A 72,089-nucleotide genomic window follows, 5' to 3' on the forward strand; every position below is an offset into this window, starting at 1 on the left:
GGGTAAGCTTTATCCAAACAAATGCTCTGCATCTACTAACCATTGAATATAAGGACTCCGAAGACGAAGAGTAACTTTGGAAGAGTTTGCTACTTTTTCTAGGAAATTATCCTTAGAAAAGGACAATATTTCATTTTTAGCATCATCACTGACTAAAGAAAATGTTGAATATTTTGTTATTATTTTATTATTTATATGACCTCTTACATTGATGTAAGAGTAAATGAGTTGTTGAAATGAAGACTTGCATTCTATAATCAATTTTTAAGACAAATATTTTTCGAAGGAAATATTCAACATTGAATATGTTTATGAGTTATGCATATGATGTCTTGTCATTATTTTAATTAGTTAATAGATGCACATGCTATTCGTTTTCTAACAATGTTGATGTTCAACTTTGGTTGAATCTTGTGATATTTTGTTAACATTTGTTAATATATGTTGCAATGTATTTTTACTGTTATGCAAATATTATGAGTTGTTTGTTGTTCATGTTCTTATAAGAAGATGAAATATAAAATCAAAATAGTTTTTATTGTACTTTTAGTTTAACAGATTCTTCATAAACATCTTGTGTGGCTAGCTGGAACTAAATTCCAATGATATTCAAACAGACATAATATTTTCTCTTAAATAATATGTTTGAATGAAACCCTCATCCCACCACCTTCATTGTTCTTTGTTCCATCAAATTGAAATTACTATGCATCAACAACAGTTTGTGTATTTTTTTAGATAACAGTGAGTACAAACATATGTCATATTTTTCGTCTTTTTCATTTTAATCCAAATGGAGTCATCGCTATTGAGGAGCACATTAAATAATTTATGTTATCCATGAAACTAGGAGAATTTTAACATGAAGATAGATTCTTTGTTGTATATGTTGCATGTATTGAGTGATCCTCTAAGAATGTTTGTCAAAATATGTGAACATAGGTCTATGGATGGCTTCTCCAATTTTATATTATTCTAGGTTTGTTGTTAGCTACTCATATATTGTTCTTGTATTTACTCTTAGGAATCTAAATCAAAGGGTCATTTCTATGAACATATATTGTTTGATGTTCTTCTTTTGCTTTAGTTAGATCCAGACAAATGCATTTTCATCTTAGGTTAACTACATTTAATTATTTCATTTATAAAACCATTAATGGTTGACCCAGACCATTATTTGTAAAAGCTCAACCCAGTAATGGGTACAAAGCTACATTTTGATCTAATTGTATGTTTTCAGTAAGCGTAATACACACTATTGGCCAAGCTCATTTTGACCCATCAACTAAACACAATACAATCTTTGAATTTAGGCATATTAATAAATTCTAATGTTACATATTGTAATTTAAAAATTGTTTAGGAAAGTTGACTATGTCGATTGAGTGTCCACACACTGGAAACATAGCACATTACTAGCCAAATCAACTCATAGATAGAAATAGTTCATGAAATTTTTGTCATTTCTCAAGAAAAAAATATGATTATGAAGAAATTTATAGTGAATTAAATACATTTTTTTTCAGCATGAAAAAAGCTAGATTTCTATACATTCATTATGAGAAAAAACAGTACATCATATGATGATTATGATAATCACATAGTTATGTCGAACTTAGACTATCCAAAACTTAATAGAGATTGGCAGAATCATATTCGAAGACTACGAATCCCCATAAAAATGTTCAAAATAATAAAAAGGCAATATATGAGTTATTAGTAGAAAAGTAGGATCAGAAAATTTAGAGCACCAAGCAGACTAGTGAAATCACAGAATAGGGGTCATGATACATACCAGATTGGGGGAGAGGAGTGAGAGAGTTAGGTACTCAGCATAATGAATTCCTGTATATGGTGAATTTTGTCCCCCACTATTATACTCATCTTCCAAACTTCAAATTGAGAAGCAAGGCCTTTTTTTGATAGAGAATCAACAACTTTGTTTTTTTCTCTATCAATATGGTTGATAGAATAGTCCTTTCAGAAATTCGTGATTGATACTATTCTGTTCAACCATCCCAAAAGGTTGAGGTTATTTATGAAGTGTATAGACCGAACATGGTTGATTATAACCTTTGAATCCCCAAATATTTGCAGATCTTGGATGTTAAGATAGTCACAGAAGGTGAGAAGACCTACCAGCGCCATAACCTCAGCTTTGTTATTCGATCCTTTACCTCCATTCCAAAAAATTTCAATAAGCTGACCCTCCATAGGGATAATATAGACTCCACATGCACAACAACCATTTTGGGCTGCCCCATCAAAATAGGCCCGTGGGATGCCCAAGGGATCCAGAGAGATTGCCTTCTTTCCACCTATTCTGAGGATATTTTTGGAGAAATGACGAGCATTGAACTTTGAGAGAATGGATTCATAGACAGATACATAATATTCCATTTTGGAATGAAAGAGGGCCCTATTCCTCCATTTCCATACAGCCCATATGGAAAACAATGGAATAGGTCTCTAGTCTATTTTCATATTACCCCACCAATCAAAATCTTCCATGATGGAGGGGAAAGAGATACTACTGAAGCCGAAGTGGACTGCCAAATTTTGCCATATCCTTTGAGATTGAGGACAGTTTAGGAAGATATGAAGGTAGCTTTCTTCGTTTGACTTGCATAAAGGAAAAATGGCAGGCCCATTCCAGTTCCTCTTTTGGAGATTATCCCATGTTAGGTTCTTATTGTGGTAAACAAGCCATGCAAAAATGATGATCTTTAGGGGGCAACCTGTTTTCCAGAAGGAGCAAGGGAAGATGTTATTCGGTTGATTGGGGCCCGTGAGATGGAGTTGAAGATAGATATCCTTTACATATATAATCGATCTTCTCCCATACCCCTTCCATATTAGCTTATCCTCTGCCTCTGATCGGAAAATACCTTTGTTCCTCATATTCCTAGTGATGTGATTCCATTGGAGAGCTAGCTCATCATTGAGATCCAGCTCCAACGCCGACTTCCATATAGGGAAAGATCCCGTCCATCTTACAATATCCTTGTCCCAAAAAAGGATCCCTCTTTGCTACAAGGCCCAAAGTAACTATCGTGAAATGGATATTTCCTCATCACCTCCCACAATGGAATCTAATCCAATAATGATATTTTTCCCTGACTGGAAGCTCGATATCAGATTTTGTAGAAAGAAATGCTCTATTTTTTGAAAACTTCTCCAAATTGCAGAACCCTGAGAGGTTCCGATTTTGCTTTGCCTATACCAGGAAGTTATGTCTCTGTTATCCATATACTTAGATTTGATGACCTTACTCCAAATACAATCTCCTATTACTGCTTTCCATAAGGATTTACAAAGAAGGGCTTTGCAAAACAGATTTAGGTCCATGATACCCCAGCCCCCCATCTTTTTTGGATGAGTCAACATTGAGAGTTTTGAAAGGTGGAAATTTTTTTTTTCTCTTTGTTCCCACCCCAGATAAAATTAGCAGTCAATCTGTTAAGTTTATTGATAATGATTGTAGGAATGAAGAAAAGATGAGCCCAGTAGACCATTAATTGTACCAGAACAGCTTGGGTTAAAATCGCTCTCCCAGTGATAGACAGACATTTGAATTCCCATCCGGATATTCTTCTAAAAAATCTATCATGAATCCACATCCAATCAACAGAGGTGTAGCCCATAGGTTTTAGTTGATAACCCAGGTATTTCAGACCCTCATTGAGAGGTATAGCTTTTATATTGAAGAGTTGGGAGAGGAAAGAAATGAGTTCACTGTGAACATTCTCCAAATGGAAAGATGATTTGTCATCGTTAATACACATCCCCGTAGCCTTTTGGAAATTTCCAAAAATGTCATGCAAACAGGTCCATGAGACTTTACAAAGCATCGCCGATAGTAGGATGTCATCAACAAACAAATTATGAGAAATGGAAATGTCCCAGCTGATAGCCAAAGGTCTACATCTCTTTTCATGAACTGCCCTTTTAATGTGAAGACTTAAGGAGTCCATGACCAGGATAAAAAGTAGAGGGGACAAAGAACAACCCTGCTGCAAGCCTCTGGCAGCAGAGAAAAATGAAGTAGGGAAACCATTTATGAGAACCGCATAGTTTACATCTACGACACAGGCCATAATCCAATTGGAACATTTGCCATTTAGGCCAATTTTAGAAAGGAGACACCTAAGGAATCCCCAGTCAATACAATCGTATGCTTTTTTAAGATCTATTTTTAATAATGCAGCATCAATCTTCCTAGCATGCATAGAATGGAGACATTCCTGGGTGAGTGCAACAGCTTCTAAAATGTTCCGATCCTTAAGGAAACCATGTTGTTCAAGGGCCAAATGAATTGATAAAATATTTCTCATCCTAATAGAAATGATTTTGGAAATTATCTTACAAAGAATGTTACACACGGAGATGGGGCTGAAGTCCATGAATGATAGGGAGATATTCTTTTTAGGGGTTAAAGTGATGAATGTGGAGGAAATAATGTGGCTTATAGAACCATTGATCTTGAAATCCTCAACCATTTTTAGGAGGTTAGACTTGAACAGCTCGAAAAAGTGTATGAAAAAATCTATAGTCCACCCATCCAGACCAGGAAATTTGTCCTTTTGGAAAGATTTCATGGTTGACAAAAGTTCATCCTCAGATACCTCAGAATAAAGGAGATCATTCTGATCCACATCAAACATGGTTGGATATGGCTCGAAACCCCATATGATGTCATCAAAATCACTGCCCCCGTTCCATCTATATGCTTTCTGAAAATAATTAACTTCTTCCTTAGAGATCTCTTCCGGTGACATGAGTGAGATTCCCTCCTCATTTTTTATCTCCCAAATTGAATTTGATCCCGTCGTTTATTTGCAAATCTGTGGAAGAATTTAGTATTTTTGTCACCCTCTTGGAGCCATAAGGCTCTGCTCTTTATACAAAGGAATGGAAATGAACCTATGGGTAATTTACTCCAAATTTTATGGAATTTTTTTGTAGGATTCCTAAAAGTAACAACATCCACTGAATAAATCGTTGACTAGTTTTTGTACCTTCTTTATGCCCCTAAAGGAGATGAGCTTCCTTTGGGAAATGAGAATAATTTAATGGTGTGAAAATTATATTTCTCTTGACAATTGAAAATTATTGAAATGTTCACAATTCGTGTAGATTCAGGAGATTCAACAATTGTTATGGTGGTTCCATTGCTAGTTGGGATATTTTTGAAAATAAATTTATTAAGAAGTTTTGTGAAGATAAAATAAAAGAATTCTTAATTGTGGAAATGTCAAATATTAAAATGAATTTTGTTGAATCAATTGAGGATTTCAACCAAAGATTCCATTCTATTCTTAATGGAATAATGAAGACAAGGATATCATGTGTCAACTAAGGTTTATACTACTGCCCTTCCCTCAAATGTGTCTTTTTCCACTATAGGAGAAGATAAATAAATATCAACCTTAAATATGGAACAAGCTTTAAATGCTAAAAAACAAATTCTTAAAATAGAATCCAAACAACTTTCTGGTCAGTGGAAAACTAAAACAATTACCAAGAAAAAACCTTTAACTAGCAAAACTAAAACATTATGTTTTATTTTATTTTATATATTAATTAAAATTTTATGTTTTAATTTATTTTAATAATATAAACAATTAATATATGAATTGCATTTTGTTTCTTTCCCAAATTTTTCACGCTAATTTTTAAATAATAGTTTTCTTTTTTTGTAAATGCCCATTATTAATTTATAATTTCATAATAATAAATATAAAATACTTTTAAAATTATTGATTTTTTAAAAACTATTCAATCACACAATGAAACATCAAGGTCAGGTTCTATGGGTTGTTTTCGTAGGAAGGTATTAGAAGAGCTGACCCCGACTATGGAATCTTCGCAACAGTTTCGTTGCCTCCATGTGAATGTATTAATTATTGAGATTATTGTCACACAATGATCCTTTGGAGGCATGACTTCACTTCTCGCCAGCTAGTCTATTACGACCATGTCAATTTAATTTAACCAATACAAAGAAAAAATTAGCTAAGGAACACCATAAAGTCAACTAAGCAACACCAAACTATCATATCAAACATTCTAACAAAATATCCTTCACAAACATTTGTTAAAAAAATAAATTTCTCAAAAGTAACATTATATTAATAAATTTACAAATAATATCCATTCTTGATAAAAAAGCTCGGTTTTCTTTTCTTACATATTTTCAACTAACATTAATTTCAAATTAACACCACCGAAAAAATAATTAAAAAATAGGATTTTGCAAGTACACTGAAAATGTTGCGCGTTGGAGTCGGCCTCCGTTCAAACTAACTTCTATGCAACACCATCCTGACTTCCAACTTTCCCACTCTCCTAACCTCCGCTCAACAATGTAATAACTGTTTTTTTATTTTCATGCCAATTACAATCACTTTCTCTTACTTTCAAATTTTTGAACATGTAAATTATCATATTAAACATGCTCAAAAATATCTTTCGCAAACATTTATATAAATAACACTGTATCAACACAATTTGGATTTTTTTTCTAATTTATTTTTTCTGATTTTTTTATCATTTCTATTTTTAAAACATCTTTTCAACCAAAATTTCCTCAAAATTAACATTTCCCTAACAAACAATAAAAAAATAAAAACACTATATCAACATGCTTCGAAAAAAATCCATTTCCCAAACTCATTTTTCCTTTTAAACATCTTTTCATCTAACAATTCTTGCAAAACAACATCACCTGAAAAAAATAAAATAAAAAATAATAATATATATATATATATATATATATATATATATATATATATATATCTATATATATATATATATATATATATATATATATATATATATATATATATATATATATATATATATATATATAATTGCAAGTATGGAAAAAATGTTAACCTCGGGGTCAGCCTCCACACCAACTAACTTCTATGCAACACCATCTCAACCTTCAACCACCTGTCTTCACCTCCAACCACCAATAAAAATTTCATTTTATTGATTTTTGTGCCACCAATCACTTTCTCTTACTTCCAGCTTTTTAAACATGCAAACTTTCATATTTAACATGATCAAAAACATCATTCACAAAAAAAACAATTTTGTTAAAATAACATTTTATCATGACAATTTGAAAACAAATTCCTTTTCTAAAAAAAAATCATTTATCTTTTAAAACATATCTTCAAATAACAATTCTTCGAAAATAACATTGTCGTAAAAAAAGCATTGCATGATGACTACATTGCACATCAGGGTCAGCCTCCCATATAATTAACTTATATCCAACAACATCTCACCTTTTGACTGCTTGACTAACTTCAACTCTGACCACTAATGCACTGCAACACCTTCTACGTCGGGGTTAGGGTCACGACTTTAACCAACTCATGTGCATTTCCATCCTGCCTTCTGACTACCCAACTAAGTTCACCTTCAACTTCATTGGAAAGATTGTTTCTCTATTTTTTTCCTCACACCTATCAATTTCCTCTACTTTATTGCATTTGCCTATATTTTAATTAAGCCTTCCCTGCTAACACTTCGCTCGACCTCACCTCGATGTTCATAGTTGCTTCTTGTCGGCAACCTTTTAACAAAATTTTCCTCCTTTCCTCCTTTTTTATTTTTGTTTTGTAACCTCTTGTTCACACCCTCCTTACACTGCATACCTCAAACTTTCATCCATTTGCAAAGAAAGAACTTCCATTTGATATTGTCGCTCATAATTTGAAATGTAAATTCTTTTCCTTCCTTTTGACAGTCCACTACATAACAAACAAAGGTGAATGTTTTGAACACCTCATAACAAATTATATATCTAAACAAACACACAATGAGTTCTCTTAATGTATAGCTGGCAGATCGTCGACACAATTTTTACCTCTAGTCACTGTAAGAAAAACACTCAAATGACCACCAATAAAATTGACACCTTTACCAATTTGTAGGCCGGTTCTACGCTATTAGTATAATGAGCCAAGACAACCCAAGAGCAAAATTTCCTTTTTAATAAAACTAGAATCATATGTTGTGCACAATTAGGCAACCACTCACCTCTTTCTATGTCTACATGCAGTCCCCTAGTATTTCTCCATACTCGTTCCAACCACTCATATCTTCCCTAAAAAAAATCTCCCTCTGCTGCAATTACAAATCCAAACAATCACAACTGAAGAATACTAATCCAAAATAGCAGCACAAAACAATAATCAACTAAGCAACACCACAAATCATTCTTCTCTTCAGCATTGAAACATCTCATTTCATCATGTGGTGTTCGCTCTTTCCATGCCATGCTCTCCACCATGCCCACCCTTTTATTTTAGACGGACCTTCAATCTTTTGTGACCACTTTTCCACGCCTCTTCAAAGTCCCTCTTATCGCAATCGTCCTTTGAGATCTTAGATGAAGAATATTCTGCCAATAGTAGATCCTAGCCCTTGATAAATAAACAAATAAAAATTCCATTGATGGACTTCCATTATGATTTGAAATAGATATGCCTATAAGTGAAAAATATTCCAAGATTCATCCAATTGCGACTTGCCCAAACTCAAAATTTTCTATCTCTTCAAGCGACCAAATAGACGTTGAACCATTGTTTACAAGACAAACCGGTTGGTTCTTGTGCAATCCTAATTCCACACACCGTATGTTAGGGATAGGAACAAATGAAAAACCCCACTGGATTCTTATAACATCCATCCAATATATATTGTATCCATAGAAAGGGTAATCATCATAATGTTTGTCTAAATATAAGCAACCAATATATAGCGTAGCCATAGAAAGGGTAATCATGATAATCTTTTTCTAAATATAACGTGAAAATTTTCCCTTTATGAAAGATAACCTCATTTGGGGGAATTACACCACCAAAACGGGGTTTTATCCTTCTCCAAACCATGTCTACACTAGGGCAAAGAAGAGAATATGATTCTATGTTTCTGCACACATTTCAGGACAACCTAATCATTTTTTTGCCAACTAAATTTCTCCAAAAAAGAGAAGAATCCTCACTCTCCAACACTCAGACTCCCAAGATTTCTAATGGTCTTTTTAAAAGGGTTTACTATGAAAAAAATATTTGAATGCAAAGACCCTCCAAGCGCAGTGAATAGAACCATCGACCTAACTGTACATTGAATTTTGTACCCATAGTCCAGATTTAAGGGAAAACCAACTGACAGATGTATCCTTTGTCATTGAGGTAAGGTCCAACAAAGAAACTATCCTTGATAACAATTACCAAAGAAATAAATCCAAATTCTCTATTGTTACATCAATTGCAACAAGTAAAAAAAATCGGGCTTTCCAATAAGAGACTCCATTCTTTACAGACCAACCAAAATTTTATGAGCACCGATAGAGGAAGCCAATGAAATACAAGCTCAAGAATCTCAAATGGAAAAAACTTCCAAATACTTGGATCCATTAGAAAATGAAAAACATTCTTAAAACCAAACCAAAGATTAGATGTTACATTGTGAAGGATAAAATCCTTAAAAAGGACTCATCACATCAAACATGCAAATAATCGGATTTAAAATTCCATAAAATATCATTCTCAAAAATTTGAAAACAAATTCAAAAACAATCACATTCTTGAAAAACACAATTTGTTTTGTCTTAAAACATCATTTGAACTAACTATCCTTGGAAAATAACATTAAAGAAAATAAAAATAAAATAAAATAAAACAATATTTTGTGAATAAATTGTGCGTCAAGGTCGGACACCCCTCCAACTAAGTTCTACGGAACACCATACCAACTTCTGACTACCTAACTGACTTCAGCTCTGACCACCAGTACAATATTCTTTTTTCTTTTTCTTTTTCATTCCAACAATAAGTTTCTCTTACTTTCATCTTCTTAAACATTCAAAATATCATATCAAACGTGCTAAAAAAATATCATTCGCAAACATTTGGTAAAAAACAAAATTCTTAAAAATAACATTATATTAATACTTTTACAAAGAAATATCCATTCTTGAGAAAAAACGATCATTTAAATTCATTTTTTACATATTGCCAATTAACATTTCTTTGCAAATTAACAACATCGAAAAAGGCAATTCAAAAATATGATTTTGTGGGTACGATGACAGAGTTGTGTGCTAGGGTTGGATTGTGCTCAAACTAAGTTCTATGGAACACCATCCTGACTTCTGGTTGCCCGACTCTCCTAAGCTATGACCAACAATACAATATTTTAATTTTCAATTTTCATACCAACAGTTTCTTTCTCTTACGTTCATCTTTTTAAACATGCAAATTATCATATTAAACATGATAAAAAATATCCTTCGAAAACATCTATAAAAATAACATTGTATCAACACACTTAGGAAAAAAATCCTTTTTTCTTTCATTTTTTTTTATCATTTCTGTTTTTAAAAAATCTTTTCAACCAAAAATTCTTCAAAATGAACATTTCCCTAAAAAAATAAAAACATTATACCAACACAATTCGGAAAAAAAATTCCATTTATGAAACTCATTTTTCCTTTTAAACATATTTTCATCTAACAATTCTTGCAAAATAACATTGCTGAAAAAAAGAATAAAAAACAAAAAATATGTGACTACGGCAAAAACGTTGTTGTCTGGGGTCGGCCTCCGCATCAAATAACTTCTACATAATTCCATCTCGACCTTCGACCACCCAATTGTCTTCACCTTCAACCACCAATGAAAACTTTCTTTTATCGGTATCCATGCCACCAATAGACCTTTGACCACCCGACTGTCTTCATCACCGACCACCATTACAATATTTATTTTATAGATATATGTGCCACTAATCACTTTCTCTTACTTTCATATTTTTAAGCACACAAACTTTCATATTAAACATGATCAAAAATATCATTCGCAAAACACTTCTTAAAACAAATTTTTTTTTTTAAATAATATTTTACTAAGAAAATTTGAAAAAAAATCCATTCTTAGAAAAAAAATCATTTCTCTTCTAAAACATATTTTCAACTAACAATTCTTTGAAAATAACATTGTTGCAACAAATAACTGCACACCAACTATGTTGCACATTAGGGTGGGCCTGGCGTCGAACTAACCTCTATCAAATAGCATCTCGCCTTCCAGCTACCTTACTGACTTCACCTACGACCATGAATACACAACAACACATTCTATGTCGGGGTTAGTGTCACGAATTTAACCAACTTGTGTCCATTTCTATCACGCCTTCTGACTACCCCACTAAGTTCAATTCTGATTGCGTTTGAAATATTGTTTCTCTGGTTTTTTATGTCACACCTATCACTTTCCTCTACTTTGTTTCAATCACCTATATTTGAATTAAACCTTCCCCGTTGTCCCTTCATCCGACCTTACCTTTGTCCCTTCATCCAACGTTACTTCCATGCACATATTTTATTTCTCATTGGCAACATTTTAACAAACTTTTCCTCCTTTCAAACTTTCCAATTTCTGTTTCTTAATCTCTTGTTTGAGCCCTCCTTACACTAATCTCAAACTTGCATCTGTTTACAAAGGAAGAATTTCCATTTGACGTTGTCGCTCATAATTGAAACATAGATTCTCTCTTTTCCTTTTCACGAGACATTACATAACAAACAAAGGTGAATCTTTTGAACAACTCATAACAAATTCTATATCTAAACTAACACACAATGCCTTCTCTTACTCCATAGCTGGTGGACAATACCAATTTTCAATGACAAGATTCACTGCAAATTCGATAAGATCACCGACGCGTTTTTTAAATCCACTAACTGCAAGAAAAACACTCGGATGATCGCCAATAGAATTAACACCTTTACCAATTTGCAGACTCGTTCTACGTTATTAGTATAATGAGCCAAGACAACCCAAGGGAAAATTTTCTTTTTAATAAAACCATAATCATACGATGCATGTAAGTATGCAACAACTCACCAATTTCTATGTTTGCACATAGTCCATTGGTATTTCTCCATGCTCATTCCAACCACGCATATCGTCCTTGCGAAGAATATCTCCATCCGCTCCAATTACAAATCTAAATAATTGTAGTCGAAGTATACTAATCCAAACCAGCAATACAGAGTAAAAATTATCTACGCAGAAAATGATAAACCATTCTTGTCTTCAATCTTTAAAACATATATCTTCTCTTCAGCACTAAAACATCTCATTTCATAATGTGGTGTTCATTCTTTCCATGCCATGCTCATCCCCACGGCTAGCCTTCACTTTCAGAGGACCCTTTAATCCTTTGCCACCATGTTTCCATGCCTCTTAGAAATCCCTCTCATTGCAGTCATCCATGGAGCTCTTAGATGAAGTATATTCCACCAACAATGGATTCTATCCCTTGATAAATCACAAAAATAAAATTCCATTGATGGACTTCCACCGTGAGTTGAAATATATGTGTCTATTGATGAACTAGCAGAACCACATTTATTTTTAATTAAATGTGGTTGGTATATGCCAATAGGTGTATATCGATCAATCACATGCACAACCACATTAGTAAATGTGGTTGAAATATGCCGATAGGCAATAGGTTTTATTATTAATATTAATATTATTAAATTAATTTTTTTATTCATATATTAATTAAATTTCATTTAATTAATCATTATTTTTATTATTATTCTTAATAATTTTAGTAATATCATTAATTATATTACTAACTAATTAATTAATATTAATAAAAGCAATTAACAATTAATTAATTAATTATTATTAATAAATTAATTTATAGTAATTATAATTATTATTATTATTATTATTAAAATTTTAAATAGTATTTATTAATATAATAACCATTATTATAACTAATCATCATCATCATTATTATTATTATATTAATCATTATATTTCTCATTATTTTAATCCTTATTAATCATTATTATTAAAACATTTTGTAGCATGAAAATAAAAAAAGAAAAATATAAATATAAACAAAATAGATGTAAGTTGGAGGTTGGAGGTTGGGAGTCGGGCCTGACACTACTGACATCAACACCATACCACAACACCATGAAAAGAGCAATATTTCTAGCTGACTACCCGACTCTCGACTTCCCTTTTAGCCTGACTAAGATGCATGTCAGGGTCGGGCTATCCACTGGCATAAACATGATATCAACACCATCCCGACTTCTGACCACCTGACTATCCATCACTATCTGACTTATTCCTAGCTATCTAAACTAGGGTGAGGTCGTATACCATAACACAATGAAAGAACAATCTTTTGAGTCGACCTCCCAACTCCCGACTTCCCTCTTAGCCCAACTAAGTTGTGCATGAGGGTCACGCTATCTACTGGCATATACATGATATGAACACCGTCCCAACTTTTTGGCCACTCAACTCCCTACTACAACGGGATGGGACAACATACCCGACCAAAATGAAGTGTGTTTCTCTCCACACCTGACCTCCAGACTACCGACCTCCATCTTACCTGACCATAGTGTAGGTCAAGATTTTGGTCACCATTCACAAAAATTTTAATTTAAGTACATTGTGACTTCTGACTAACTGACTGTGTTTTACTCCTGACAGCAATAAAACATTTTATTTTTCATTTTGCATGCCAACCATAATTATCATTCTCATTTCTTTAAAAAAAATTAAACAAACTCTAAAATGGAAATTCATTATGTTTCAAAAAAACATTCCCCCCACTCTCACCATGAAACCTCACCTTGATTTTCGCACGGCAGTAGTTGAAACATCTCATCACAGTAATGAATAATTAACATGTTTCATGTGAATTTATTATTGGACATCCCAAGGGTCAAAATAAACTCTAGAAAATTTCCTTCTTGCTACTTTCTATTTTGCACTTTCTTCTTTGTACTTTGTTTCCAGTATTTCTCTGAAACTTTTCCCTAATTAGAAACTATCAAGTTCACATTCACTACAAGGTTTTTGATTTCTGGTAAACATGCACTACCGTACAAAACTGCACTAGTAAATTTGATATCTCTCATCAAAAGTTTATTTTTTTATTCATTTCCAGGGCACAACAGCAAAAGAAAGGCAAATCCACGACGTTAAAGAATACTATACTACACATTAAGGAACACCTAAGGGGAGCATAAAATCATGAACCATAGCTCTATAATTTCAACACAACTCTCATCTCCAGCACCACCTTTGAAACCTTGATGGGAGGTATGATCAAGTGGGAAGAAATTTATAATTTCTTTGAAAACAGAAGTTTGTTAAAATCTGAAACTTCAACTAAGGATGAAAACATAATTTAAAAAAAATCAGAGGTATGTAACTCCACAAAGTTGTTTCTAGAGTGAAATTTTTTCCTTATTATGACATGGTTGCATGGGCCATGCAACATCTGTATTTTCCAACCCATACTATATTAGACTGCAACAAAAATTTTATAGCCTCTTGGAATCTGCAAGTACTTTGGGGAGTTTACAAGCTTTGTTCTCCCGAAGTTGTATTAAGGACCCATTTTCTCGATAACTTCAACAACAAAGTATTCAGGAACTGTGAAGGGAATTATGAAAAATTTGTCAAACATTGGTTACAAGAAGATAGAGAAGGATAAAAACTTAAGGGATCAAAATAATATCCAGTCGTCATTTTCAAAAGACCCGTTAGATTCCACATAAAATTTTTGTCTCGTCTACATGGAGAGAAAGACCCTGAGCATTGAAAACTATGATGGATGGCTTTGATACACAACCTAATCAACGTATCAAAGCATTTCAATTGGGTGGAAATTTTTCTCAGAATTTAACAGATGGCCTTATGTTTTCCATTGTGTCTCCTCGAGGATATGATCAGTTTTTTTGCATGCCATCCTATATTATTGAAATTATAATTGCTTTTTTTATGTTTCCTCTCATGAAATGGAATTACCCAGTTGAGTAACTTCCTATTCAGAACTATGCCTCTATTTTTTGGGAAAGTAAATTCAAAATCCATTTGTATGACATTTGTGATTATGTGATGACCATTTCTATCAAAATTTGTTTGGAGAAACCCCTCCCAGTGTTAGTGAAGGTCTTAAAGAGGCCTTACAAGATATAGGAAACTGGTTCATTGAAGAATTATTCTCATATATTAGATTCTACGAAAGTGAAGTTGGCCCTCACCTTATTCTTAGATATATACCAGAGAGGATCACTTTAAGAGAGGTAGCCAATTAAACTGCCTTCATCAAGCTCGAAAATTTAGTAAACTTCACAAGAAAATATGGTTGAACTTCCCAATTAACTTTGGAAACATTTTCCTTAAGGACCAAGGACACACATTTAAGGAGGTTTAAGAACTCAACCATGTTTGGTTTTATTAATTTCCCCTTCATGACTATGGCCCTTGGGGAATCATCAATCACCATTATAAGGTTGTCAGCTACATCAAAACCTACACACATCAACATCCTCCTTTTGATAAAATTTTCATTAATATTTATATTTTTCACCAATATTTTGAAAGAGGAAAGTTGTTGACTAGAAAATGATAGAAGTAAACTACAAGAGTTTATACAATCTCATTATCACAACTTACTTAACTAGAAGAGTCTTCATACAAACACTCTAATCCAAGAGATAAAATATGTTGAGAGTCTGAAATACAATTTCAATGAAATTATTTTAGACCTTGTTTCCTCCTCTCCAAAAATAGAAGAATCCCAACTTGAAAATTTCCTGATGTTTGTTTCACAATTCCAGAGAAAATCACAACAAAAGCAAGAACTATTAATGAAAAAAAGTCAGATATTAAGATAGAACAACAAGGTCAAATGAACAAAAAAATCAAAGGTCAAAAACAATAGAGATTAGAGAAAGAACATGCAACAGAAAAACAGAGTTCCTCTCATGACAATATCACTAATATTGACGTCTCATATGACACCACCAGGGCACATACAAAGTCGAATAAAATTAATGATGAACTTCAATATATTCAGATTGATACAAACAAAGAAGAGAAAATTACCCAAGACCCTTTGTCAACATTGATCTGTTTCTCTGAAAAAGAAAAAGAGTTTCCTGAGCAGGAAGAACAAAGTACCTAGATATTTATTCCACAAACTTCTCATGACACATCGATGACACCAATTTCTACAAAAATCCATCTTGAGAATTTTTTATTTAAACTTTTCACTAAAGTAGAAACTGTTCATGGAAATGTCCCATCCTTGATTGAGTATTACTTTAATGCTCAAACCAAGTCAATTGTCAAAAGAATGAAGAAAAAAAAGCTTGAAATGTTTGAAATCATTTCAGAATTCAGTTGGTAGGCAAGAGGAAATGTTGAGGAAAAAGTTGAAGAATCTTTCCAGGCTCTAGGAGTCTTTATCAATTACAACCAACAACATGTTGGTGAAATTTCCACTGCCTAAAATAATTGTCTGTAGAAGATAAAATGTATGTAAAGAAAAATAAAGGAAAGCAAAGCTTTTAGTGAAGAAATTTGACAAAACCATTCCACAATTCTTGTAGGTGGGTTCACCATTGAAAGACGAAACTTATAGAGTGAATATGAAAATTAGTTGAACGAATTGAAACTTAAACACTCCACATATATCCACAAAATCCAAGAGGAACATGAAAAAAAAATTAGAATATTGAAGGAATAATGTGACAACAACATTCTAAAAATGACCAATGTTGGTGTCCAAGTATGAATCATGCAATTCACCCAATCCACATTTAATTTTCTACCCAGGGTTCAACCAGTTGTTTCAAGGCTATCATGCACTGTATATGCATCCAAAGTTTCCCTACCAAACATTCAACATTAACTATAAATTCATCAATGTGTAACAACAAGCAATATTGTAACAATAATAAGAGTAACAACGAGTGATAATTATAACAACAATAAGGACTCACAACAAAACATTGATAAACATTCACAACAATAATAAACTCACGGAAATGAACCTAACACACATCTAATCCAGCAGCACCTCGTCAGGAGAGTGGGCCCAACACCCTAATTAGGGTTGTGGCAAGATCAATGAATCATGATATGCTCAGAACATCAACTTGTCATTAATAAAAGAAATATTACAATTATGTTCTTACATACTCAAAGAGTATTTCTCCTGTAACGTTAACAACTCTTAACAATGATATATTTCAGAGCCCGCAACTCTTCTTTATACAATGTTTCAATAATTCAACCCCTAGAATTAAGCCATTGTCTGCCCTTAATTACATGGTGGTTTTCAATGAAACAGAATGTTAAAAGATAGCAATGTGTCAATTGAAAGATTGATTCATCGTTGCAGCTAGTGTTCAAGGATAGCGCTGCCAGCTTTGATAGCATCATTCAATGAATCACGATCCTGGTCATTCTCCCTTTAAATATGAAGAAATAACTAAATTAGTAAGCAACTTAGGTAATAATCCAATACGAGTATGCTTCATTGACCAATAATTCATAAAGACATGACGAGAGGTATACCTATGCATTTTAAGATATCGATTAACCACTATTGGCGTGAAATGGATAAAAAGAACATGGTAAACGGGTATGTAGAAGTATACAAATCTAGCCACCAACATCTTCCCCCAACTGCCCTTACTGCATTTCCTCATTCAATTCGTCACCTGCGCAAGTCTGGGTTAGAGTTGCGATGATCAACGTGAAGCTGTGAAAGATTGTATTTTGCAAACATCTCTATTCCTAGGGGCTTATACACATATATTTGGATGACTTATTTCCACCAATCCTCACTTACCTCATAAGACAGAGTGTATTGATCAACTGACACCCAGATGATGGGAAATCAAAACCTCAAACCCATCCATTGGACCCCACGAAGCCGTATGCACGCAATATTCTAGGGTGTCCTATTTAGAGCCCGAGCAAAATTGGGGGCCCTAAAAGGTTCATATATCCTGAGAGTTGATGACGAGATCACCCACTATTTCTGGAAGTTATCCCGGTCCTCCTCCTGACAAGTAAAGATCTTTTTTGTGCATATATCAATGCACCATTGTTGAGTTTCCCACATATGTTCTTTCCATCCCTCGATCCCTAAGAGGGTTTCATGTTTTTTGTAAACATTCACAGACTCTCAGTTCTCCATCTAAATGATAAGTGGCTTATTTGCTTTATTTTCTTCAAACGTATCAAAAGCCTTTTTCCTTTTAACTTGGTTGAATGTATAGGAGGTAAAGGATCTTAGTAGAATGTTTCCTACATATGGCACTGGGTTAAATGATTGATCATCACCCACGAAGTAGTCATGCATTTACAACTCGCACATCAAATATTCATCTAAAATATTGTGGCATCTCATGATGCACAGAAACTGCGTTGAATCTTCCATATCATGACTGAGATCTTGGTAGACACTTTCTAAAGAAAAGAATAGATGTTTTTCATGGAGGAACAAGGTATAGTTGTGAGCAGGGGGGAGAGAAGCCATTGCCTGTTGTGCCAAGGTAAACATATCTTCTTTATTAGCCTTTAATAGCTTCACCTGTTCTTCTAGTCCCTCAATTCACTTCTGTCGTTACTCCTACTTCCGCTTTTCCTTTTCTATATGTTCTATGTAGCTGGAGACTGTTTTTCTAGCTTGCTCACGATTTTTCCTTATTCCTTCCCGGTGTGCCCCTAAAAGAATGGTCCCTCGATGAAAGAGAGTTGTTGTAGCTTGCCACATCTGAATTTTTGCAGACATGAAAAACTCCCACACCTTGATCATATGCAAAAACAACTCTATCTGTGTAGCTGTTGAAGTCATTAGCTTGTCTTCAATCTATGTTGCCACTGAAATAGTTTCAGGTCGGGGCTTTACATCATTTTCCTTGTGCTCTCTCACTTTTCTTCCTAAGTGCCGTAACCGTTTACTCAATTTCATGATTTCTATTTTGACCTACATATTATCTCCGAATTGTGGTTGATATCTTTCCTTAAGAGGGGATCTCCTTCTCGGACATTGCTCGATAAACTCTTGTTTCACAGCTACTTGTTCCACAGGCCTCACAACTAGTCCAGGGCCTAGCGGGTTGACGTCGAAAAAATCATCAACCAGTTCTTGTTTTACTCTGATTTACTCTGTTTGTTCCTCGACTTGGGGAAAAATCCCACGATCTCCTTCTTCAAGTCTTAGGACCTCTATGTCTCCCCCCTGCAACTCTGGATGTACTATAGGGTCTTATGGGGTAGTGTATTTGACACCTCCCTCTTGTACTTTCTTTGCTGCCCGACCATCCTCTTTCACTTGTACATGAATAGTTCCTAACCCTTGCGGGTTAGTTTTTTCAACAAATTCCTCTTCCATTTTTCTCAAGAATGGTTTCTAACCCTTGTGGGTTAATCTGATTAGTAGTTTCCTCTCCCATCTTCTTAGGAATGGTTTCCAGCCCTTGCGGGTTAGTCTTATCTACAACATTCTCTTCCATCTACCCAAGAATAGTTTATAACCCTTGCCAGTTAGTCTGATCAGCAACATCTTCCTCCATCTGCTCAGGAACAATTTTTGTAGAAGTAATACCGGCCATAGCTTCTTCATTTTGTCCTTAGGTTGGCACTGGTTCTCATGTGATAATGCCGACTTCCAACCCTTCTATTTGCTCAATTCTTTCACCAATCGATACTAGTTTTTGAACAACTGTGTCGATAATGGTGCCCTTATCTTTCCAACAAATTTCAGGATCGGAGGAGAAGCTTCTTCTTTCTCCATGCATCTAGAGGAACCCGTTTTCCTTTCCCTTATTTGAAAAGATGCAAGAAAAGCAGAATGAGTAATAATTTCATCAATTTCTGTTCTCTCAATTCCTGCTAATGCAGGCCCTCCTTCCTCTTCTTCTATATCCACTAGTTGTTCTATCCTCCCTTTTACTCTTCTTGCCTGTGCTTCTCCCAAGTTGTCCTTCTACCCAACAGCCGACACTATCTCTTATGGAGTTGTGTCAAATATGGCTCCTATTTCCCCCAAAGCTTTCACATTCATTTGAACAGGTGGTGCTAGTTCTTATGTGATAGAACCACCTACATTTTGAATCACAAGTTCTTTAATTGTTGGAATAGGTGGTGTTGGTTCTTATGTGTTAGCACCACCTACATTTCTGACCAGAAGTTCTTTAATTGCTTGGACAGGTGGTGTTGGTTCTTGTGTAACAACACCACCTACATTCTCAACCAAGAGTTCTTTAATTGTTTGGACATGTTGTGCTAGTTCTTGTGTAACAACACCACCTACATTCTCAACCAAAAGTTATTTAATTGTTTGGACAGGTGATGCTGGTTCTTGTGTGTCAACACCACCTATAACTGCGTCCAAGGGTGGTGATTCTCCTCCTATATTGGTAGTCAATGCTGGTTCTTGTGGATCAACATCAACTGTAGTCTCTTCTATATCCATTGAATCTATCTCTATTGAGCCAACAGGTAACACTGGAACAATGTCGTTTGTGGTGTCTTCTTCCACTCCTACATCTTCTTCCTCTTCCCCTGCAGGTAGCATACCCACAAGTTCTTCCTCTGCCAACTCGGTGAATTGTGGAAAATCCACAGAGGTTCGAGAAAGAGCATGCACCACCAATAATCTAACCAACTCACGATTTTTGAGAACCACTAATGGTTGTCGAGACCGTTGGGCAAACTGCACCATTAAGTGGAGACTGCTCCATAGGAAGTATGGTATGTCTAAAGCATGAACCTGCGCATGCCGAAACCAAAGGCATGCAAGGAGTTTGAAATGATACTTAAATAATGTAGAGAAATGACCTTTGGAAGTAACATACCTCATAGCAAAATACGCCACCTCACCCCATGGATATGGAAGCGATTTATGATCATACCCTCTTCCTTTCTAGACCGCTCTCTCCCCAGCCTGCAAAAATAATTTTGCAAACTACGATAAAGGAGACTTCCGAGAGAACCATTTCTGACCTCCTAGCTATAATCCATTGGCAATTGAAATAGCTTCCTCGATGACAGAAATATCCAACCCACGGACTGTAGAATTATTTCCTTCCAAGTTTAACACAAATGCTACTGTGATGTATTCATCAAATCTTTGAAGCCTCTATAAATACACATGCCATCTTGCATCCAAGAAGACTTCCAAAACATCTGCGTCGTGCCAAACCTGTTCTGTACTCTCTGATTCGCGTCTCACAACCTGTCCACCCATTCTGTAATGGCTTTGTAACAACACTTTGGAGTAACAACAAGTTGTCGAGAAGGTGTGCTGGTAGGTTGATTTGCAGTGAGAGGTGTGATAGTGATGGGGTGCAGTGAGAGTGATAACCAGAAGGATAACGATAAAATATGGAAAAATTGTGGCGGATAATGGATGATAATGGATAGTAATAATGGTAATTACTTTGCAGCATTGGAAAGGACTATTCATTAGTACAACATTACCAACTTGAAATCCCGATGCATATGGGTATTGTGCGAAGTATGGTGGAAAACCACGGAGTGAATGCACTTAGCACAAGGTTTAATAAAAATAACAATAAGTCATTATTATAGAATATTTTCATTTATTATAGTACCTACCCCCAACTAAGGGATGACTGTCCACGAACATATAGAGTCATGTCATATGAGTTATTAATCAAATACACAAAGTCGATTAGGAACATACCTGACGACTTACCTTAATGGAGTAACAACAGCAAGGGAGTAAGAACATTGGGGGAGTAACAACACCCGAGGCATAAAAACACCAGAGGAGTAACAACACTAGAGGACTAACAACACTGGAATACTTAGATGAAATCGCAACGGAGTAACAACACAAGAGGAGTAACAACATGAGTTAAGTACATAAATAAAATTTCCATCATCAGAGTCGCAAAACTGAAGGAGTAACAACGCGAGTGAGGTACTTGCAAGAAAAAGATTGATAGAGTAGTAACAACATTTCAATATCTATATATATATATATATATATATATATATATATATATATATATATATCAGGGGTGCAATGGGGGAATTCCCTACACTAATAACTTCAAAACCAGAGTTATTAGAGAGATATTTGATAAAGGAGTCCCTTGAAGCTAGACGGTGATATAATCTGGGGCGATTTCAATTCATGATCAAAGGAGTATGTGCCTCATCAATTGTGATAAGTTTAACAGTCCCATTGTCAAATACCTTGTCAATTTCATATGGTCCCATCCACATGGAGATAAGTTTTCCTTTAAAATCATTGAACCGTGAATCATAGAGTAATGCCCAATCTCCTCTTTGAAACACCTTTTTCTTACTGAATTTATCATGCCATTTAGTTCGTTGCTCCTAGATTGCAGTAGTATTCTGGACAACTACCAAACAAATTTTGTCCAACTCATTTAACTATTCCAGTTAGTGTTTTTGGGATTGTGAAAGATATAAACCTACTTTAAGGGTTGTCCCGAGCATCTTAATTTCGAATTCCACTGGAAACAAATGGGATTTCCCATAGACAAGCTCATATGGTGAAAACCATGTTGTGTTTCGTTGTGTTGTTCTATACACCCACAGTACCTTAGGAAGTTTTTCAGCACAATTCTAATGATTGTTCACTACAGTCTTTGTCAGAATATTCTCTAGTACCTTATTTGTCATTTCGAATTGACCATTCGCCTAAGGGTGATATGGAGATGCTACCCTACGATTGATTCCATATTTATTCATAAGTCATGCTATCACATGTGATGTAAAATATGCCCCTCCATCTGAAACACTCACTAGGATCTCTGTATCGTGCAAGATTTCCTTAGAATAAAAATTCTAAGACAAACTATTCCATTGCTTTCACCACAGCCTTGGCCAACTTTGTTATGTAATTCGTGAAAACCAAAATGTTAACTTTCTATTGTGAAGGTAGATTAAATGGCCCAATAAAATCGATATCCCATTTTTCAAAGGGCTCAAGAGCTAGTTGGAGTTGTGATGACATTTCATCTGCCTCACCAGGTTGACCCATCTGCTGGCAACTATCGCACCCTCTAACATATTTCCTTACATCACAAAAAATAGAAGGCCAACAATATCCCATTTTTACCACCTTATGACCTGTCCGCTTATTTGCAAAATTTCCCCCACGAGGACCATCATGAGCAGCTTTCAAGACATCATAGATGTCATCTCCACTTATGTAGTGCCAGGTTTGATGATCAGATCCTGTGTTAAAGAGATATTCCTCTATCCATGAATAATGGGCACAGTGATGGATTATCCTTTGCTTTTCTCTATAAGACAAGTGTTGAGGCACCTTTCTTATATCTAAAAAGTTAGCAATATTTGCATACCAGGAAGTGTGATTAGAAATTGAAAAAATATGTTCATTTGGAAAACTATCCCCTACAGGTGAACCTTCATCACTAATATCCATCCTAGACAGGAAATCTGCGACTATGTTATCTTTCCCTGGTTTGTCTACAATGGTAATATCAAGCTCCTGAATTAACAGTAACCATCTTGTAATGTGACCAGGGGTCATTGGTTTGTACATCATATACTTGATATTTGTATGATAACTTTGCATGAGAGTAGGATACTCTCTAATATAATGCCGAAATTTATTAACAGTGTAAATGACATCGAAGAACTCCTTTTCAGTTACTGTATAATTTAATTCAGCAGGGGTCAAATTATTTTTGACATAGTAAATTGCATACGGCTTCTTGTCCTCCTGCTACCCCAAAATTGAGCCTATTGTTGTTTCAGAAGCATCAATAGAGATGTGAAACAGGAGTTTCCAATTAGGGCCGTGTAATATCAGATCCTTGTAGACTAGTTATTTGATTTCTACAAAAGCTGATTCACATTCATCCTTCCACACAAATTCTACATCTTTAGGTAAAAATTGAAAAAGTGGGAATTATATTTTAGAGAAAAATCTCTATGAAATGCCCATAATAGCCAACATAACCAATAAAGTTGTGTACTTGTGTCAGTGGCTTAGGCATAGGGAATTTCAAGAGTACTTCTACCTTTGCCGGGTCACCCCGAATTCCTACAGCTTAAAGCAAGTGTCCCGACACTATCCCTTCTTTCATAATCATATTCCATTTAGTGGTGCTTAGAGAAACATGTGTTTTCTTGCATCTTTCAAGTACTTTCTCTAAGTTTTTCAAAGCTTCTGTAAAGGAATCCCCACATGGGGTAAATTCATCCATGTAAATGTCAACACTATCATTAACTAGATCAGAGAAAATTCATAATATTTCCATTTGAAAGGAAGTAGGTGGATTACAGAGGCCAAATGGAAGGACCCAGTATGCAAAGGTTCCCAAAGGGCATGTGAAGGTAGTTTTATCCTAATCCTCAGGAGCTATTTCTATCTGATTATATCTGCTAAATCCATCGAGAAAGGAGAAAAAATCCTTCTCGCTAATGTATCAAGGTCTTGGTCAATAATGGGTAAGGGAAAATTGTCTTTCTGAGTTGCTTTGTTTATTTCCTTGTAATCAACACATATCCACCACTTTCCATTCTTCTTAGGAACAATGACCAATGGGGAAACCCATTGACTGTCTGATATCGGATAAATAAAACCCACATCTAATAGCTTCTGTAGTTCATATTTGACAATGTTTTTTAAGGTAAGATTAATTATTCTTTATGGCTTACAAATAGGTCGACATTCCTCTTTAATGTATATATGATGAGTACATAAATCAGCAGGGATGCATTTAATATCAATATACTCCCAAGGAAAAGCTTATTTATTCTCCTAAAGGACTTTTAGCAGTTGTTCGGATTGGGAGTGTGAAAGGTTAGGACTAATATTCAATGTTTTCCCTGGTTCAATTTCTAAAGGAACACTCTTATGATGTAAAATTTCAGGAATGTTTTCTATTTCTAGTTCTGGTTCAATATCTTCTTGAACATTGCATCTCATGGCAGTTTCTAACAATTGATGGGTTGAATTATAAATGGAGTTGGGATTGCTGAGAATGGTGCTAATAGCATCGTACTCCCTTTCATCTTTAAAACAGAGAACCTCATTGACAGTAAGGATGGGTCTAATTTCTTCATCTTCAGATTTAGGCTCTTTGGTAGGTAGAGACTTTTGAATCAAGGTAAATCCAGGTTGATTTGATGAACTTAGTTCTGCAGGGGGTAAAGGATAAGGTTCGTTGTAACTTCCTCATTGGATATTACCATGTTTCCAGACCGACACATAATATAAGCATCTTTAGTTGGGAGCCAAGGTCTTCATAACATCAAAGGGTGCCCACCGGCTAGGGATTTGGCATGTAAAACCATACGTTCAATGGGGTATTTCCATGAGTCTACCGAAATAGTGATATCTTTTAGCTTCCTTACCGGTCTAATAGTAGACTGATCTGCCAATTCTAGGACGGTGCGAGTTGGTTTAAGATTCTGTAGACCCAAGGTAATCACCGTTAGAGAGGTTATAACATTAATCGCTGCCCCCAAATCTACCAGTACATTTGGGATATCCACCCCATTAATCTGCACTGTCATAATCGAATTCCCAGGATCCCCGTATTTGACAAACATAGATTTCCCCAACATTATATCTGATAATTTACCCATGACATGAACAGTAAGAGGGTCCCTTGGTTTTCTGCTAGGTTTTTTAAAACAATATTCTTTAATTGTCTTAGCATAAATCAGTATGTCCTTCACGGCCTGAATTAACATAAATTTAACAAATAAATTCTGCAATTCTTCGAGAAAATCAAATTTAGGATGAGGGATTTGTTTGCTCCAAGATAATCTTTCAGGATAGGGTGGACCAGTCTGACACCCTTTAGTAACAATAGTTTGTGAAGTGGTTTTTTTCTTTATAGGAATTTGTGTTAGCTCATCACCTATCATTCTTTGTTCTAGTTCTGAGACTTCATCATCCGTATGCTCAACAATTATGGGCGAAGTCTAAGCATTGACCACTCGACCAGATCAGAGATTTAATTCATTACATTCCATAATCGCAATACTATATGCAGGGAGGTTGAGTGTCTCAATGTGTTGAGCCCCTCTATTATTTGGATTTGGATTGGGTTGGACAGGAAATTGGCGACAAAGAGGAGGATTACTAGTGGGTGCATTAGCAGGGAGTTGTAGTTGCTCCTGTGGCATAGGTTGGGAGAATTGTCTTGAAGGATGAGGAGGAGCTCCACGCCAATTCTGGGACCATGAAGAATTTGGACCAGATTGAGGATACTAGGGTTTCTATGGCATTGGATATTGGTAAGACTGCAACCAAGAAGGTTAGAAAGGTATATAATGCTGACCAAAATTCATATTATTAAATTACTGAGAGGGGTCTTCACGCATACCTTGATTCATATTCGACGGTTGTGGTTGCCACGGTTTCCTTGATCCCATAAAATAAAGTTGTTCTGCTTCTTCATTTGTCCCTTGAAAGACTGCCTTCAACCTAGGAAGAGACGGGAAAATTCTCGTGGAATGACTATGTTAACATATCGCACAAGTCTCCACAAAATTTAATGGACATTCCTTCAATGGGTGGTTCATCTTGCATTGAGAGAAAAAAATAGATATGGCCTTCTCTACTTCCATCTACTTTTGCTTCGCCTGCAACACATCTAGTTGTGATGATAATGTGCTCAGGATATCGGTTCTCGGGTTGTCCAATAGATTCCTAGTTTCAAGCTTTATAACTCCACCACTAAATTTTTTGAGAGTTCGGATCCCCTCCCTCTGTCTCACAGCCCCTTGTGAACACTTGATGCATAATTTATAGATGGTATCAAACTCCTCCTTTGATATATCCCCTTTCCCTACTATGTTCAAATGCTCTAGAGATTCCTCCCTCATGGCCTTGAGAAAAATTATCTTCAAGATATTATTATCCAAGTCACTGTGGCTGGATCTCTGCAAACTATATTGAAAACGTTCCACAAAATCTTTCCTATTCTCATCCTCTTTTTGCATAATCTTAAAAATTTCTTCCTTTACATCCTGGGATTTGCAGTAGTCTTGATATTTCTCAAGGAAAATTGTTTTCATATGATCCCATGTAGCAATAGAATTTCCTCCCAAACGCATAAGCCATCTTAAAGTTGTGCCTTTCAAAGTAGCAAGAATTGTCTTCAATTTCTGAGCATGAGAAATGTAATCATACCCCTGACAAACAATGTCAAACTAAAAAAGAAATGTGTACTGATCCTTAGAAGTAAGACCATGGAAATTGGGTATTGTTGTCAAAGGAATAGGCTTCATAGGTGCAACACCTCTGATATATTTGATTGGAAATTCAATTGAAGAAGATGTAGGAGCCATGAATATTTGTCAATACTCAATTGGAATTTCAACAGGTTTTGGCTTTGGAGGTTCTATAACAGGTGATGGAAGTTTTTTAACAACACTCCTTTGATCAAACGGTGCCAAGAATTCCTCAAATCATCTTCCTTTGAACTTACAATATGCAGTTCCTCAGATCCTCTGCTTGCTACTCCTTCTTCCCCTAATTTCACTTATGCTATTGGAGGAGGTTCTAGTTGTGAAAGTGAATGCCCTCCAGATCTCGTATGAGATGTTACCTTAGCAGAAGCTCGTGACAATGCTCCAGACTGAGCTCTTGAGATGATCTCTTGGATGTAAGTTTTTTTGCCCAAATCAACCCCTTTTCTTTTTAGGGGCCTCCCTCTACCCCTTTTATTGGTGTCTCTGTTCATACAATTAGGAAATAAAAGGGAAACATTCAAACAAATTAAAAGCTCAAGACCTGAAGCAGGATAAGAACTTCCTTCCCTAGGATGAGAGAGTGACCCCTAAAGAAAACAAAAGAAAGTAAATAATAAAATCCCAGAAATCAAGCTTAGGACCTAAATATAGTGTGAAAAATAAAACTTCCCTTCCCACGATGAGAGAACAATACTTATGAAAGAATAAACAAGGCAATCTAAAGCTCTAGACCTAGATCAAGGTGATAAAAAATTCCTTCTCGAGGACAAAAGAATAATCCTACAAAAAAAAGAAAAGCAAGAAACCAAACAACCAAATGATCCAATTCTTAGGACATCGCGCAAGGTGTAAGCTTCCTTCCCTGGGACGAGAGATTAGTCCTACGGTCAATGCTGGTTGTAATTTCGTGCCTCTAATAGCCTCCCCGACAACGGCGCCAAAATGTTGGTGTCCAAGTATGAATCATGCAATTCACCCAATCCACATTTAATTGTCAACCTGGGGTTCTACCTGTTGTTTGAAGGCTATCGTGCACTATATGTGTAGGCCACAGTTTCCATACCCAGTATCGAACATTAACTATAAATTCATCAATGTGTAACAACAAGCAATATTGTAACAACAATAAGAGTAACAACAAGTAATAAACATAACATCAATAAGAGTAACAACAATAAGGAATCAAAACAACACATTGATGAACATTCACAACAATAATAAACTCACAAAACTAAACCTAACACACATCTAATCCAGTAACACCTGGTTAGAAGAGTGGGTCGAACTCCCGGATTAGGGCTATGGTGAGATCAATGAATCACGATATGCTCAGAAGATCAACTTCTCATTAATAAAAGAAATATTACAAGTATGTTGTTACAGACTCAAAGAGTATTTCTCTTGTAACCATAACATCTCTTGACAATGATAGCTTTCACAACCCGCAACTCTTCTTGATACAATTTGTAAATAATACAGCCCTTAGAATTACGACATTGTCTACCCTTAATTACATGGTGGTTTTTGGAATGAAACAGAATGTTAAAAGATAACAATGTGTCAATCGAAATATTGATTCACCATTGCATCCAATATTCAAGGATAGCGCTGCTAGCTTTGGTAGCGTTGTTCAGTGAATCGCGATCCCGGTCATTCTCCCTTTGAATCTACAAAAATAACTAAATTAGCAAGCCACTTAGGTAATAATCCCCTACACCTATGCTTCATTGACCAATAATCCATAAAGACATGACGAGAGGTATACCTGTGCATTTTAAGATATCTATTAACCACTATTGGCTTGAAATGGATAAAAATAACATTGTAAAAGGGTGAGTAAAAGTATGCAAATTTAGCCACCAATGACAATGACAATGAATGTAGAAATTGAAACTCTTAGGTTTCAATCAATTCAACATCATGAAGTGAAAAATAGTCTCTAGATTTTTAAGGCCCAAGAAATACACATGAGCCAAATATTGAGGAAAGTGCAGACTAAGTTTTATAAAGAAATGGACAAAATTTGCAAGTTTTTTCTACAAAATTTGGACCTTCAAGACATAATAGAATCTTTGGTGGAGGAAGGAAAGTACATCAAAGAAAATTCACATCAATTCTTGAATGGGAAACATAGCTCGAGCCTCACAACATCTCAAAATTATCCAAAACGGATAAAATACTAATTTTTACTTCTTTGAATCAACGATGGTTTGAGGCTAAAGAAATCAAAGATTGCATCAAAAGGGCCACTAAACATTTTCTGTCAGTATGGAAGAAGGGGACAAATTTTAAAGAGGAATTTGATTTGTCAAGATCCAAACTATTGAAAGATGCAAAATCTGGTTCAATGAAACATAATCTCAAAGACAATGCCACAGATAACCAGAGAGTCATAGACATCTTCAAAACCTAGAATCAAAAAAACTTTCAGAGACTTTTGAATTTTCCCTTTAGGAAAATCAATTTGATTTCCAACTTTAGAATCAAGTAAAGAAAAAGAGTTGTGCAAAATTTCATATCTATGTGCGAAGTGAATATCACTCATTTTCATCCTATCCACTTCTTAGCAATTTCTCAACTGTACTCAGATTGGGCTAACTACATCAAGGCAAACACACCACATTTACCTAGCATGGACAAACTTTCCTTTTATTCAATGTTATTTATATGACCTCTTACATTGGAGTAAGGGTCTGCATGTTGAAGATGTGCAAGAATTTTATTTTCCTAAGTATTTTTTCAATTGAAAGCTTTTTGAAAACGGACACTACTTGAATGCATTTTGTTCCTGTGAACACTTTCACTTCTTGATGGATATAATTGTTCTTGAGTTCTTAAGTTTACTCATGTTTACCTATGGCACAATATTGGCATATTGTGCTTGACAATTTTTTGGATATGGTACACCTTGAATTCTTGCTGAAAGAAATTTGTTATTTTTGCATGTGATTGCATATCTATTTGAAAGTGAAGCCTGGTATTGAAAATATACTTCACTAAACTTCAATATAGTTTATTTTGAATCTCTATATTTGAAGGTTTACACACACACATATATATATTTTCCGAACATCACTTATATTTTTGGCATATGGTACACCTTATTTCCTTATTGAAAGAAATTTTCTATTTTTGCGTGTGATTCCATATCTATTTGAAAGTCAAGTCTCGTATTCAAACTATAACGCTCTAAAATGCTATCGTTTTCAATGTAGTTTATTTTAATGCTATGTATTTCAAGGTTTACATATATATATTTTTAAAATATCACTTGTATTTACCAAGCAATTTTTAAAGTCAAAGGTTTTTTCAAAAACAAAATTCCTAGTTAAATGTGTATCTATATTTTAAATAGATGTATACGCTGCTCAATTCTTAACTTTATTCATGTCTATTTATAAATTAATATTTCCACACCTCTGAAGATATGGCACACTATTTTTTTCCTTTGTCAAAGCAAATGTGGTTGGGGTTTCTTCTTTATATTTGCATATCTCTTTTCCACTTCAGTGAGGTATTGTAACTATACTGCACCAAATTGTTCATATTTTCAAGATAATTTCTTTTCAGGTTTCTTATTAGTGCCATTGCATACAAACATATTTATGCAACAAGATTTTTATTTCCAATAAAAAAATTTAAAAGAAGGCTTTTTGCAACAAAGAACTAGGAGTTGAATTTGTTTTGACCTATGAGATTGACTTCCTGTCATCACTCTAATTTCTTAATGCATGTATCTGTTACACTAAATATTAAGATATTCTTTTAAACACAAGTATGTTACACTTATTTTTCTTCCCTGTCAAAAAAAATAAAATCTTAACATCTTGCTACAGTGCAAATAATCACTGTCATTTTGAACGTAAAACCTTTTCATGGGATTTCTGGTGGGAAATCCTATCAAGTCCATGGGTATCTTGAAGGTATATCACATGCGCTGGACTGCGTTAAAGATCTTCTTGAAGCATGCACGACTTTTATATTATTATTCTAGTTTGAATTTATTTTTGTACCAAAATAATATTACCACTAGGTACCACGTTGATGGTATGATTTCGGCACACCATCCAATCCAATCCTGCCTAATGTTTTATTTCCATCTGGGTCAGATTCCGTTTACGTGTAGTGTATTAATGAATTGTTTATGTCCATTTAACAGTCTGCAATAACATGTGCTTTATATCATATGTTCGATGTAAAATGGCAGTATGTTTTATGGATTTTCTAAGGTATAAAATAAATCATTTTTAATTATTTTAATCATATTGAATTACACAACCCATAAAGTTTTATCGAACTAGTTTAACAAGGTGGAGGAATTGCCCGGTTTCTGTCACCACCTGGAAAAATGTCCGGCTTCGGCCACCGGCAATTCCTCCGCCGTCAGCCACCTTTTGTGAGCTCCGCCACCCTCCGCCACCGTTCCACCCACCACCATGGAACATTAATTTTCCTAACAGAATTCTGAGCGCGGGTATGGCAATTCGAATTTGCCCCAAACCAATTCCCATTTCGCTCATTTGCATTCGAATTTTCTCAGAGAAGAAAACTTGCTCAACCATCCTCAAGGCCAGGCGTTCATTTTGGGCTACATGAGTACAGGCTTCTAGAGTGAGTTTCTAATAGTACATAATACTACAAAGCATATCATATTCAACTTTTGTAAGGGAAATATGTGCCATCATTGATCACCTCACAACATTTGAAGGATGCAAATCTATGTTTGTACATGAAGTGAAGCTAAACTATTAGCCAATGGCATGGCAAGGAATTTCATACCATTATTGGCACAAGGATGGAGATATTACAAAAATCACAGAGTTTGCTATAGCCGTAATATCCTGCATTGTCTCCATTATCAGAGTAACTTGTTATTTACGACTGTTGCTTTTACTCTGGGCAATGAAGTCACGCCATCGTCAATGCCAACTCAAAATGCCAATGAAAGATCACTCGGCAAAAATGGATTCTGTGAAGCGAGCAGAGATATTAAAACATTCTGTGAGCAAGGAAAATTGAACGAGGCAATGGGTTTTTTACATGTTATGGATCAACAGGGAATTAAGCTAGACCTTGCTGTTTATAATTCTCTATTACAGACATGTATTGACATGAAAGCAGTAGCAGAGGGAAGGCTAATTCATGAATATTTGATCAGAGATGGGTTTAAACCAGATACAAATTCGAAAACCAAACTTATTATCTTGTATGCTAAATTTGGTAGTCTTGTTTATGCACGCCAAGTGTTTGACGAAATGTTTGAAAGAAACGTGGTCACATGGACTGCCATGATTGCAGGATATGCTCAACATGGGTATGTTGAAGAAGCCTTATTGTTGTTTTCCAATATGCTAAGGGTTGGAATTGAGGCTAATAAGTATACTTTGCAAGTTTTCTGTGGGCTTGCGCACAATCATGGGCTCTGGAACAGGGAAAACATATACACAATAGAATCCTTAAGACAATATTTCGGTCGTATTTATTTATGGAAAGTGCTCTTGTTGATATGCACTTGAAATGCAAAAGTATAGAGGATGCACACCGAGTGTTTAACAAAACTTTTCAATGAGATGTGGTTTCATGGAATGCAATGGTTGCAGGTTATGTTGTGCAAGGGGATGCTGAGAAAGCCTGGAGACTCTTCTGTCTAATGCAGTAGGTAGGAATGAAGCCTGATCAATTTACTTTCGGCAGCATACTACGAGCGTGTAGCAGCTTAGTAGCCTTGGAAAAGGGTAGCCAGGTTCATGCTTGCATTATCAGGATGGGTTTTCAATCATATTCTGTTGTGGGAGGGGCACTTGTTGATATGTATTCCAAGTCTAGCAACATGGACAATGCACGTGTTATATTTGAATTGATGTCCCCAAAATATGGGTTGATGACAGAGCCTCTTTAGTCGCCTTGCAATGATCGGTCACGCATTCGAACTTGTCTAACTACTGAATTAGCTTTAGAATGTGAGGAACATCTTCTTAATTCATAAGAGAGTAGAGAGCTTTGAACAAACAAAATCCAGTTTCAGTGGTGGGAAGGTGAGAAGAGTGGAAAAATGAACCTGCCTGTCTGTCGCCTGGTGATGTCTGCCTTGGTTTGCTACTTATCTGTCTCCTGGGTGGTGAGGTGCAGAGCACAGGGTAGAGTTTTCCCTCAGAGTGAGCTGGTGAGCTGGTGAGTCAAATTGGCTAGGGGATTTGTAGAGCCTGCAGGGAAAATTTGAATGCAAATGAGCGAAATGGAGATTAGTTTGGGGAAAATTCGAACTGCCATACCCGCACTCAAAATTCTATTAGATGAATTAATGTTCCATGGTGGTTGATGGAACAGTGGCGAAGGATGGCAGAGCTCGCGAAAGGTGGCTGAGGGTGGAGGAATTTCCAGTGGCCGGAGCTAGACATTTTTCCGGGCGGTGATGGAAACTGGCAATTGCTCAGCCTTGTTAGACTACTCCATCAAGCTGATTTTGCCTTCATGGAATATTATATGATAGCATAGTAGATTGTTATGTTATTTTGAACATGCCCTCTTCATGATTTGTTGATGTTCACTGAACGATGTTCTATCCTTTTATGCTTGTGATAAAGTGTTAATTGTCCTATTGCCCAAAACAACGTCGGTTGTTATCTTTTAGTTGTGTGCTGGTGTATATATGCGTGTTGATGTTCCTGGTCACATATAGTTTATGCTCTGTTAGGATAATGATGGTGTTGATTAGTTTTCAAAATTTTAACATGGATGCTGTTTTTTTTCAGGTTGTTCTACAGTTCTGCTTCCAACCAAGATTTTCCATGCATTGAACCTCAATGTGGAAGACATAAATTCTTAGTCAAACACACAATGTGGTCTTTTTCCAAGCATGCAATTCTCATCCAAGCACACAATGTGGCATTTTGCCAAGCACGCAATGTTTATCTATAAAATTATTTTTTGTTGTAAAATGCATCATGGAAGTGATGGTCATGGTTGAAGACTTGTATTTTATCTAGTCCATGGTTTTCCAACTTCCAGTTATACAGCAAGTGATAAAGCTGTTATAGATTAATTTACCTTTTGTATAAACATCATTACATGAAATGATGCTCTGGAAGCATGAGGGAAGTATTATTCAACACTGTCGCAGTTTCCACAGTCTTGAGGAAACAGTTCTAACATTTTGTAATAAATTGAATATAATGAAATCCATTGCAGTGAATTTCTCGCTAGCAATCTATTATATTCCAAAATTTTGATGTTCAGCTCCACTCCGTTTTGGTATCTTCCTTTTTATGTCAATAAAGCAGATCCGTTGCAATCATTGTACTTATCATTCCAATGGTAACCCCTTTAAATTATTAGTTAACCAATTTAACCTACTAAGGAAGATCCTTGCAAGTGTTCACTCTATTCCACCTATGTTCCTCGAACATGCCAATGAAAACATTGATTCACTCTTTGAAATCTGCTCCCCTCACCATATTTCCACTGTTGATCAAATGGCTCTGTGATGCATATAGTAATGATAGTATTCCTATAGCCACCTGCCCCTGATATTTGAAATGGCTTAGGCATTTTATAAGAACTACAAAATCCCATGTTACATTACACTTTATAAATGTTCCAAGAACTTTTGTCCTTGCTCATTTCCCTTAACAGAATTTATAAAATTTGACAACATTTAAAAATATCGATGGGGTTCAATTATTTGAAACAGAGTTTTAGGTTCTAGAATTCCATAGAAGGTATATTTAATGAGATTGTTTCATCATTTTTTTATATTCTGCCATAAGAGAGCCCCTTTTTTAGCATATCCACTGGCCACTACACATTTCTGCTATTAAAAGGATTCAGGCTCATCTTTGGAGGATTACTAATGCTTAGTAAAAATGATCTCAGCATAAGCTCATTTGGTACGAGAAGGAAGCTCATTTGTTGTCATTCTTGCTATTGTCTTTGCTTTAAGGTTCTCGTTATCAATCCTAAATCAACTTTTTGTTTTCTTCTATTGTTCATGGGAATATCTGGAATTCTATTATATTCATTCTGTTTTAGATTGGGAAAACAATTGCATCAAATTATATTTCTTTTCAAAGGAAGGAAAGATGGGTATATGGAGTAGACATAAAATGTTCATGCTATATTTACTGTGACTTTCACATATACCAATCAAACTACCCCATGATTCTAGTTCTACACAGCTTGAACTTGGTAAGCAGGCATTGCCGTAAGATTTCAATAATTTCTTTTATTGGAGAATTGTTGCAGAGAAGATAACCCCTTTTTTAACATATCCACTGGCCACTACACATTTCTTCCATTAAAAGGATTCAGGCTCATCTTTTGAGGATTACTAATGCTCAGTAAAAATGATCTCAGCATAACCTCATTTGGTATGAGAAGGAAGCTCATTTGTTTTCATTCTTGCTATTGTCTTTGCTTTATGGTTCTTGTTATCAATCCTAAATCAACATTTTGTTTTCTTCTATTGTTCATGCGAATATCTGGAATTCTATTACATTTAGTTTGTTTTAGATTGAGAAAACAATTGCATCAAATTATGTTTCTTTTTAAAGGCAGGAAAGATGGGTATATGGAGTAGACATAAAATGTTCATGCTATATTTACTGTGACTTTCACATATACCAATCAAACTATTTGGCAATTTCCATAACTATATGTGTGAATGTCGGGGCTTTGTTTATCATAGTGCTGCCTTTGACTTATCTCCTGTAAGAAGTTAACTGCAGTTAATTGCATCGGTGGATCATAAGAGCTTGTTTACATGCTCCGTGTACATGAAGTCCCTGAGGGTATATTGCTATCCACCGCTCATGTACTCCTTGCATCATGATTGATGTTGAAAAACAATAAATCCTGTGTGGTGAGCTTTTGATGGCAAGTAACTTCAATCATTTTACTGTTACAGCTGGGAACACCTATGGCATAAATTAGAGTTGAAGTGATTGCATAGAGTAGTATGAAATAGGTATTTGGGCTTGAATTTGATTAGGACAATTATTGTGCAGCACACCTGTATAATGACTAGGAGATTGAGGGTGTGATTAAAGGGGGGAACTATGGAAGGAGTTTTGTGGCCATGTCTAGTATGCATATCAATTATGTGAGGATGCTCTGCAATTCAGCAATTTGCATAGTTTTACATTTCATTATTGATAGAAGAGAGCAACTAGTGGTAGACACCCAGTATTCAAGGATCATCCCACATGTCAAATGACTGGCAAGTGATATATGACAAACAAAGATGGTAAAGGTTGGTATTTGTTGGGGTTGATGACAATTCAACTTGGCATTATATTTTAAAATCCAATTTTGAATGGATTGATGGATTGATGGATGAAGATATTAATTAAATTCATTAGTTAGTGGGTTTGGTTTAGATATTGTTAGTGTTCCATGGGGATGTGCCCCCTAGTGTGTTTCCCATACTTCAGGGGCTATATGTCCCACTTTTGGGGAAGCTTAGGGAAATGATTCCTGAGTGTGGGGGATGCTTTTTCCCAGCTACACCCCCCCATCCACAGAAAAAAGATAAGGGGAAACACATGGGAAATGATTCCTGACCTGATAAGACATAACAAAGATAGGGGATTGAGTTTTGAGGATTTTGTGACCTTGGTAATTAATGGTAATGTTAATTATTTCAAGATGTTTGAGAGGTGCCAATCTCATTGGACTTCACATGGAGAAAGTAAAATTTCGTATCCCATTCATATTTCAGTGGACTTAACAATTTTCCAGATTTTGGATTATAGCATTTCCACTCGATTGTACATTGATGAATTTTCATGGGTTGAATTGTTGTTGTTGAGATTTTATCATATGGGGATCCCTATGTTAGGGGCCCCGATGCCCCCCTGTCCCCCATGAATTTCCCTAAAATTTGGGGTTTCCCACATGTCCCCCATGTGTGTTTCTCCACTCACACACTCTGTTGCCCTGGAAACTTGGTGGAACATAGGATATTGTGCATACTATGTGTTCTATTATGACCAATGGTTTTGAAACTTGTAATTTTAGTCAAGAGCAAACAATTATGTTCAATTACAATCCATGATTCTGTCCCTATGCAACAAATGGCTCCTATCTGTTGTTGATTTACCATTTAGTAACCAATTGAATTTTGATGGGAAGTTGATATGAGGTAGTGGGATTGGCAGCAGACACAAGCTGATGGAATAGAATCAATTTAGCTGATGTGTGATTCTTGCAAAAGTTGTGTGCTTTAATGATTGTTAAGGTATGCTATCAACCTGGCACTTATCTGGGTAAGACTTCCATGAATCCGTCCCTATGCAATAATGGATTGTATCCCTTGTTGATTTACCATTAACTGCCCACTTAACTTTGATGGCAAGTGGCAAGTTGATCTAAGGTAGTGGGATTGGTAATCAATGCAAGGTTAAGGAGAAGAATCAATTTTGCTTGTGTAATTTTTACAAAACGTGTTTGGTCTAGTGGTTGTCAATGTATGTTGGAAAGTGGGTAACATTCTGGGTCACTCGGTGTCAAACTTCCACTGAAGATGGAAAGAGAGAGGATTCTGAATTGCAATTTGAATTAGTCTCTATAAAATATAATTTTTTTTTCAAATTGTTGTTTTTTCCCTTGATGAGAAGTCCGTAACTTGAGGGAATCAAATTTGATATGACATGGTCATAATGTTTGAACTATAAATTGAATTTGAAAATATATTCAAACTCTGTGCATGACAGGTGTTGGTCGTAAGGGAAATCTTCTCAAGATTAATGCAAAAAAGCTCGTACCAGCTCAAAATTCTTTGTCCATGTTGTATCCGGTCTTTAAATTGATATGGATGCTGCTAGTTGGACGATTTATTGGCCTTTAGCTATTCTCCAATTCATAATTCATTGCTTGAATGATATAGTATTTTATAAATCTCTTCTTTACATATGCTACCAGGTTTAGAAGCTTTGAACTCCTGCCTAGTTAAAAATGATTGCTCTATGAATAGATGTTGCAGGCCTAATTTTGTAGAATGCAAATAATCCAAATTTAATTGGTGCTATATAGACTAGACAGAAGCTAATCACATAGCACAGTGAATGCAAATTAAAGGTTTTGTCAAGAATGTAAACATAATGAGGATATATGGAGCATAAAAATGGTGGAATTTGTACACATTTGCTACGAAGGAGTGATAAAAAATGTGTTTTCTTCTGTTTTTCAAAATCATTATTCCTGTGATTGTTTTGAAAGTTACTAGTTTATTCCCCTTTACATTAAACTTGTTAATAGAAATATGTAGATCACTTAGAAATGCGATAAATTCCAAGGTAGATATAATCTTTTGGAAATATTATAAACAAATCAGGATTCTGTATTATCACTGCTTCATTTCTCTGTTAGATTGTTAATGAAATAATGATAACTTTGGTCAATCTAAATTTGATTCTTATTCTTCTGATTGGATTGCAAGAATAAGATAAAATCTACAGAAAGGTTATACATGTTGGTTTATCTATAATTACTCTTTGGATTGCCTTTGCTTTTAGTTGATATACAGGAATTTTCACTTCTTACATGTAACTTGGAACATTTATGGCAAGCTTTTATGTATCATACCTGGGTTAAAAACCTCTTGCAAAAAGGAGGAAAATTTTCTAAAGCCTTTTCTGCCATGTTAAATAGTAGTTTTCAATTTCTACACACCTTGTTAATACTTGAATTTTGAATATCTTAGCATGGTGAACTTGGTTTGCTTCAACAATACTCTTTCGTTTATATGCTTAGTTTGTGTTCTGTATGGAAGGTGGTTCAAATTCATCATATGCACTTACTATTTTAAAGTTTTTTATTTGGTTTAATTTTTTAAATGTTTGACTACTTCACTTGGCACAATGAAGGAGAATAGAAACAAAAAAGATATTCCTCACATTCTGAAGCTAATTCAGCAGTTCGCCGAGTTCGAACACCTGACCCTAACTACAATTTCCCTTTGAACAATCTTGTAGATGAATTTGGTGGCAGTGTGACAGTCACCACAGACACGAAGGTTTTTTACAACTCGTACAGGTGTCCCTTGGGGTGTGGTAATAAGCCCGAAAGCAATGGCCAGCTTTTCACTGTGATGGCAAAGAATATATTCCTTCAGCTCTTCCTCTATGTTATGCACCACAAAGTTTGTGTCTGGTACATACCGTATTTCCTTCATTTGACTAGTCAAGTTATCTATCATTGCATAAATCCCCTCAGATTGACGGTGTGATCTATCCCCCGCGACAAAATTATATACACTCTTCTTGATTTCAATCCAACTGTAGCCAGTTTCTTTCTTTATTCCTCTGTCCCTCATCATTTTTCTAACCTTTACTGCATCTGCCCACCTGCCAGATGCCGCATAGATGTTTGCTAACATCACATAATTACCAGAGTTTTGGGGGTCTAGCTCAAACAGGTGTTCAACTGCTAATTTGCCTAGCTCAACATTGCCATGGATTCTGCAGGCACCAAGCAAGGCACCCCAACAAGGCACCCCAAATTGAAGCATTGGGCTCAAAAGGCACTTTCTCTTTGATTAATTTATGTGCATCATCTAGGCTCCCAGCTCGTCCAAGAAGGTCAACCAAACAGACATAGTGCTCTGCGCTTGGAGTAACATGGTGATCTTGAATCATGGAATTAAAATATTGCCATGCTTCATCCACTAAGCCTGCATGGCTGCAGGCAGACAGAACAGCCAAAAAGGTAACATCGTTAGGCTTTATGCCCATCTGTTGCATTCGCTCAAAAAGTTGGAGAACATCCTTTCCATGACCATGGTTGCCATATCCTGTAATCATGGTAGTCCATGAAACCACATTTCTTTCATGCATTGTGTCAAAGAGATGCCGTGCATCTTCTATCCTCCCGGATTTTGCATTACATATCAACCAGAGCGTTCCCCATAACAATATACGACTCAGATTCAACTTTAAAAATGTGAGCATGGATTTGCCTGCCCTGCTCCAGGGCTGCAAGGCACACTAGAAAACATAACATGGTCTGGTTTTATACCAGCGCGCCACGTTTCATAAAAGATTGATAATGCCTCTTCATCATGATCGTGTTGTTGAGCATAACCAGTAATCATCGCCGTGCAAGCGATCACATCTTTTGGGGACATCAATTCAAATATAACACGTGCATTGTTCATGTTGCCACACTTGGCATACATATCAACAAGTGCCCCTCCCACAACAGAAATTGAAAACCCAACCTGATAACGCAAGCGTGAACCTGGCTAACCTTTTCCAAGGCTGCTGAGCTGCTACATGCTTGTAGAATGCTGCCGAAAGTAAATTGATCAGGCTTCATTCCTGCCTGCTGCATTAGACAGAAGAGTCTCCAGGCTTTGTCAGCATCCCCTTGCACAACATAACATGCAACCATTGCATTCCATGAAACCACGTCTCGTTGAAACATTTTGTCAAACACTCGGCGTGCATCCTCTATACTTCCGCATTTCGAGTGCATATCAACAAGAGCACTTTCCACAAATGAATACGACCGAAATCTTGTCTTGTGGAAGCTACTGTGTATCTGTTTTCCCTGTTGCAGAGCCCATGATCGCGCACAAACCCGCAGAACACTTGCAAAAGTGTACTGATTAGCCATAATTCCAACCCTTAGCATATTGGAAAACAACAATAGGGCTTCTTCAGCAAACCCATGTTGAGCATATCCTGCAATCATGGCAGTCCATGTGACCACGTTTCTTTCGAACATTTCGTCAAACACTTGGCGTGCATAAACAAGGCTACCACATTTAGCATACAAGATAATAAGTTTGGTTTTCAAATTTGTATCTGGTTTAAACCCATCTTTGATCATATATTCATGAACTAGCCTGCCCTCTGCTACTGCTTTCATGTCAATACACGTCTGCAATAGAGAATTATAAACAGCGAGGTCTAGCTTAATTCCCTGTTGATCCATAACATGTAAAAAAGCCATTGCCTAGTTCAATTTTCCTTGCTCACAGAGTGTTTTAATATCTCTACTCGCTTCACAGAATCCATTTTTGCCGAGTGATCTTTCATTGGCATTTTGAGTTGGCATTGACGGTGGCGTGACTTCATCGTCCAGAGTAAAAGCAACAGTCATAAATAACAAGTTACTCTGATAATGGAGACAATGCAGGATATTACGGCTATAGCAAAGTCTGTGTTTTTTGTAATATCTCCATCCTTGTGCCAGTAATGGTATGAAATTCCTTGCCATGCCATTGGCTAATAGTTTAGCTTCACGTCATGTACAAAGGAGATTTGCGTCCTTCAAATGTTGTGAGGTGATCACTGATGGCACATCTTTCCCTTACAAAAGCTGAACATGATACGCTTTGCAGTATTATGGACTGTCAGAAGCTCACTCTAAAAGCCTGTCACTCTAAAAGCCTGTACTCATGTGGCCCAAATTGAACGGTTGGCTTTGAGGATGGTTGAGCAAGTTTTCTTCTCTAGAAAATTGGAATGCAAATGAGCGAAATGGGAATGGGTTTGGGGCAAATTCGAATTGCCATGCCTGCACTCAGAATTCTGTTAGAGGAATTAATGTGCAGAATTCTGTTAGAGGAATTAATGTTCCAAGGTGGTGGGTGGAACGGTGGTGGAGGGTGGCGGAGCTCACGAAAGGTGGTTAAGGGCAGAGGAAGTGCCGGGCATTTTTCTGGGTGGTAACGAAAACTGGGCAATTCCTACACCTTGTTAGACTACTCCAATTTTATCTATTTTAAAACAAATTTTATTTATATATAAAAATTTAATTTTATTATAAAAAGTATTTATATATGAAAATTATAGTATATTATATATAAAATTAAAATAATTAAACTACTTTATATAAAATTAGTTACTTTTATAAATAATTAATAAAAAATTTGATTAATTATTTGATGAGTAACTAATAAAAAAACTGATTTTATTTAAACTGTTAGTTTCATTGATATTTTGCAAAAGTCCTCGAGTTATGAAAAGTTCATAACTTAAGCTTTCTATTCGACCTAATCTCCACCTAATTCTAGGTAAACTCTTTTTCGTTCACAGTGAGGGCGGCAAAAGTTGCGCTTTTCATTCGAATCATTTGACTAGCGTAGTTTGCATAGAAGCGTATTTTAACTTTTTTAAGTTGACTTTTACGGTTTTATATTTTCAGGCCTTGGAATTTTAGGTTGTTTCACGCGTTTTTATGAGGTTGACTCCACTTATAGTTCAGGAACATAATTTATAATAACCAATCAAACCGGACTTCTATTTTTTAACACAAATTTAAAATATAATTTTATATTAATTTACCAATTATTAACACTTACTTAAAAATTTATAATAATAAATTATCCAATGTAATATTTATAATAACTAATCAAACCGGACTTCGTTTTAAATAATTTTAAAAAAATATTTTATCCAAAAAATTTCTTTATATGTCACCAGAACTCAAAACTTTCAACATAAATGGTATAAATATTAAATTTTTAAATATTAATAATTACCATGTATCTAATTTATTATTAACTATGGGTAGAAATAAAATATTTGTATTCCTTAATATTATATATTTTTAAAATTAATTTTTTATACTCTAGTTTTATATTTTAATTTTGAAATATTGTATTAAATTGTGAATACCTTTTTCAAAGTTCTAAAACATGTAGAGTTTAAATTTGAAAATTTCTTTGACTTTTCGAAATTAGTCTTTGCGCTTCGTTTATATCAACTTTATTTTAAGAAGATTTCAAAGATTACAAAAAAATTGTGCATTTTAATTTTTAATTAAATATTAAATTATTTGTAATTAAGATATATTTAATTTCTTATTATCGTTTATTTATGTTGTTAGGATAATGTGTTCACTCTTAATTAATTTATAGTTGACTAAAAATTAAACCAATAATTTTTAAAGTTGATACGGCAAAATAAAAATAATTTATTTTTTTAATTTTATTTATTTAGGCTATGATTAGTTGAGAGGGCTAAAGTCTTATTTAGTTATGATGATTTGTTGCTGGATGGTATGCTTATAAGTTTTTTTCCGTTAATATCATGTACAATGAGTACATAAACTGAAAGTTTGAAAGGACATTCCAAGTCTGTTTTTATTTCTTACCTCGATGTGTTAAATGCAAACAGTTATTTGGAGCGGTGGTGTAAAATTGCAGAATACGCAAGTTCCAACATAGGTTGAGAGTCAGACTCAACTATGGTTGGCATTCTTATGCCACAAGAGCTTTACTACGGATGACTGACTCCCAACTATCCGATGGGTCGACTATCCTTTCAACATGTGCAGTCTTCTTATTTGTGAGCCTGACCACCGGTGTCATGCCCCTACACCTACGGTAGTCTTTCAACCGCTTATAGCGAGGTGCGGCACCACCGAACACTTTCTTTTCATCAATACTTATGTTCATGGATTACGCCTTAACATTCGATACTTAGTTTATTTTTGTTACCAAGTATTATTATTAGCCTTTATACAGATGAAAACCCATACATATTCATCATCAACAGCAATTAACACATATACAATTGCACAACAGTATAAAGGGAGGGGAAACTCCTTGCAATATGAGTCTGCCCGAATCAATATATATAATTTTCTTTTATAAGTATAAGTTAAATATTCGGAAACCCCAAAATTACACAGCCAAATTTTCACAACTTTGGCAAACTCGGTTGCCCAACTCATCGGCACCTCCGCACGACTCACCAACACTTCGCTCACCTCGTCACACGATCGTGTTGTTTGCCCAACTTGGGCGCGCCTCGTCGTAACCAAGTTTCCAGACACGAGCACCTCCGCACGAATCACACCTCCGTTCACAACTCCAACACTTCACCCGAGTCGCCACACGACTTCACCTGGGTCACCACACGACTTCGCTCGGTTCGCCCGAACAACCTCACCCGGGTCGCCACACGACTTCACCCGGCCCGCCCAAATGACTTCACCCGGGTCGTCCGACGACCTCACCCGGCTCGCCCGAACAACCTCACTCGATTCGCCCAAACGACCTCGCTCGAGTTTCCTTCCCGATGACCTCGCCCGAGTCCTGCCTGAACGACCTCACGCGAGTTCTCCCCGACAACCTCACCTGAGTTTCTCACCCGACGACCTCGTACGAGTTTCTCACCCAACGCCCTCGCCCAAGTTTCTCACCTGACGACCTTACTCGAGTTTCTCACTTGACGCCCTCGCCCGAGTTTCTCACCCGACTTCCTCGCCCGAGTTTCTCACCCGACGACCTCGCATGAGTTTTTCTGAACGACTTGCCCGAAGTGCGGGCACATCTCCTACGCCCTTCGCACTTCTACACCTGCGTCCAACTTCGCACTCCAACCAACTCGTAGAAGAACTGCATGGTGGAATGATGGCTTGTCTCCACAAACTGTTCGCCTATGTATATGAGCAGGTGGCGGGTTGTGTCACCCGGCGGACCCACGCCAAACGCCCAGCCGACTCATTCATGTGATGATGTCTCAACCAAGAGGAGGGTCGACCCACCCAATTCGTGGAACCGCCCCCTCAACACTCGCCCAGCGCTTATATGAACTCGTCCAAGGCTCGTTCAACCTCATTTCGCACATGCTCTTCGCGCGGCGGAGTCGCCCTGCCCGTTGCACGGACTGCAGGTCCTTACATCCTCCCCCACTTGAAGTCATTGTCGTCCCTGACAATATCTCATCCCGGCAACCATCTCTCACCAAGATCACCATACCAATGTGTACACCCCATCGGTATGTCATACATCAGAAATCATCTCAATCCATGATCATCAACCATCTCGTTGCAATCTTCACACGCTGCTCCCCATCGTGGAAGGCTGCCCCCCCCATCTCAAGCTACATGCTTCTTGCAACATATTGTGTCGACCTCATCATGTGTCGTCATCGTGTGAACTGCTTCCATGATACTCCAACACAATGCTAACACATCTCTGTACATGTCGGCCCCCATGTTTGAACTAGTTGGGTAGCTAATCCAACTGTCATGCTCAAACCATGAGAATGCACATCCTCATTCCACCATCAGTCGTTTCTCTGAACATCCTGTCACATCCTCAACTCGATCAAGAATCCATCTCCATACAAGTGTAAGCCATGCTCAGGTCCATGAAGCAGTCTCCATCTCATCTACAACATGCTGTCCATGATGTTTGTTGTCAATGTGCTACATGAAATCAGCCACATCTATCCCAACATCATCCATCTGCAAAACATCAATCTCCTCAAAGTGAAGAGATCATCTCATCAAACTCCGACTCTTGATGTACCACATCCAGGTCCATGAAGCAACCTCCATCATATCTGTTATGTGCCATCCCTCAAGTCTGCCATAGAAATAAGTATACACCTGTCTCATCTATCCATGTGCTGCCCATGATCATAGATCAATCAGCTCCCATGTGTCAAAAGTGGTCAAGTCTCGGCTCAACCCATGCCCGAGTGTTGCCACCAAGGCATCATTATTGTTGTAACTCCATCACTCCAAAGTGTCTCATATCGATCCTCCACATCAAGTCACTCTTCCAAGCCACACCCATACATGTGCTCGGAAGTATGCATCCCATCCTGCATCAAAGTCTCTAACCTCAGCTCCTCAATGCATCAGATCCTCCAAGTCCACCATATATGAAGTCCTCAAAAGTCACAACCTCATGTCATCATCAGCTCCATGAGTCATCTCCAACCAACATCCAACTAGCATACAAGTCTCGGCCCAAAGGTCTCTGCAAGATGCCTTAGCTCTCCATGTAGTAGGAATGCTCCATAGTCTGCTCACAACTCCATCCAAGTCCATGGCCTTGTTGTACAAGAGTGCACAACATCTCCATCGGCTCATAAGTAAAACATCTCCATGTCACACCAGCAAATCCACTTGCACAACATCCCTGCCTTGGCACTCTTTATTGGATGCCCATAAGTGACACCTCTACAAGTGCTCCTGCATCATGTCCCTGCATAAGACTGCCATGCTCCATGTCTCCAACCTGATGTCCATGACTAAGTTTCCCATGTAGTCCAACCAAGTAGACCCATCACAACAATCAGTCATCCTCATCCAAGTCTGCAATCTTCGGTTTAGTGAACTCGGTCACCCAACCATATCATCACAATCATGAGTCCCTTCCATCATAGCTCCCCCACTAAAGGTTCCACTAAGACTTGCTCTTGGTCTCGGCCATGAGAATTCCACCCAAGTATCATCATACCTCAAGCGTGTTCCCTCCAATCTATCCATGAGTCATGCCGGGCACTTAGCCAATTGTCCATGTGGCTAAAGCATGACCCAATCCTCCACAACGATCATCATGTTCCTCCCTTGTCACGGGCCCTTTTACCTTCTACCATAAGGTCACAAACAACCCCAACAAGTCATGCAATAATCAACAATCCCTGCTTCTCCATACAAGGTCTCATCATAGATATCCATGGTAAGATGCTCCCCTACATCGGTAAACTGACTTTGCTCTTCCCTGCATACGGTTCATCTACCAAATGCTCAAGTGAAACACAAGTATCAATAGTACTTACATCATCATCATGAGGTTCCTCCATGGGAGTATCCTCATCCATCCAAGTCTGCAAACAACACGATCCTAGTCCAACTTGATCAATTTCAAGTTCATCCTCCATCATTGTCATGTCTGCAACATCCTTAAACATCACGACTTCCTCTTCCTTGTCAGCACAATCTACAACTTCATCCTGCTCCATTGTCCAACCAAGTTTAAGAAGTTCATCTTCAACATTCCTTTCCAAGACTTCAAGTTTGTTTCGAATCCGGGGATTCTCTTCTTTCATCCACTTCAACCTATATAAGGTAAGCAAGAGCTTCCTTTTGCATTCTTCCAAACCTGCCATGTCTTGTCATTCAGCTTGTCTCAAGCACTAAGTCTCACCTTTGCTAAACCTATTTCACCATTCACCAGCTTCACCAAGTTCCCTATAATCATGAACCAGCCCTTGTTCCACTTGTATGTGAAACCAACTTCCTTCACCTGCAAGTACATGCTTCCACTGTCATTAACTGTCAAGCTTCTTCAACCCTGAATCAGTTTCAATACCATTTGCACTTCTTCATGAGCAACCCTACTCTGATACCAACTGTCACACCCCTACACCTGCGGTAGTCTTTCAACTACTTATAGCAAGGTGTGGCACCACCGAACACTTTCTTTTCACCAATACTTATGTTCATGGACTACACCTTAACATTCAATACTTAGTTTATTTTTGTTACCAAGTATTATTATTAGCCTTTATACAGATGAAAACCCATACATATTCATCATCTACAGTAATTAACACATATACAATTGTACAACAGTATAAAGGGAGGGCCAACTCCCTACAATATGAGTCTCCTCGAATCAATATATATAATTTTTTTTTATAAGTACAAGTTAAATCTTGGGAAACCCCAAATTTACACAGCCAAATTTTCACAACATTGGCAAACTCGGTTGCCTAGCTCCTCGGCACCTTCGCACGGTTGCTGCATGACTCACCAACTCTTCGTTCACCTCGTCGCACGATCATGTTGTTTGCACAACTTGGGCGCGCCTCGTCGTAACCAAGTCGCCACACACGAGTGCCTTCACACGAGTCACACCTTCGTTCACAACTCCAACACTTCACCCGAGTCACCACACGACTTGACCCAGGTCACCACACGACTTCGCCTGGTTCGCCCGAACAACCTCACCTGGGTCGCCACACGACTTCACCCGCCTCGCCCGAACGACTTCACCCGGGTCGTCCGACGACCTCACCCGGCTCGCCTGAACAACCTCACCTGGTTTGCCCGAACGACCTCGCCCGAGTTTCCTGCCAGACGACCTCGCTCGAGTCTTGCTTGAATGACCTTGCCCGAGTTCTGCCCGACAACCTCGCCCGAGTTTCTCACCCGACGACCTCACACGAGTTTCTCACCCAATGCCCTCGCTCAAGTTTCTCACCCGACGACCTTTCCCGAGTTTCTCACCCGATGCCCTCACCTGAGTTTCTCACCTGACATCCTCACCTGAGTTTCTCACCTGACGACCCCGCACAAGTTTTTCTAAACGAATTGCCCGAAGTGCAGGCACATCTCCTGCGCCCTTCGCACTTCTACACCTGCGTCCAACTTCGCACTCCAACCAACTCATAGAAGAACTGCGTGGTGGAATGATGGCTTGTCTCCACAAACCGTTCACCTATGTATATGAGTGGGTGGCGGGTTGTGTCACCCGACCGACCCACACCAAATGCCCAGCTGACTCGTTCATGTGGTGATGTCTCACCCAAGAGGAAGGCCGGCCTGCCCAACTCGTGGGACCGCCCCCTCAATGCTCACCCAACGCCGATATGAACTCGTCCAAGGCTTGTTAAACCTCATTTCGCACATGCTCTTCGCACGGTGGAGTCGCCATGCCTGTCGCACAGACCGCAGGTCCTTACACCCGGCCTCCAACCTAGTCAGAGTCAGTCTACTTTATTGGTACATTAACCTGCTTGACCGGGGTGTAATCCTCACCACGACTAAATTTAAAACATTAATATACAATAGTTTGAAATATATATCTATATCTATATATATATATATACCACGTGGCAGTATAGCATTGTAACAATACCTTATATCTTGCACGTGATAGTTGCTCAGTGGCCCACGTGGCAGTAGTGAGCTCAACAAGCCGCGTTTTGATATTTTTGCGCCTCACCCGCAACCTCTCACCTAGATGGGGTCGATCCCCTTCGTTGATACATTCAGCTTCTTAACCTAGGCACAGTCCTGACCCCGACTAAATTTAAAATCTTAATAAACAATATTTTGAAATAAATAAATAAATATATATGTATATACCACATAACAATGATTTAGTGGCCCACGTTACAATATATCATTGTAACAACGTCGTTCACCTCCCACATGGCAATAGCTTAGTTGCCTAGGTGGCAGTAGTCAACTCAAAGGCTAGTGGGAGTTAGCCTATCCATTCACGCACCCAGTTTTGTTATTTCTGAACCTAACCCCAAAGATTTGAGCTAGTCATGGTTGGTCATCTTCATTGGTACATCGAGTTGCTTGACTCGGGCGAAATCAAGACCCCGACTAAACTTAATATATATATATATATATGCACACACACACACACACACACACACACACACCATGTGGCAATGATTTAGTGGCCCATGTGGCAGTATACCATTGTAACAATGTCGTTCAGTTGACATTATCCATTCGTGCAACCAATTTTTGTTATTTCTATGCCTGACCTCAGCCAACCTAGTCGGCTCGACCCCTAACCTCTGACTTAGTAAGGGTCGGTGCCCTTCATTGGTACCTCAACCTGCTTGACCTGGGCGTAGTCCCGACCGTGACTAAGTTTAAAATATTAATATATAATAGTTTTACACACACACACAAATATATACCACGTGGCAGTATATCATTCTAAAAACACCATTCATCTTCCACATGGCAGCAAATTAGTGGCCTAGGTGGCAGTAGTCATCTCAAAGGCTAGTCAATGTTAGTCCTATCCATCAGCACGTGTAGTTTTGTTATTTTTGGGCCCAAACCTCGACCCCTGATGCTCTATTATTGTGCTCATCTTGAGAAATCTTCCTCTGGCCACGTCACTCCTTTTTCCATCGTATAGTGATATGACGATGCCTAGGCATCAAATCTAGTGTTGCGATGACTGGGTCATCGTTAGGCTCGATGGATAAGGGTTATCTAATTAGAGCTATAAGGTTTCATTCTCGGTTAGCTTCTCTACAATGTGACTCTATAAAGGATCTTACCATGGTTTGATTAAGGACGTATTAGCAAGTTATAAGTAGTTGAATGGATCTTGGATCCGGTGCCTTTTAGCAGGTCTTGCTCCCTTCTTGCACACTCTACCCTTCTAGAGTGGATTTAGCAATGGTTTGGCTACAATGGTTTTGCAACTAGCTCGACCTACATCACCATCCTTCTAAAGCCACAATGACTCATAAAGTGTCCATTGGTGCTATCCCTCCCAAACTTATGACGAGGCTACTCTTTCTGAGTCCACCAAGTTCCAAGAATACAAAAAAGGACACAAGAAGATTGGCATTCAGTACACAGATGGGAAAATTCTCTTGAAGGTTCAAAAACCAACATCAACCGTATGGACAATAGTGCACCAGGTGAGCTATTGGTCTAAAAACACTTGCCACTTCGGGAGAAGGAATTTTAAGCATGCCACCCACAGCCAAGAACTTGATGCCTACTGAAGGTCCTTTGACTCTCTTGCCAATAGTAAGGATGTGCGACACATTGATCATGGTGGGATGACTTCATCTACCCGTCAAGTCAATCTTGACGTACAACACAGGGAAAGGATTTTGGCCTGAAAAAGTTCAACAACAATGCAATGCATGTCAATTCCTCCCGTGAGGTTGTGCCCTACCAAAGTGAGTACATTCCAACACCGGCTACACAAGCCCTCATGTGCAACTACAACCTAAAAGCTAAGAGATAAGAATATCCTCAACATTCTTTATGAACATTCACATTTTGTAACACAGGATTGTGGCCCTCATCAGCTCACAGACAGGATTGACATTAAGTCCTCGATGTAACCTATTAATTTCAATAAATAAGTCCTTTATTTAACATTATCATAGTTAGTCTAGGTATTGACAGACTCTATGAATTCTATTATGGATTTGAGACTTCTGCGATTTGTATTCTGTATGGTTGTATCTTCCGGATTCATCGCATCTGTTGTTTAAGTGCATCGACGTTTCGAACCAGCCACTGTGGTTCATCATCAGGATGAAATTTATTGAAGAAGTCAGAGATGGGATGAGGTGAATAAATAGGTGAAGAAAAGGAAGAGTGCAGGACCGACAAGATTTAAATAATAGAGGTTTATTAATTAGGTTTAGGATAAAAAATTTTAATTTTTAATTTTTTAAATATTTTCTTACTATTATCATTTATCCTTTTAATTATTTGAAATGTGTTTAAATCTTTTTTTGGCTTAATCATGATTTTTGTTATGAATGGACTTATTATTTTATTTTATTTGTGTATAAATGTTTATTTATATTTATTATGTTTTGACATAATTTGTTTTGTTTATTAAACTAATTATTGATTTAATGTATTAAACTATGTTGAAGCTGATTGTTTTAATGTATTAAGATATATATATATATATATATATATATATATATATATATATATGATTTATTATATATTAAGTTTTGATTTAATATATATTGATTTTAATGTATGTTATGTCTTGTTTTATTGGTTTTAATATATGTTATGCTTTGTTTTAATATATATTGATTTTATTCTAGGTTATGCTTTGTGTTATTATATATTGATTTTAATATATGTTATGTTTTGTTTTATTATATATTATGTTTTTGTTTTAATGTATGTTGATTTTAATGTATATTATGCTTTGTTTTATTATTTTGTGAATATTGATTTAATATGTATTGTGTATTAAGTTTATTTCTTTATACCTATATATGTATATTGCTTGGTGTTGGTATTAATGTGTTATGATAAGTATATGTTGATTTATTATGTTATGATATATATGCATATTTTGCTTTAATATATATTATGTTTTGTTTTATTGTAATGTGATGTGTATTTATTGATTTAATGTGTGTTAAGATTTTGTTATAATTACCTACATTGTCATATTATGATATATATGATCTTTATTAATCTAATATTGTTATGGTATATATATCTTATTGGTTGATTTAATGTTGTTATGAAATATATCTTTATTGTTATGATACATATTATGATATATATATCTTTATAGGTTGATTTAATATATTATGATATATATATCTATATTAAATTTAATATTGTAATGATGTGAATAATATTTAATATGTCTAGAATTTTATGATGGAAATTAAATTAATTATATTGGGAATTAAATTAATTGGATGTGGTGAAGGGTATGCTGCAATATGAAGGTAAGGGAAATAGATCAGACATAGGGATGAAAGGGGAAATGGAAACGGGGTACTAGGAAGTGGTGGAATCCTTTATTATTGTGGGAATCCAATTGTCGCTTATCTTCCAACCGTCATCGCGATTTAGGTTATCAGGATGTTTTCGTATTTCAATAGCTTCTCTGAATTTTCTATGGTGGTAATGCTCAATTCTGGCCATGACACAGGAGTCTTCGATGCAAATGTGGTGATTGGTTTTGCTTGAGTGTTCAGCTAAGGCAGAGGTTTTGGAGCAGTTATGGTTAATATCCACAGCATGCTCTTGAATCCTTGTTAATATAGATCGACCGGTTTCCCCAATGTATGACTTTCCGCATGAACAAGGGACCAAGTAGACCCCTTTGTGGTGTTTAGGGTCAATAGGATCTTTCACTGATTTAAGGCATCTACTGATTGTTTTCAAAGGTTTGAATGTGGTTTTTATTTTATTCTTTCTTAAGATGTGAGCGATTTTATCAGTGGTGCCTAGAATGTAAGGGAGGTGAACTGTACCAGCATAATCATCCCTATGATGCTTGTTCATGGGATTTTCAATTTTCTTGAAAGCCTTGATCCCTTGGTGTCTCTTGTATCCATTCTTCTTGAAGACTTTTAAGAGATGGTTCTTTTCTTGCTCAAAATTATCATGATCTGAGATACGCATGGCTCTTGTTGCTAAGGTGTTTAGTACCCCGAGTTTCTGAGCTGGATGATGATGAGAATTGGCATGTAGGTAGTGTTCGGTGTGAGCTTTTTTGTGATAGACTTGGTGAGAAATAGTGCCATCTTGGTTCCTTTTGATGAGGATGTCAAGAAAGGGAAGACAACCATTTTCTTCCACTTCCATGGTGAACTTGATGGAATCTGATTGGCTGTTAAGGTGTTCAAGAAATTCATTTAGTTTTTCTTTTCCATGAGGCCAAATGACATAAGTGTCATCAACAAATCTTTTCCACAATTTAGGTTTTAGGGGGGCAGACTCAATGGCCTTAGTTTCAAAATGTTCCATTAATAAATTGGCAATGATGGGAGACAGGGGTGATCCCATGGCCACACTGCTCCAAAACCTCTACCTTAGCTGAACACTCAAGCAAAACCAATCACCACATTTGCATCGAAGACTCCTGTGTCATGGCCAGAATTGAGCATTACCACCATAGAAAATTCAGAGAAGCTATTGAAATACGAAAACATCCTGATAACCTAAATCGCGATGACGGTTGGAAGATAAGCGACAATTGGATTCCCACAATAATAAAGGATTCCACCACTTCCTAGTCCCCCGTTTCCATTTCCCCTTTCATCCCTATGTCTGATCTATTTCCCTTACCTTCATATTGCAGCATACCCTTTACCACATCCAACTAATTTAATTCCCAATATAATTAATTTAATTTCCATCATAAAATTCTAGACATATTAAATATTATTTACATCATTACAATATTAAATTTAATATAGATATATATATCATAATATATTAAATCAACCTATAAAGATATATATATCATAATATGTATCATAACAATAAAGATATATTTCTTAACAACATTAAATCAACCAATAAGATATATATACCATAACAATATTAGATTAATAAAGATCATATATATCATAATATGACAATGTAGGTAATTATAACAAAATCTTAAACACACATTAAATCAATAAATACACATCACATTACAATAAAACAAAACATAATACATATTAAAGCAAATATACATATATATCATAACATAATAAATCATCATATACTTATCATAACACATTAATACCAACACCAAGCAATATACATATATAGGTATAAAGAAATAAACTTAATACACAATACATATTAAATCAATATTCACAAAATAATAAAACAAAGCATAATATACATTAAAATCAACCTACATTAAAACAAAAACATAATATATAATAAAACAAAACATAACATATATTAAAATCAATATATAATAACACAAAGCATAACCTAGAATAAAATCAATATATATTAAAACAAAGCATAACATATATTAAAACCAATAAAACAAGACATAACATACATTAAAATCAATATATATTAAATCAAAACTTAATATATAATAAATCAATATATATATATATATATATATATATATATATACATTAAAACAATCAGCTTCAACATAGTTTAATACGTTAAATCAATAATTAGTTTAGTAAACAAAACAAATTATGTCAAAACATAATAAATATAAATAAACATTTATACACAAATAAAATAAAATAATAAGTCCATTCATAACAAAAATCATGATTAAACCAAAAAAAGATTTAAACACATTTCAAATAATTAAAAGGATAAATGATAATAGTAAGAAAATATTTAAAAAATTAAAAATTAAAATTTTTTATCCTAAACCTAATTAATAAACCTCTATTATTTAAATCTTGTCGGTCCTGCACTCTTCCTTTTCTTCACCTATTTATTCACCTCATCCCATCTCTGACTTCTTCAATAAATCTCATCCTGATGATGAACCACAGTGGCTGGTTCGAAACGTCTATGAATTCTTTCGCACTTTGCAATTTATATTATTATTAACTATTTTTTATATTTCTATTTATTTTTAAAAATAAACTATTTGTTTTATATGGTACTTTGTAAATTTTTTATAGATAATAAAATTTCCAAAACCATTAGTTATCATGAACAATATTTTTTAGGAAGAATTTATTGCCATAAATTCTTATTTTTATTACATTGCTTAAAAAAATAAGTTTAAATTTTTATTATAAATTACATATAAATTAATTACAATTTCAATGAGTAAGGATTTCAAAATCTATGACAATTAGGATTTTCCTGCTTAACGCTTAACGTTGTAAATAGAGGCAATATTGCATTAATTACACACTCCATCTTCTTGAGAAAACCATTATTAATTGCTCACACAAAATCCCAAAGAAATTTATTATAGTAGCACCTCTCTACTAATGGTGCTTTAATATTTGCATTTATTTTATTTAGAGTTTCCATGTAGTGAAAACATAATTGTTGAGCCAAATCAATAGCTTAATTTAGGGGTAGAGCTAGTCTGACAGTAATAAACAAACGATTATGCCACAACTAGAATTCCCCAAAGAAAGTCGGGGGTTAGGAATTCTCTTCTTTCACCAAATTGTTTCAATGCCCACTCCCGACTCCAGATTATGTAGCGCAATAGGTTCATATGTTCACTTATTCTATTTGGCTAGTAATTTATTACTGACAGCTACCGACAAAATTTCATGATAATATAATCATAATTATAATAATAATAACCAAATATCAATTTCTTTTAAATATGGATTGTATTGCAATGTTCACTAAAATTTATGCAATCTTGAGCATTTAATAAAATTACCCAATATTTAACACTTCATTAAATTTGTGTGCAACTTTGCAAAACTTGCTGCAATTGGATCTCTACCGTGGAAATACATTGTTAATAAAGTATGTGACTCTCCAAGCTTGTGCTTTTCGAACTGCAACATATTGAGTCATTAATACTCGATAGGATATTCGCTCATAAAACTTATCTAAAGTGATGAGAAATTTTGAAAAAATAAATCAAAAAGTACATACACATATCACGAGCGTACACCCTTTACAACTCATGTCATTCCATTGGAACAATACTCGTGGGTCCCAAGGGAAACAAGTCGGGAGTTGGGGTTGACTGGTGTGTGCTTTTGCTTAACACACATCAATTGTTGTCGAGCCCGACTATAATAAACTGTGATTGTGAGTCCCACTGGAACAGGTTGGGAGGTTGGGCCCGACTTAAGATCATGAATCAAGCCTCCTTTTTCCTTCTCATTTTTTGTCTACGCACCTCCAATTTTTGACTAACTACTGAGATGACAACATCAGGGCAGGAGGTTGTCTTTATGTTGGCTAAAATTTAAACAAACAATAAGTAAACATTAGAAAACAAATATATATATATATATATATATATATATATATATATCTATTAATTATATTTATTTACATTCACATTGGTTCATAGTGCTTTTTGTCTTATTTCACAATGGTACTTGTGCCGCGAGATTATTCGTTTGGAGGGGTGTTGATTTAATACAGTGTACGGTGAGGAGGGTGAACCGTCATCAAATATTCCATTGGTAGTAGTGTTGAATTAATACAACGCATGATGAGGACAATGTGTTATCATCTTTATTATTTTGTAGATGGATTGGGACATACGAGCATACAACAAATTTAATATTTTATGAATATTCACAAAAATTTCTAAGTAGAGACCCTTCTTGTGCATGCCATGGTTTAGAGTCAGGGTTATCTCACTTTTCCTATTGTCAAACGAAAATGAGGTCCAACTTCTAACTAGTCAGGGTTGGGGAGCTCCCACTATAGGTCCCATTGGAACAAGTCAGGAGTTTGGGTTGAACATGGCATAGGGAGTCAAGTCTTCTTCTCCCTATTTTCTTTTTTTGTCCATGCACCTCGAACTGTTGAATAACCGTTGGGCTCGCAACATGAGGTCGGGAGGTTATGTCTTCATTCACCTTGTAGCTCTTCTTGTGACTTGACTTTACTTCAATAACAACTATGAGTTTTGTTCAGTGGCCCTTTCGCATTGCAAGGATTGACCACTCACTTCCCCTGTATTGACCTATTTAAATATATGAATTCTCCTTTTGTAGTAGTGGTATGATAAGTTGGACATGTAATTATTTCTAAAAAAAATCATCTCTCGAGCTCTGACCACTTAACTCAAAATTTCCTCCAACCCTCCACCCTAGACATTGCCCCAACTTGGTTTTGAGTCGGCATCAAAATCAGTAAACCTATTTAATTTTTTTGAAGTACCTCCGACTATTCGACTACCCAACCTCTGGGTCCTCCATCTGCAAATAAAATAATAATTTTTCTTGACTTAAGCTCCTTTCATTATTCTTAAATTATTCTTTTTTTTTTCCAATAAAATGAGTCATTTTTTTAGTTTCGATCTAGGTTTTAAAAATAGGTTTTCCCAACTACGACATTGATCTTGCCTCATTTTTTGAAAAATGGTTGAGAGGTATTTTCACATTAATTTAAAATTTGTTACATGTCATGCGAATTAAACAACTCAATATCCAAGATTTTCAAAACCTTGTGTTTATGATTAAACCTCCTATGTCAACTGTTCTTTAAGCACAACCCAAAAACCTGAACTTCAACTTGAATTGTAGAAATTTTCTCTATAACTTGCAACTTTTGGTAAGTAGTGATATTTGAACAAGTTTCATTTTATACAATTAGACTGGTCTTCATAAAAAATCTTAATTATTTGTCTTATTGCCCATAAAGGCCATAAATTGGGAAAAAAGAACAAATCCCTTGCTTCAAGGTAAGGAGCTCAATAGATTAAAGAAAAACTATAAGAGGTAGAAGATCCAGAACCAGGAATTTATTATCTGAACTCAAATTTGATTTCCAACACTACTTTCAAAATCCAAGACACATGTACAATGAAATGGGAGGAAATTTATAATTTATTTGAGAATAGAGAGTGGCCAAAGTCAGAAAGTTCTAGTAAGGAGAAAAATGTGTCGTACAAGAACATTAGAAGGACAAAATTACACATGATTACCGCTAGGGCTAAAATCTTTCCTTATTATGACATGATACAATGGATTTTGGGTCATATTAACATTTGCACATGCACAATTACAAATTCCAATAGAAATGTGATAGCATCCTGGAGGTCAGACACCCTTTCAAAAATTTATAAGCTTAGTTCTCCTAACCCATTCTTTACTTCTGAGTTTCTTGGTAATTTCAACAACACAATTTTTAAACAAATTGACAAAAATTATGATAAATTGATTGAATTTGGCCGCAAGAAGAGAAAGAGGGTTTGAAACTCAAATCATCTAAGTATTTCCCTATTGTTATTTTAAAAATTTATTTTAGGTTCATCATCAAAATGTTATGCATATTATATGGCAAAAAGGACCTTGAGCATTGAAAAACGCAGTGGTTGTCATTGATTCATAGTATCCACTATGACTGAAAACATTTCAATTGGGCTAATATTATCTCTCGAAACATGAAAAATTCTTTGAAGTTGGTAGTTTCATGCCCTCCGGGCTATGAACACATTTTTTTATGTCTACTTATCTCATGGACATTGTGATTACCTCTAACCCCCTTTCCTCTCATGAATCAGAATTATCCCACTAATGATTAGTTGTCCACTCAAAATTATGCTTCAGTGTTTTGGGAAAGTAATTATACATTTCATTTTTATGACATTTGCAATTACGTAATGATCCCTCTACATGAAGTCATCTTTGGCAATGCTTCTCCAATGATTAGCCAAGAGATGAAAGAGCCACTAGATCAAATATGAGATTGGTTCATTGAAGAGTTTTTTTCCTATATCAGAATATATGGGAGTGAGGTTGGTCCACATGTATTGCCAAGGTAGATTCCTGAAATAATTTCTCTTAGAGTAAAATGGTCAAGACATCAAACAACATTAAATGGTAAAGCATGAAAGATGAGTAAATTTCAGTGGAAGATTTGACCATATTTTCCAATTATGTTTAGAAGAATAAAATTGAAGGACAGAGGTCACGCATTCAAGGAAGATGAAGAACTTAACAATCTTTGGTTTTACTAATTACCCCATTTTTTATGGCCCTAGTGGAATAATAAATGATCATTATAAGTTTGTAAGCTTTATAAAAAAATTTACTCATAAAAAGCTTCCTTTTGATGATGTTTTCATAAACATTGATAGTTATGATCATGTGATTGAAAGAGGAAAAATAATGAGTGTTGAGGACAGGGAAAAAATTTAAGAATTTAGAGAAAATGCTTATGATTTTCTTAAACAAAAAGGTGTCTTGTCTTATATTATAATTTAATATTTGAAATATTTTGAATGTCTAAAAGTTAATCTTGCTCAGCTTCTTTTAGAAGCATCGTCTTCTTCTGAGCAGTTTCAAAAAATTGAAATTGAAAATATGCCTGATGTTTCTGTTACGGTCTAACAATCAAATATTCTCTAAGATAGAAAAGATGTTGATGTTAAAGAAAAACAATGAAAGTATTAAATCTTTGTTTGAAGAATATAGAAGTTTTAAAGTAATTTTTTCATGAGTTATCCAATGGGAAAAGAAATCACTACCTCATCACACTCCTAAAACCACTAAGAAGGACAAGAGTATCATGTATGATTCATTAAACCACAAAGAAACAAAAACAAAGGAAATCCAAGTGTGGACAAAGAAATCCATTGAACATTGCATCAAGGTATGGGAAATTGGGACATACTTCAATGAATAATTTGATATTCCTGGATCCAAACCAATAATGGAGGCAATCCCAGGTTCTCTGAATCAACAACAGAGAAAAGATTGCATAGTAAAAGTTTTGAGAGAGATGACTGAAATAAAAAATTGGATGCAGAAAACTTTCCAAAAGTTTCTGCAATTTCATTTTGAAGAGATCAAAATTATTTCAAAATTTGATGTTAATTATAGTAAAAATAAAAGGTTTATTTAGAATTTAATATCAATGTGCGAGGTCAACATTGTTCATTTCTATCCGATTCACTTTTCTACAATTTCTCAGGTCAATACAGATTGGGTATGCTTTATCCAAACAAATTCTCTTCATCAACTCACCATTGAATATAAGGACTCTGAAGAGGAAGAGGAATTTTGAAAAAGTTTGCCGCTTTTTCTAGGAAATTATCCTTAGATAAGGACAATATTTCATTTTCAACATCATCATTATCTAAAGATGATATGAAATGATCATAAACTAAATACCGATGTAGAATTGATTAACCATTAATGCTTTGAATTTTAGTTGAAGCACATAAACCAAGGAAAAACTACTTGAAAAGAACACTTCACGACAACTGATTAAACATAAAATCGATGCATAAAAGAAGTTCAAACAGTAAAAACACAGTGATACCTGATAGCAAATTGATGATGGAGTTTGTCACTGATGAACTACATCTTCGGGTCCGCTTTCAAGATGGGCGACCATTTTTATTAGGAATGAGAAGAAGGTGTTTATTACATAGATAAAAGACCAAACTAAATGTGCTCGTGGGCACTTTTGATCACTGTCATCAGAAAACCCTCTGAACCAGCTTTCCAACACCTCTTATGGTTTCCAAAACCGACCTCAGATGCTCTCATAACACTGAAAACAAAAACAGCCTATGTCCTCCAGAATCTGCATACAAAAGTCAAGAACCACTATAATGTCTTTCAAAGGACAAATCTGCCTCTTATAGGCCCGCAAATACATTCAAACTCCCTTCACTGAGTTTAGGGATGAATTTGGCCTAATTTGGGTTTAGGAGCTTCGGTGTTGTGATTGCCTGACACCTAGGCTAGGGTTTTATGACCTTTGAATTAATTTTTAACAACAAAAACCATAATAAACCCCAAAATAACTTTATCATAAAGTTTTCACACTGGTGGTCAGGTTGACGGCGCGGAGTTGGTTGACCGCCCATGTGAATAGGTTGTGGTCTAACCACAAGCGGACACCTCTTCGATGGTTCCGCTAATGAAGAGTTCTGTCGGTTGAATGTGACCACTTTTGGCATAGACTTCGCCTGGTTATTGTGCCTACACAGTGATAACCTCCACCGCTTATGCAGTTGTTCACATGCTACCAGTTTCGATGTGGTATCCAACCCGGCAGTTAGGACCTTGCGGTCATGTTAACCCCGACAGATTATCCATCCGTTTTTCACATGACCTTCCGATATGGTCTATGTTGACTGTGTGGTTTAGATAGTTTTATGGTTTATTTGTAATGTTTTACAATGTGATTTAGGCCGAGAGCTATATGGTGAGGTTTTGAGGTCATAGAACTTAGGTTTAGGGTTAGGCTTTTAGACTTAGGAATTTTATTAACACATAGGTTTTGGTGTTGTGATATGTTAGGACTTAGGTGATAGGTATGTAGCATGGTTTAAATGTAGTTTTAGGGTTTTAGATTTTACAATAGGTGTAAAAACACCTTTTTCAATCACTGTCACAAAGCGACATAAAGCCACATATGAATCATCGACAAAACAACGTTTGTGACGACACCCTTGATGAAATATCAAACCTCTGCAATGGATGACACAAACATGTCAACACCAAATCCTACTTGTCGAATGACAAAAACACATGTCGTCGACCATTCCTGGCAGAACTGTCGACGAACTCAAGTCGACAGCTAGGTACAACCCATATCAACTGAATGCCATGAAAATTATGAACATTACCTGAATACCCTGATCCCTAACCAACACTGTCAATCTGTCGAAGCTGAAATGATGTACGACAATACTAAACACTGATGATGACACTTGAACACCTTTACAATTGAATCAATGAAATCCTCCTGGATCATTCCTCTCCACTTGAAAGCTTTTGGACCACAAAGGTTTGAATAAACAAATAGTCGATGAGGGTAGAACTCCCTCTCTTTCCACCTTGACGTAACGATGTACCAATACATTTGATCAATCACCTGCAAGTGATGACCCTGATGATGTTGACCAAAACACCTTTCGATTCAGTGATGATGCGCAAATAACCTGTTATCAATATGAAAATTGAATTCTTTCCATGAAGAATCATGAGTTAGTGATTGAAAATCTTTGAAAATAGTCTCTACTAGATGTTGTTTAATACCATCAACCTGTATAAACAATCTATTTTGCAGAATAACAAAGAAAATCAAAGACTTTCGACATCAAACTAGCTACTTGATTTAACATACTTTCCCGATTCCTGTTTACTAAGTGAACTTGCTGCACTGAACCTATCCGACTGTAAGATTAAATTTGCTGCAACTTAGTTTGTATTTGAAAGTATTGAGTTAGTTGTTGATTTTTTTGAATCACTTTTCCTTTATGTATTACATGATGTTTCCATTGATTAGCACTTTCCTCTGATGCATATGTTCCCATTAAACACTTTGACACTACTTTAGAAAAGGCTTTGATATGAAAACAAAAAGGTTTCCTCTCCACTTGAAAAGAGGTTTCCAAACTGTTCAAGACATGACATGGCGACACAATACAAAAGAAATCAAACATTGACTTTCCCCAATACTGACCTATATCCCTGCAACTGTTAAGTTCTAAACTTAAACTGAATTGATTCATTCTGACATTAGGAAGAGGAGATTTAGGCACAATTTGTCTTTCATTTTGTATTCCTTGCTTATGATCAAGATGTTTGGTTTTACGTAGAACTCAACAAGTTTCTATCTCTTTAATCAAACCATCTTTAAGCTGAGTTGCATAATTTAAAAAAGAATCATGTTGATTGTTATGTTGATCATTTACACACATGATTACAAACCACTTGTTTGAACTTATTAATCACTTCATCTTATTAACATTAATAGAATTCAAGTTATTTTTACTTTGATGTTCCCTGACAATAAATTCAACCCCATCTTTCTTAAGGTGATATTTATGTTCTCTCCTGTAAAATACTGCATCATGATCATAAAGATAAGGACTTCCTAAGACAACTCCACATATGTCTACTGAAACCACATCTAATTCCACTTCATCAATGTAATTAGCTGCTATGGAAAATCCTAATCGACACTGTTTGGTGACTTTTATCTGAGTTGATTTATTTAGCCATCCTAATGGGTAAGGTCTTGGATGATTCCATGTTTCCAAACCCCAACTTTTAACTAAATATTCAGATATTAGATTCGCCTATGATCCACTGTCAAACATTGTGTCTATCTTTGTATTCTTATAATTTATCCTTATGTTAAAAAATTCAACTCTTTTATCCTCGTGTGAAGGATTTATGTTTGAAGAAGATGCAATAGTTTTCAAACTTGAACCAATTTCAGAAGTTTTACCTGTCGTAACCATGGTAGTTATCATCCTTTCATCACCTGAATCTAAACCTAGATCTTGCTGGACTGCTGCAATGGCCTTCTTTTCATCATTCTCCTTATGGAACTTTTTGTGCTTAAGTTTTGGATGAAGTTTCCAACACATAGATTCATCATGACCGATTCTCTGGCAATGAGAACAAGTAGGTCTTTCCTTCTAAACAATCGTTGATTTCTTTCTCTTCGAAATGTTCTTCCCCTTACTATCACTGGAATATTTGGTTTCCAACTCCTTGGATGATTGCGATGAAAAATTGAATGGTCTGCCGCCTGATTCAATATGTATGACTTGAACACACACTTCATCAAAATCATCAGGATTAAACATCAATAATGTATGCTGCAAATATGAATGTAAACTGCCGATGTATTTTAACAAAGTTTCATGTGTATCCAATGAAATACCAAGTGCCAATTCTTTATTTATGAACTCCCGAACACTCTACCCTTTACCTTGCATCAGATACTGCCAATCGATAACAACTTGCTGCATGTATCCTAAAGGATAGAACTATTTCCTAAGAGCTTATAAAAACATAGACCATGAAGAGATGACATTTCCTTTACTCTTAACATCTATCTGAGTTTTACTTTCCCACCAGATTAAAGTTGTTCCTCCCATTCTAAGTGTAGCTAACCAAATTTTAGTTTTAGCGCTAGAAATGTTCTGAATGCAACAATACACTTCTAACTGCTTTATCCAGTTATCTAGCTTTTCAGGATTCATTTCACCATCATAAACAGGTAACTCAAATTTAACATCAAGTTTCAAAAGAGATGTTTTCTTAGGTTATTTTTCCGTTTAAGATTCTACATTAGAAGAATAAGAAGAGGATGATGGAGATGATGGAGGGGAAGGTGGTTTATCAGTCTTCCCTTTACCTTTTTCCTTCTTTAATGTCTTTGAATAAGAAGCGGCATCTCTCGCCTTCTTGTCTTCCTATAATTCTCCCAACATCTGCTGCATGGTTAAGAACACCTGTTGAAACTGTTCTTCACTCATCTTAGTTTTAGTGTTTTCACCTGCATTAGGTCCTGAGATGGTCAATTTCTGAACGACTTGTCCTTTCCAATCTCTAGATTGATCTGCTCAAGGATTCCTTCTCCTCGTTGCGACTTTGACTTAGTAAACATTCAATGGCAAATTCTACAGACACAACCTAATCTAATGCAAAATTATATGATCTGAAATAATCATAAACTAAATACTGATGTATAATTGATTAACCATTAATGATTTGAATGTTAGCTTAAGCACACGAACCGAGGAAAAACTGCTTGAAAAGAACACTTTACGACAGCTGATTAAACATAAAATCGATGCATAATAGAAGTGAAAATAGTAAAAGCATAGTGGTACCAAACAACAAATTGATGACAGAGTGCATCCTTGATGGACTACGTCTCCAAGTACGATTTCAAGATGGGCGACCATTTTTATTAGGAATGAAAAGAAGGTGTTGATTACACAGAGAAAATACCAGACTGAATGTGAAAGCAGGCACTTCTGATCACTGTCATTAGATAGCCCTCTGAACTAGATTTCCAACGCCTCTTACAGTTTCCAAAACTGATCTCGGATGCTCTTGTAACATTGAAAACAAAAACCGCCTATGTCCTCCAGAATCTACATACAAAAGTCAAGAACCACTCTAATGTCTTTCAAAGGACAAATCTGCCTCTTATAGGCCTACAAATACATTCAAACACCCTTCACTAAGTTTAGGGATGAATTTGGCCTAATTTGGGTCAAGAACCACTCTAATGTCTTTCAAAGGACAAATCTGCCTCTTATAGGCCTACAAATACATTCAAACACCCTTCACTAATTTTAGGGATGAATTTGGCCTAATTTGGGTTTAGGAGCTTCAGTATTGTAATTTCCTGACACCTAGGATAGGGTTTTATGACCTTTGAATTAATGTTTAACAACAAAAGCCATAATAAACCCCAAAGTAACTTTATCATAAAGTTTTCCTGCTGGAGGTCAGGTTGACGGCGCGGAGTTGGTTGACCACCCATGTGAATAGGCTTTGTTCTAACGATAGGCAGACACCTCTCCAATGGTTTCACTAACAGAGAGTTATGATGGTTAAATGTGATTGCTTCCAGCATAGTCTCTGCCCAGTTATCCTACCTACCACGGTGATAACCTCCGCTGCTTACGCAGTTGTTCACATGCTATCGGTTCCGATGTTGTCTCCAGCCCGACGGTTAGGACCTGGCAGTCATGTTAACCCCAACAGCTTATCTATCCGTTGTTCACATGACCTTTCGATACGGTCTATGTTGACTGCATGGTTTAGATAGTTTTATGGTTTATTTGTAATGTTTTAAATGTGATTTAGGCCGCGAGCTATATGGTGAGGTTTTGAGGTCATAGAACTTAGGTTTACGGTTAGGCTTTTAGACTTAGGAATTGTATTAGCACATAGTTTTTGGTGTTGTGATAGGTTAGGACTTAGGTGATAGGTTTGTAGCATGGTTTAAATGTAGTTTTAGGGTTTTAGATTTACATTAGGTGTAAAAATTACTTTTTCAATTATTGTCACAAAGCGACATAAAACCACATATGAATCGTTGACAAAACAACGTTTGTGACGACACCCCTGAAGAAATATCAAACCTCTGCAATGGATGACACAACCATGTCGACACCAAATTCTGCTTATCGATCGACAAAAACACATGTCGTCGACCTTTCCTGGTGGAATTGTCGATGAACTCAAGTTGACAACCAGGTACAACCCATATCAACTGAACGCCATGAAAACTATGAACATTACCTGAACAACCTGATCCCTAACCAACATTATCGATCTATCGACGCTGAACTGAAGTGACGACGATACTGAACACTGATGACAACACTTGAACACCTATACAATTGAATCAACATAATCCTCCTAGATCAAAAAAAAATCTTGAAGATTTTGTAATATTTTAGTATTTATATGGTCTCTTACATTGATGTAAGATTTAATGATTTGTGGAACTGAAGGTTTGTAATCTATAATTAATTTTTGAGGCTACTATTTTCTGAAGACAAAATTCATCATTAAATTTGTTTATGAGTTATGTGTTTGATGTCTTTTCATCATTTTAATTATTTAATAGATGCGCGTGGTATTCATTTTCTAAAATTATTCATATTGAACTTTGATTGAATATTGTGATATCCTATTAATGTTTCCTAAGATATGTTGCAATGTATTTTTATTTTCATACAAAGATTATGAATTGTTTGTTGTTTATGTTCTTATTTGATGGTGAATATGAAACCAAAGCAATTTTCATTGTACTTTTAGTTTAACAGTTTCTTTAGAAACATCTTGTGTGTTTAGATGGAACCAGACTCTAGTGATATTCAAACACGCATAATATTTTCTTTTAAATATTATGTTTGAATGAAACCCTCATCCCACCACCTTGACTATTATATTTTCCATCAAATCAAGTTTATTGTTCATCAACAATAGTTTGTATAGTTTTTCTAGACATCTGTAGGTACAAAGATATGTCATATATTTTCCTTATTTTTCAATTTACCCTAGATGGACTCGTCACTGCTAAGGAGTGAGTTAAACAATTTATGTTATCCCTAAAACTATAAGAAATTTAACATGGAGATCCATTATTTGTTGTATATGTTGCATGTGTTGAGAGATCCTTTAAAAATGTTTGTCAAAATATGTGAAAATAGGTCTATGGATGGTTTTTTCAATGCTATATTATTCTAGGTTTTTTTGTTAGCTATTCATATTCTTGTATTTACTCTTAAGAATCTAAATCAATGGGTCAATGATAGGAATAGGTATGGTTCTATGTTTTCCTTTTGATTTAGTCAGATATGGACAAATGAATTTGTGTCTTAGATTAACTACATTTAATTATTTAGTTTTGAAAACCATAAAATGGTTGACCCTAACCATAGTTAGTAAAGCCCCAACTCAATAATGGCTACAAAGCTGCATTCTGATTTAATTGTATGTTTTTAGTAAGCATACCACATGCTATTGGCCAAGCTCATTTTGACCCATCAATTAAAGACAAGACAATATTTTCATTTAGGCATCTTAATTACTTCTAATGTGAGATATTAAATTTTAAAAATTGTTTAGGAAATCCGAATATTTCAATCGATTACCCACACAATAGAAACATAGCACATTACTAGCCAAATCAACTCATAATTGGAAATAATTCATGGAACTATTTGTCATTGCTCAAGCAAAATTATGATTATGAAGAAATTTATAGTGAATTTGATACAATCCAAAGGAATGGAAATGAACCTATGTGTAATTTACTTCAAAGGTTATGGAAATTTGTTGTAGGATTCCTAAGAGCAACAGAGCATCCACCCATTAAACTGTGACTAGTTTCCATACCTTCTCTTTGCCCCTAAAGAAGATGAGTTTCCCTTAGGAAATGATAAGAATTTAATGTTGTGTAGACTTGATTTTTGTTGACTTTTGAAATTTTCAATCAAAGTGTTCATAATTGTCTTGTAGATTCAAGAGATTCAACAAATGTTATGGTGGTTCTATTGCTAGTTGAGATATTTTTGAAAAGAAATTTATCAAGAAGTTTGGTGAAGATAAAAAAATAAAAACATTCTTAATTGTGGAAATGTCAAATATCAAAATGAATTTTACTTAATCAATTGATTATTGCAACCAAATATTCCATTCTATTCTTAATGGAATATTGAAAATAGGGAGATCATGAGTTAACTAAAGTTTATACTACCGCCCTTCCCTCAAAATGTGGCTTTTGCCACTATTATCAGCCTTAAATATGGAACAAGATTTAAATGATGAAAAATAAACTGTTAAAGTAGCACATAAACAACTTTGTGGTGAGGGGAAAACCAAAACAATCGCCAAGAAATTGTTTTTAACTAGTGAAACTAAAACATTATGTTTTATTTATTTTATATATTAATTAAAATGTTATGTTTTAATTTATTTTAATAATATAAATAATTTATATGTGGATTGCATTTTGTTTCTTTCCGAAACTTATCGCGATAAGTTTTAAATAATGTTTTTTTTTTTTGTAAATGCTCATTATTAATTTATAATTTCATAATAATATATATAACATACTTTTAAAAATTAATGGTTTTTTAAAAAGTATTCGCTGACACAATGCAACATCAGGGTTTGGTTCTATGAGTTTATTTCCTAGAAATATGTTAGTAGAGTCGAACCTGACTATGGCATCTTTGCATCGATTTCGCTGCCTCCATGAGATTGTATTAATTATTGAGATTATTGGCAGACAACAATCCCTTGAAGGCCAAATTTTGTTTCTCACCGACTAGCCTATTATGACTGTGTCAATTTAATTTAAACAATGCATGTTTTAGATATGAAATCGATAAAGTTCACATAATCTAGAGTTTTCAATAATGCATTTAGTACCTTCTTTTAAAGGGAAAACTGAGAAATTTAAAAAAATAATAGTACTTTCATTTTTTAAAGCATTATGCTATATGTTGTTTTTGAAACTGATTTTAATCTTAATTTTAATTCATTATATAAATATAATATATTGTGTTTCAAATACCACTACCTTAAATGCATGGTGCATAGGTATATGGTTGGACATTTTTGCAAGGAGCCTAAAGCCATTATAACTAACATCTGGATTTTCCAACTTAGCCATTTTTGTGACTTTGCAAGAAACTTGGTTTTACCAAATTAAATACAAATATGGAAATGTTTCAATCGAAAAACATAATAATTTTACATTATGACTGTTCTACTTCAAGAAACTTTGTGATTTTGTAAAATGGATTGCTCAAAAGAATATTAGCTATGAGACAATGATCTTTAAAAAGGATGGTTAATTGAAGGTTAATACAATCAAACTCAACGTTTTATGCACATAAAATTCAAAACTAGCACTTATACCTTGCCCATTGTTATGATTACATCTCTCTCAACCACCCCCAATGAATTCTTTGTTTTTGTAACTCTATTTATCCTAAAAGAGTGTCTACAATGTAGGCTTTGTTCAAATGTGGCAATTGTTAAACACACAAGAATAGTGGACAACCAAATAGGATAAATGTGAATGCAATTTTATTAACAAAGATGTACATTTATATTAAATTCTTGTGACCATTGGTCTTCACATACCAGGTGGTCTCTTGGACTACGATGACTATTCACATTCCACACCAACCCTTAGTGGATTAAGTGTTCAACATTTCCTGCTTAATCCAAAAGGGTATATACGAGTCCAAGAAGAGAACTCTACTACCACAGTGCATGAAAGAAGTACGCTGAATGTCCTCTTTGAGATGATGACATAAGGTTGGAGAAATCGAGGTATCAACCGATGGTTATTTAAGGATGACCACCAACACTGTAATGCTTAGTGTAGTTCCTAGAACACTTCCAAATCTGGAAACAAGCTGATGTCTTCTGCTAGTGGAAGTGCTCCTTAATGTTTTGAAGAGGGATACTTTGAACTTGGAAAAATGAGATCTACAATCTGCGGTGGTTTAAGGAAGGCCACCAACCAAAGGAACCCTTGGTGCAATTCTAAGAACACTTCCAAATCTAGAGGAAGTGCTCCTTAATTCTTTGAAGAGGGAGACTTTTAACCTGGAAGAATGGAGGTTTACAACCTAGGGTGGATTAAGGAATACCACCAACCAAACGAATGCCTATGGGATTTTCTATCTCTGACTACAAATCTGAATCTTGGTATGGTTGTCTCTGGCTGTAGGCTCAGGCAGTAGGTTCAAGTTCTGGCTCAGGCTCATTTGATTTCTCTTTGAAGCTTGTATATGACCAACAATTCCCCCTGATCAGATACAAGGTGAGAAGATGAAGGAAGTTCTACAACCTGTGGTGGTTTAAGGAAGGCCACGAACCAAAGGAATGCTTAGTGTGATTCCTGGAACTCTTCCAAAATCAGAGGAAGTTCTCCTTAATGATTTGAAGAGGGAGACCTTCAACCTGGAAGAATGGAGGTCTACAACCTATGATGGTTTAACGAAGACCACCAACCAAAGTCATGCTTATGGGCTTCTCTATCTTTGACTACAAATATGAATCTTGGTATGGTTGTCTCTGGCTATAGGCTCAGGAAACAAGTTTAGGTTATGACTCAAGCTCGCTTGATTTCTCTTTGAAGCTTGTATATGACCATCAATTCCCCCCGTGTCAGATACAATGTGAGAAGATTAAGGAAAATCAACTATAATACTTTTCATTACACGTGAACAAATTTTATGATATGAGCGAAAAATCTTCCTGGCTATTGAAGCCTAGTGCCAAGAAGTGATCAATCGAAGGTGAATATTTGTTCTTGTAGGAGGCTTGTTTTTGAAGCATCTATTTGAATAATGAGTGTGCTGACCACAATCCTTGCATGGGTGAAGATCAAAACAATGATCTTTCACATGGCTAACTCTATCACAGTGTTGGAATTTAACAATATGTGGTTGTGGAGGAGCGGGATCTAGAACAGGTGTATGTGAACCGTCCTGAAGAAATCCAACACTTTGAAATTTGATTGGCTTGAAATAGTCTGGATTATGAAATGACACCTCCTTGTAATATCCAAGACATGTTTTTTGGTTGTTGCTGACAAGATCTTCCCATGATTTGATGATGGACTTGGGAAGTACAGGATGAATTTCTGCATCTGCATGTAAATCTTCTCTCGAAATGAGCACTTGATCTAAACTAACCTCAGGTTCACTAAATTGATCACTTGCTAGAAACTGATGGGTATTTATTTTAAATTCAAACAATGGATTATTCTGAACAAAAACAAGTTGAGAGTGATGACTACACTGTTGTAGTTCCTCTTGTTGGTTTTAATTGTGATTTCATGAGTAGACATTATTAGAGTTATTAATAACTCTAATAAAGTATCAATTTTAGCCATCTAAAAACTTTTTGTTGCAATTTGACCTTATGTTTCGAGCCAACGATATCTCTATTAGCCAACTATATCTCTAGTATTCAATAAGATTGACCAAAAAATATACTTCACACATATGCGCAACAACAACAACCAGTTCAACGTAGAAATGACCCACTTGCAGGAGCTCCACTCTAGTTAAAGGATCATTCCACACATTCAACACAAGTATGAACACACAAAGATGAATGCACCATATGTTGCTACTGGATGAAGTACCTTGGCTATTGCCTGTGTATAATGCATGTCAATCATGAGATTTAAGATGTCGCCTCTTGTGTGAGTGATTCTTGGGTTTATGAGAATAGCTGACAATCCTCCTCCTTTGTAAACAATGAAACCTCCTCAATCGGCCTGTTGATCCAAGTTGAATCTGCCTACTAATTAATTTTCTTGAGAATCGAACGAGGACGGAAACAACAAAATCCAGATCATATATTTTATATTTGTGCTTCGGTTGCATCTCCTGTTGAAATGGTAATTTCCACTGCAGGACAAAACCACCAGTTTTCCTTGCTCCGTCTTTTGCCGATTGATGGTTTTCCTCCAAGGGCAGCGATCACAATCAACGATGGACACGTGTCTGAGCCGTCCTTTCCAAAACCGCCATTCCCCGGCGCATAAATCTCGGTTGAAAGGGACCTCCGGGGAATTGCAAACAGTTGTCTGATTAAATCAATGGCTGATGTACAGGCTTTCTATCTATTACGTGACGTGAAGTGAATTTTCATTGACCGCCGGCTTTGTTAGTGAAACAATAAAAGAAAAATTTACTACGGTTGATAAAATTAGGTAAAAGTTTTTAATTTTATTAGTTTTTTAATCCACGGGTGTATGGCATAGGTAAATGTAATATCATGTTCTTTTTTCTTTTTGTTGTTGCAAGATAATGTAATGCGTAGAAGCGTGAATGTAAGTTAAAAAAAAGGGTTTTTTACACACAGCAGTGTAATACGCAGACGACGAATGTAATAGTTTTGTTGAGAATATGAAATGAGTGCAACAACGCGTATGAAGAAATAGAGTATTTTGTAATGCACAGCAGTGCAGACACAACAATGTTTTCAGCAGTGTAATTTTTTTTAAGCAGAGACAGAGTAATTTTCAGGGAGACAGTGAAGTTTTTTTTTACTG

At 35.7% G+C, this 72,089-nt stretch overlaps 1 pseudogene; it reads right to left on the reverse strand.

Annotated features, from left to right (window-relative positions):
* Positions 1-39,015: 39,015 nt before the first annotated feature.
* Positions 39,016-41,060, reverse strand: LOC149164971 (pentatricopeptide repeat-containing protein At4g33170 pseudogene; annotated as a pseudogene).
* Between the last annotated feature and the right edge of the window lie 31,029 nt (positions 41,061-72,089).

The sequence above is a fragment of the Pinus tabuliformis genome, chromosome 5_1, assembly GCF_031772625.1.
Source record: "Pinus tabuliformis cultivar Carrire ecotype Pingquan chromosome 5_1, CPIR1, whole genome shotgun sequence".
Lineage (NCBI taxonomy): Eukaryota > Viridiplantae > Streptophyta > Pinopsida > Pinales > Pinaceae > Pinus > Pinus tabuliformis.